The 69,083-nt window shown below is 36.5% G+C and overlaps 4 protein-coding genes across 4 annotated transcripts in view; 2 read left to right on the top strand and 2 right to left on the bottom strand.

The window, feature by feature from the left end:
• Positions 1 to 7,885, top strand: part of LOC102807251 (trypsin-2-like) — a 19,380-nt gene extending 11,495 nt beyond the window's left edge. The window contains exons 3-5 of the mRNA XM_078006093.1: positions 6,870 to 7,132; positions 7,238 to 7,386; positions 7,581 to 7,885. Coding sequence (XP_077862219.1) covers positions 6,870 to 7,132; positions 7,238 to 7,386; positions 7,581 to 7,805 — 637 coding nt within the window. The 3' untranslated portion in view covers positions 7,806 to 7,885. The remainder of the gene's footprint in view (positions 1 to 6,869; positions 7,133 to 7,237; positions 7,387 to 7,580) is intronic.
• An 11,292-nt stretch (positions 7,886 to 19,177) lies between these two features.
• LOC102807386 (trypsin-2-like) lies at positions 19,178 to 21,449 on the top strand. The gene is made up of 6 exons (XM_085507670.1): positions 19,178 to 19,295; positions 19,781 to 19,800; positions 20,081 to 20,277; positions 20,482 to 20,741; positions 20,855 to 21,003; positions 21,171 to 21,449. The coding sequence occupies exons 1-6, from the start codon at positions 19,244 to 19,246 to the stop codon at positions 21,333 to 21,335; spliced, it is 843 nt and encodes a 280-aa protein (XP_085363796.1). The 5' UTR covers positions 19,178 to 19,243; the 3' UTR covers positions 21,336 to 21,449.
• Positions 21,450 to 40,161: 18,712 nt separating this feature from the next.
• On the bottom strand, positions 40,162 to 54,927 carry LOC102807643 (uncharacterized). Its single transcript, XM_078006095.2, has 4 exons — positions 54,545 to 54,927; positions 45,433 to 45,619; positions 43,249 to 43,340; positions 40,162 to 42,540 (listed from the first exon to the last, which is right to left on the bottom strand). Exons 1-4 carry the CDS (start codon positions 54,756 to 54,758, stop codon positions 40,538 to 40,540), a joined length of 2,496 nt encoding a protein of 831 aa, XP_077862221.1. The 5' UTR covers positions 54,759 to 54,927; the 3' UTR covers positions 40,162 to 40,537.
• Positions 54,928 to 60,719: 5,792 nt separating this feature from the next.
• LOC100377056 (uncharacterized) lies at positions 60,720 to 67,628 on the bottom strand. Its single transcript, XM_078006096.2, has 5 exons — positions 67,374 to 67,628; positions 63,743 to 63,907; positions 63,471 to 63,600; positions 61,984 to 62,054; positions 60,720 to 61,025 (listed from the first exon to the last, which is right to left on the bottom strand). The coding sequence occupies exons 1-5, from the start codon at positions 67,585 to 67,587 to the stop codon at positions 60,763 to 60,765; spliced, it is 843 nt and encodes a 280-aa protein (XP_077862222.1). The 5' UTR covers positions 67,588 to 67,628; the 3' UTR covers positions 60,720 to 60,762.
• Positions 67,629 to 69,083: the final 1,455 nt, after the last annotated feature.

Genomic DNA, 69,083 nt, shown 5'->3' with positions numbered 1-69,083 from the left:
ACACATAAACTGTTGTAATGTGACCTGAACACATAAACTGTTGTAATGTGACCTAAACACATAAACTGTTGTAATGTGACCTGAATACATAAACTGTTGTAATGTGACCTGAACACATAAACTGTTATAATGTGACCTGAACACATAAACTGTTGTAATGTGACCTGAATACATAAACTGTTGTAATGCGACCTGAATACATAAACTGTTATAATGTGACATGAACACATACAATGTTGTAATGTGACCTGAACACATAAACTGTTGTAATGTGACCTGAACACATAAACTGTTGTAATGTGACCTAAACACATAAACTGTTGTAATGTGACCTAAACACATAAACTGTTATAATGTGACGTTAACACATAAACAGGTGTAATGTGACCTGAATACATGAATGTTGTAATGTGACCTGAATACATGAACTGTTATAATATGACCTGAATACATGAATGTTGTAATGTTACCTGAATACATGAACTGTTATAATATGATCTGGATACATGAACTGTTGTAATATGACCTGAACACATGAACTGTTGTAATGTGACCTGAATACATTATTACTATCATATCAAAAAAAGCAAATAGTTTTAATTACCAAAGAATTAGTATTACCGTAAATCAAATAAGAGTTTTAATGATGCACTGTCATACTTTTCAAGTAAACAAGGCAAATATGTTATGAATAAGACAGTTTGCAAATTTAGACATATTAAATTTTGTGTCAAATATATGTACCAGGTAGATGCAATACATTGTATTGTATTTGTATTTGTATCTGTATTTGTATTTATTTACACCAGATAATATAAATAAATTTGTATAATATAAAATTACATTATTCATATGTAAAAAGAAACAAATGTAGGTAGCAAATGTTTTTGAGCACGGTTTATTATGATGTAGTTAGTTTTGTTTGCCTAACACCAGTCTACACATGTATCATCAGCAAACAAATCGAAGGCATTAGTACAGGTATTAATATCATTAATATAAAGTAGGAATAACAATGAACCGAGAACTGACCCTTGGGAAATCCCAAACTTAATTTGTCTTAGAGATGACGTAGTGTCGTGTACATTGACTTATTGGTACCGACTATCTAAATAACTTTGAAACCACTAACCTCATGTTTGCGAAGCAAAATAGCATGGTCTATGATATCAAATGCTTTTTTTAAGTCAACGAAGATGCCAAATGTGACTTAACCTTCGTCCATATTTTCCATAATGTCTGAAACAAGATCAGCAAGTGCAAGTTGATTGGATTCTATAATTTTGCTAATGACGGGTGAGAGTGAGATAGGTCTATAATTACTGACTTCAAGAGGGGACCCTTTTTTTTATAAATTGGGGGTAATTTCGGCTTCTTTAAGTGTATCTGGAATATGCCTGTGGTGAGGGAGAGGTTTATTATGTAAGCCAGAGAACTACAATTATTATTATGGGCTACGTTAACAATAAACCTGGGATGTATTCTGGGCCCATTGTTTTGTTTGGGTCAAGATTTGCAATTTGTTTTAAAACGTCAATTTCAGGTTGAAAAAAAATGAATTGCTTAGATTCTCAGCAGAAAGGTAATTGGTAAAATGTTTTGATAATTGGATTTGGGAAGCAAGAATAGGGCCGATATTGTTGAAAAAATCATTAAACGATATTTTCAGACAACACTGTAACATCCTAATTGCGATTTAATTTCTTAATAAATGTAGCTCTATTATTATTTAATATACTATTGATTATTTGCCTGGTTTTATTAGTATTGTCAATGGCAGATTAGAATCTTGCAATATAATAATCTCGTTTTGCCTTTTTTAGGAGTTTTGTCAGAAAATTTTCTTTTTTGTTATGTTTATTTCAGATTTCTACATTGTTGGGTATTTTTTGGGGGGGGGGGCATAATCCATTTTTTGTTTTTGTTGCGGAAACGAGGCCTCTAGATAGCCAAGGTTCTCGAAAAGGGTAACATTTGCTACGACATATTTTAACTGGACCATGCTTTAATTATACATTACAAAACAATTCATAACATATTTTGAGGGCCTGATTGGGATCATTACAATCAAAAACTGGCTGACGACAAATAGAATTTCAATCAGAAATAGAGAGATTTGGATTATACGAAGAGAAATCACACTTGTAAAATGTTGCGTTTTGACTTAAGTTGTGTGAAAGATTTCTAACAATGTAAAATATAGGAAGGTGGTCAGTAATATGAGTCAGTAATATAAGCACCACATTCAACATAATAGTCGGTGATGTTGGTGATCACGCGATCAATGACAGTCCTGGTATTTGGAGTATCTCCGGTTGGGGCATTATTCAAAAAGTATAGCTGTTTAAAAGTGTAACATATGCAGAGTTTCTTAGGGGGGCGTCCAAAATGATATCAATCTTGAGATCACCCAGAATAATACATTTCTTATTTGAAGTGGTCATAACTATTAATGAATGAGGGGTGTGGGTTTCCTATAAATGACTGCAATTACAATATTCTTTTTATCAAGGGTTGTTTCAACAAAGATAGATTCACAATGGGTGATTTGTAATTGGTTGAAGCTAGTAAATGATAGTGAGTTATGTAAATACACCACCACCTTGGGAATGTTGACGACTAGAGGTGATAAGTTGGTATTCTGGAATAGTATATAGAGAACAATTAGACTTATGTAACCAGGTCTCGGACAGGGCTATAATGGGGAAAGGGGAGAGGGAGATAAAATCATCAAAATGTTTAGAAAGAGATCTAATATTTAAATGGAAAACTGAAAAAAAGATTGTTTTTTAAGTGTCTACCTGTATTAAATTGTTCCAGTGAATATTCTTTGCAGTTATATTTAGTGGGTTGAATGTCAGTTGTTTCCGTCATGGAGTATGTACATAGGGAATAATAATAATAATAATAATATTAATGTTTACCTAAACAATCTTGTTGATGTCCTCATATCTTTCTATATACATATGATGCTTTTTATACTTTTCTTGCACAAATTCAACCACTATTTGTCCAGATGAATCTGTATTCGTTGGTTTTACATTTCTGATTACGTTGCGTCAAGTTTACATTGATGTAAATGCGGGTACTATCCCCTGTTACAATATCCCGTGTTGTTTTACATTTGAGGTACTTTTTGACCAAATACAGTCTATTTCTAACAGTGCGTCTTGTAAACTTGACAATAATAGTTGCCGGTTGATTTCCACCACTATTTTTCCTTACGGGTAAACGATGCGATATCTCAATATCAGCCTCCGCTGCAACTTTCACAAATAGATCGTCCGTATTTTCACCGACTTCTTCCGTTACACCAGATATTTCAATATTATTTCTGCGTGAATATTGTTGCAAGTCATTTATTTCATCCCTTGTTTCTGTCAACTTTTTCCTAAGGTCTTAATTTTCAGCTTTGAATTGTACGATCTGTTCTGTGAAGTTGTCAAAGCAATCACTCACATATGTGACAGATGGTTGTAATTCAAGTAATTTAATTTCCATGTCAGTTAGTTTATCTACCTTTGATATCAGTTCAGCTAAGGTTGCTTGAATCTTGTTGTCTTCTTTTGAAGTTCCATTGTCTGTACGGTGGTCGGCCATTTTCGTTGACCTTGGCGCGGATGGAAAGCAAACAAGCTGACAGTTTTTACATAGATGTAAATCACCTTGGCACAGCTTAGCTCTTGCTTGTCCACAGTACTGGCACTTCATCCTTAGAAGCAAATAAATATTGGTAGTTTTTAAGGTGAAAACTAGAAAAGTAAATAAATATTACCACCACACCCCGTCTTAGGTCTTCAGAACGAAGTGAACACTACCAACTTTCTGGGGATGTTGGTGTATGGTGCAGAAAAAATACTCTGAAGATCAGATACTCAATTAAGAAGTATTGTACAGGCAATTCATTCACAGTTAAGACTCCTTTGAAGAATCTGGTTTCATCAGCTCGTGTACCAGAAAGTACCACGGTCGACCTCTTTCACTTTGCAGAAAAAGGTCAGAAGCGTTTAAAGAGTTTATTCATGACGGATTGCTGCCATCATCAATGATCTCGGTTTAGGATCCAATGAAGAAGCTAAAGCTGAAAACTTTCTCAAACTTGAGAAAGAAAACTAAAGTTCAGTTAGGTGACAAGCTGCGCGAGGAGCGTCAACTACTTGGTTGATTTCTCATCATCCAAATAAGCAGACCTGAGCTGTTGCCTAAGTTAGAGGAAACAATTGATGAGCATGGGATGTCAGTCATTCCACGCTACCTTTATGCTGTTCCCACTGTATCTGCACAGATAAGACGAGTCTGATGCATGCCATTGAAGATGCTGAAGTTCAACATGTTCAATTTGACCCTTTCGTTGATATGGTGCCAAAAGATCACCTGCCTAGAGTTATTTTTGTTGATGCAATGGCTTTACTACAGAGCATGAAGAAAACACGAGCCATGAAGATCTTTCTGATCTTGAAGAGGTTTTTATAAAGCTTATTGAGTGGATGAAGGTTGGCTACAATGAGGGTCGAGTGGTCTTTGGCCTCTATGATGACCAATCTTTAAAGAATATGACACGACAGAAAAGAACAACAACATCCACAGAATTTTTGATCCATCCAGAAATAAAGCTCACCATGTCTACCAAGGAGCAAGAGTATTTGCTCAGGATTTGCTAGGACACTTAGCGACAATACATTCAAGCTAGTTGTTGTTTATGAAACAAACAAGAAAGGTCAGGACTTTGAAGAGAACCATTCGCATGAAGAGGCAGATACTCTGATTCCCCATCAAGTTTTGGTTTCAATAAGTGAGAGTGTTCCGCGAGAAGTGTGTGTTTGGTCACATGACACAGATGATTGGTTTGGCCTTACGTGGTTACCTAGGAGCTCAAACTCGTCTGAAGTTCTTAACTAGTAATGGCATGAATTACAGAGAAATTGATGTAGCTGAATAGCTGACTGAGGTGGGAAATGTGTAGGAATCTCCAAAAAGACCTAGATGGTGCTGTCACAAGGCGGAGTCAAGTGTGTCTACCAAACAAGACTGCCCTTGTGTTGTGGGTTCTTTTCCCCACTGCTTTTTTTAGCATTAATTGTGACTCGTATATTTGTATACAACCAACAAGCAATAACTGGTGACCCTGGTGTAGTTAGTGTGAACATACAACAGACACAATTATATACTAGCAGTTAACGGTTTATTAAGTATAACGGGAACAGATTAAAGGTCAATATTAATTAAGTCACACCGCACAAGGCTCAAATCACAGCAAGTCGAACTAGAGCCAAGTGCGCGTTAATCAATTCTCAACGAGTTAGAGCCTGTACAGTAGCATGGAGCTTACATACACGTGTCAACAATGTACGAATGAATCGTTTAAACTGACACCGTTCCAATCATTAAATATTGCCAAATACACTAAATACTGTCCAGTTCTTCTTTTTAAACAAAATGCTTGGAGTTTAGAAGATGGCAGTTAGGCTGCTGTAAAGTCTCTCAGCCTACCTGCCCCTCAAGATGTTATTGAGCTGTGGGTGTGCAACTGGGTGCAAAGGAACAAGATGCAGTTGCTATAAGAATGGTCTTCCTTGTACTCCGCTCTGCAAATGCTATGTCATGGACTGTGCAAATGTGATCAGCAATGAAGTGCATGAGGGTAATCAGTAGTTGATCATGATATATATTCTGCTTTAACATAATACTTGTGTGATGTCTGCGTTTTAATGTAAAGCAATTTTATGTTTATCCATTTACTACCAAAGGTCTTATGTGACACCAGATATAATCATATGAACATTATATAGTTACTGTATTTTCTTAACTAGAAGTCAGTGATAGTTAGGTTTTATTCCAATGTGTCATCTTTAGCTACTAATGTTACCAGTTTGAAATTATAATACTGTATGTCCATTCATGTAATTTATAATGACTTTGACATTGTTTAATACTTTAAAGCCAGTGATGGCCACTTAAAAAACTTAGTTTCTTGCTAGTATGTCATTTTGTATGTTTTACATATTTAGTCAAAATAGAACTAACTGTGCATAAGTTTGAAAGTACGTGCGTAGTAATAATATAACTATAACTTTTGCTAATGAACTAATTTATGTGACTGGAACATCAGTTATAAATTGAAGTCAGTGGCAGGTGCTTCTGATCATGTTGAAAGTATCATAAATGCAATCAGCATCATCAAAAAACCCTAAAATTACCCCAAGATCATGAAAATAGGTTTAATATTAGTTAAGTCTTGGGGACCTGGCCGAGAAGGTGCGCAATTAAATGCCACTCCCTAGAGGGGGGTTAACAAGTTTGAACCCCATCATTTTCTGATAATTTGTTCAAAAAAAGTCCAATAAAACAAAAAAATCAATTTTAGCACAAAAAACCTATGGAAGTTGTTTTCTTGACACTCCGTACCACACTAATGTCATTAACAGTTTCTCGGGCATGCCTTTACCAATTTCATTCAAACTTGGCCTTTACACCCGTTTCATGCACATTTGTAGTTAAATACTAAATACTGTCCCAATATTTAAACATAATTTGACTATGAAACATGATCACCGAAAACATGATGGGGACTATGGAATTGACAATGACTTGTTTATTTTAAATTATATTCGAAAATTGCAAAGAACTTGAATTTGAAAGTGTGTTTACCGCTATTCAACGTGAACGCGGCCACATACATTTATCAACGCTGGATTATCAGCATGCAAAAAGAAAGTACGAATACTAAATATAAATTTGCACAATGAGTTGAGACAGATAATGCCTCTTTAATATGGGTAACTAATCACGATGAACGGAAGGAATTAAGGCAAAGTAATATTTGTACAGTTTATGCTATATCGATTTTATTGTTTACCTTCTCCTGACAGGTATTCTTCTGAAATTCAAGTTCATCTAGGTTCTCATTGGATGAACGAAATCGATTTTGGAAAAGAACAACAGATTGGAGTCGGTTCCGTTGTTCAGCACGAATTTTACGACAGCACAACACTTGAAAACGACATAGCGATGTTGAAGTTAGCAGAACCTGCCACCTCAACAGATTATGTAAATATTGCTTGTCTGCCCGATTCTACGACCTACTACAACCCTGGCACTGAGGGCGTTGTTGTTGGGTGGGGTGAAGACAACGGTATGTAATTAATTATGACGAAACGTGAAACAGACAAATTCAAACAGACCATATATAACACGTAGATATACCCACTATTATTCTTTGTTTTGTTTTTTATTTAAGGCACTTCAGTTGACAATACCGTACTCAACCAAGTGGTTGTTCCGGTGATTGATGTGGATATATGCAACAACACCCAGACGATGAATGGAACCATAGAGGATGGCATGTTTTGTGCCGGATATGCAGAAGGTGGTAAAGACTCGTGCCAGGTGAGCATAGGTTAGGATAAAGCGCCACCGTCAGTCATGTTGAGTCTCATGCAATGTATACGCATGCCTATAACGCAATTGTTAACACACAATTCGAGCGCTGTAACATAACTTTTTCACCCTTTGTATTTCACTGTGTATTTTCTAGTGTCTTTGGTTAAGTACTGATCTGACTCAATTCGTATTCGTTACAGGGCGATAGCGGCGGACCATACCAAGTTCTACGCGGGGACGGTGCATGGGAGTTATACGGAGTAGTAAGTTGGGGTTTTGGGTGCGCTGAACCCAACAGCCCGGGAGTCTACACTCATGTCCCAACCTACATAGATTGGATCTATGAAAATATAGCTGCAAGCAGCAATGTAAATGTTCCAAGTTTGTTGATGTTGTCAGTAATGATAGTTTGGCAGTTTTGGTGATTTTCAATTAGTATGCTAACATTATTGTGTAACATGTTTGTGATGAAATGTGATTTTCAATGAGAAACATTGCGCTAAATTAGCATCGGGTGTGTTCAAGCATGCAAAGCATGATGGGGTTTTATACATTAGATTTGGAGTTTGGTATTAACTTTAACAAATCACATAATTGGATACATCTTGGCTTATACTAACCTATAACAAATTACTCTGTTATTCCAATCACTGTTTAAGTACTAGTACTGAATTAACAAATCTTATTAAATATTTGAATAATCACCATCTTTGATATATATTTGATGTGTACGAATTGTTTTTTTAACAACTAGTTGATAGTGCATATTGTGGAAATGTGCTAAAATTGTTCTTACTTTAAATTGTGTATTCATTCGGAAAGGCATGAACATTACAATAGTTCAAGCATTCAGATCACATTACAACAGTTCATGCATGCAGCTAAATTTCGATGAAAACGAATAATATCTAAACACAACAAAAGCTTTACCGTAACAAATGAACTTAAATTTCCTCGAAGACAAGGCATATGCACGGGGAGATCACTTGTAGTATTTATATGGGGATAAATTCACAAAACCCACCTATTTAAAAAAATATTTCATAAAAATAAAACACACCTAGATACTAAATTTCAAGAAAAACATCCCCTTATTACATGTAGACTAGTTCATAATAATGATACAATGGATCAATCATTGCCATATATCACACATTATATCACCAGGGCCTAAATATGACCCTTTCGATACTCAATAACGTCTATAATGAATAAATGGCAAAAATTTATGAGATTTTGCTAAAAACTATTAAAAACAAGTCGTTGTTAATTAATGACATGTTTCTCTTTCAGGTTTTAGTCACTGTATCAATTATAAACAGTACAATCAATGTGCATAGGTATCAATGATATTCCTATGTCTTGTCTTTTTTACTCCCGTGTGCGTGTGCAAAACACACTATGGGAGTCTTTGTGGTTAGTGCATTTGTGTGTATGTCTGTTCGTGTGTGCGTGTCTGTTTCACTGATATCCCAAAAACCAGATACTAAAAAAACATAAATACTATGAGATAATACTCATATCTGAGTATTTTTTGGTTGAAATTGTGTGAAATTAATGTTCTAATTTGCATAATAATCATTCAATTTTAAGCATTTTTAATTAAACCAATTTTAAACCATTTTTAATTTTTAACCATTTAACAGATTTCACCGAGACTTGAAACATACATGCTCTAGGATAATGCGCAGACAATGTGCAGTTATGCATTGATTGAAAGACGAACCCCATGTTGTTTGGGCACTATAATTAGCAATCTTTCGTTCCAATTTGAAAATGCCTACTTCTTTTCATTAGCGTATGAGCAGTCCAAAATATTTGGTAGAAATATCCTCCGAAAACTCAATACATATTACTATTTGCAACATTGCAAAATTATTTCTCCACTTGACTGTGTTATTTAGTTTGCTGGAAGGTGTTATTTTTTGTCTTTCTCTATTATTTTCTTGCCGATTCGTTGATGATTTGACCGAGACATACCTAGACTTATATAGCAGATGGTTTCTCTTCCTATTCACCTGGATGCAGTGATACAAAGTATGATGCAGTGGAAGCATTCATTGCTACAAGTGCTCCATTGAAAGCTTTGATGAAGGAGTTCGATTACCTTCAGGCGTAATTACAAGAAGATGGTTGAAGTGCTTCTTAACTTTATATCATTCCTGAGAGAAGGAAATTGAAAGCTGCATTTGGAGACCTTTGCGGCAATGTTACCATGGATGGTAATATATGATCATCATAATTATGGAAAGTGAGGTGCTGTGTATTTTAGCTGACATGTACAACCTGGAGAAGAATGCCCCAGAAGTTTACAAGGAGTTTCAGTTAATTTTTTTGGAATACCCCTTGAAGGTAACTAAAATTTGGTACTTATATACAACAAAAACATAATATCGCTGGATGTATTGAACTTATTTTGAATGGTGCTAAAGTGTATGTTGTGTATGTAACGGAAACAATCATCTTTGTCTATTTTGCTTTGGTATTCTGATTTTCTTTATATTTACGAAAACAATTTATGCAATTTCCGTATATAATTAATATACAAATGTACATGAAGTAAGGCCTGCTTATCGCAATTGACAGGGGCACACACAGAACTCACACTGGACAGGGAGTTCTTTCACTGCTCGTATAGGGTAGACAAGACAATAGTACTGGAAATGAAAAACACATACAGCAAAATATCGAGTTAAAGCTCCTGGCTTTAATACATCTCAAAATAATTGCAAGAAATAAAGCACAGAAAGTACAATGAATAACATCACTAAAATAGGGGATTGCTTAGGGAAGTGTGCATTGGTGATAACTCACAGGTCCAGGATGTATTATTGAACGACAGTCAATGACTTCTGCAACACAACAACGGCGAAATACAGGAGTCTTGCTTGCAGAGGAACGCTGTTATTCTGAAAGGCACCGCTGAAAGCAGGAGATCGCAGAGCAGTTCATACAAGTCTCACAGAATGATGGTTGTAGCCTGTAATATCATATCCTAGCAGATTACACAGGAAAGCAAGTTGAAAAGACAGACACCAAGTTGAAATGATCGACCCAAACTGTCCTTGGTCTGTCCAATTTATAGGCAGTGACACCACCTGGGTTCCCACATGAGCCAATCAGAATGTAATCTTGCTGGCAGCTGTGTTACGTAGGCAACTCAGTAGATCATAAACATCTATTGTTATTCAAATAACAGCACACCTGGTAGATTACAATTATCCTTCCAAAGTTGTAACACCCTTTGTTATGTAAATTACAAGCACACCTGGTAGAACCCACTGTTCTTCCAAAGTTGAAAACAAGTATGACCTGTCAATCACCTTTATGACAGTTATCACAACGCACACCGCTTCTTCCCATGATTCCATGCACACTTCCATTTGCAGGGTTTGAGGTAATATGACAAAAACATAAAATAAAGGATGCTGACATTGCCCCCTCATCAAGACTGAACATGGCACATTTTCAGTTCAATAATCAGCATCAACTGCCAATAAATTTACATTTCTCAAAATTGCAAAAAAAAATGTAACAGTAATTCTAAGTATTGTCAAACCTGCTTAAACCGCATTAACCTACTGTTTACTTCTCGTGCCTTGTTTAAATAAATTAATGGCTGGTGATTAGTCTCCAAAATAAATTCTTTACCATATAAATATTGGTGAAATTTATGCAATGCCCAAATCACTGCCAAACACTCTTTTTTCAACTACAGAATAAGAGTTATCTCTGGCTAGCAATTTACGACTGGCATATGCCACTGGCAATTTTTCTTCCTCATATTGCTGCAATAAAACTGCACCAAGCCCAACTCCAGATGCATCGCATCTCAAAATAAAACTCTTAGTAAAATCAGGCAACCTTAAAATTGGTTGCTTACTCAATAAAACTTTCAAGTTAAAGGCACGTTCTTATCTCCCCAGACTACCTTTCTTGGCTGACCTTTTCTGGTCAAATCAGAGACGAGCTTCTATTGTAGCAAAATTTGGTACAAATTTGCGATAGTACCCAGCCATGCCAAGAAACACTTTGAAGGTCTTGCGGTTATGCCTGCCTTCCTTAAACGAGCCAAAACGTCCTGTACAATCGCCTTCCAAGATTTTGAATAAATTAAAATGTCATCAATTAAATTCTCAACTTTACCTTCAAGACCTACCAACAAGATACGTATCATATGGAAAAAAGAGGTTGGTGCATTCACAAGCCCGAAAGGCATGCGTCGAAACTGAAATAAACCATCAGGTGTGAGAAAGGCTGTCTTTTCTGTAGCGTCCTCACTCATGAGGAGTGCTAGTACCGACCCTATTTTAATCGTGAACACCCCTTCCTTTCTTATTTACCAAAACAATGGGTGAGGCATAAGGTGAATTTGATGGTTCAATTACACCCATCTCTACCATACTCTTAACCTCTGACCTCACCATATCTGTCATAGCGAATAGTTTTGACCTAACTGGTTCAGATGTTACCAATTTAATATCATGCTCACCAATTTTAGTCTTTCCAGGACAATCAGTGGAAAACATCAGAAAATCCTCTCATAACTCCATCAATCTCTCTATGTTGCTCGACATTCAACTCATGACCAACGAGACAATCAACAATCGTTTCCTCGCACTGAATTAGCACAGATCCCAACTCACCACTGTTACACAGTATTTCCAAGAACCATTTCCATGGATGGGATATGGTAATACTTATTAAATAAACGTCGCAGCCAATCAGTGCTAATCATTGTTTTCCTAGCCGTCTTATGCCTACCACCCCAAAAAATATGAAACAACAATTTATTTCTTCATTTGAGATTTACAACCGTATGAAATGTCCATAGCTTTAATTATTTGGAACTTCCCAAGCAATGTCAAGTCTCTCATTTTCTAAAACCTGAAAGATGCCTTAATCTTTTCTGTTGCCATTGGCTCATCATAAGAGAACTATTTTAATAATGTTTGGCAACTTTAAGGTAGAGATGCATTTTACGTGACAGGTATTTTAATTAGTTAATTAGGAAACCAAGATGACCTCCCTTGTCCACAAAACTATATATTTTCGGAAAGCTTATTGTATGAATTTTAAAATTTTGTTAGTATTTTTTTATGGACACTGTAGTTTGAAATATGCACAAAAATGTGCTTTTTTGGTCAAAAGCGATTTAAAAAAAATTAGCTTCTAAACCATCTGTTTACTATGAAGAAAGTGCTGTCTTGAAAACTGTCTACCAGTTGTCAATTTTGCAGGGCAGCAGCTCAAATTTCACTACTTCAAGTTTATGCATAAATTAACACCCAGGCTAGTTGTCTGTATGGTTGTTGTAACATTGTTCAACCAAAAACAATGCCCGACGGCGTGTTGAAGATAAACACATTGTCTATTATTTGTGAAAATTTAAAAACAAAAGGTCAAAGCGTCGAGGAGCTATTCTTTTTTTAAAGTTCTGGGATGTGTACTAAAAAGAAGCTGAGATAATTGCTAATTTGCATAACAATTCACTCAGTAAGAAGTTTGTTAATGCTCATAATTAAAATGGCTGTAACAGTTCCAAATTTAAATGTATTATCGTTCTGTTAAAATAATATGGAGATCCTGTCATTTCTTTTTTTCACCATATTTCTTTTTGATTATTTATGTACAGCCTTGCTAAATCTTGCTAAGCATTCAAAAGAGAGAATGTTTGCACCTGTTATCTATATTTTAAAATCGTTTTTTGAGTATGTTCCACTTCTCACAATTCTACAAAATTTTAACAGTCTATAGCCAAGACGTTTCGGATAATAAAAAGCAAAAAAAAAAGAATTTCACTCCCAAGTGCCCACAAACCTGCATCTCTACCTTAAGCGAATATGCCCCCAAGATGCAACACTGGAACACATTGCCTGAACTCTGTAACCATGCACGGGAAATGGCAAGATCCAGGTACGCAGTAATCGCACTGATGATGTTAATCTTGCAATCGAAATCAAATCAGGATGTGAAACAAAATACAAAGTGTCGAACAAACAAAATAATACTACTTTATTAGCAATAATATAACAACTTAAACTTAACTTTGCATTAGATATATGTAATTTATAGTCACTTTTAATTAGAGTCTTCACATTACTAAAATATCTGCCAAACGGTCAATCGCACGTGTATATGTATACATTCATGGCATGTATATGCATAAAGTTTGAATGAAATCCATCAAAACGTGTCAGAAATATGACGATGCAGGAACACATTGAACCCAAATCACTAGTTTCTGTTTTTCGGACTACCGTTTAAACGGGAACTAAATATTAGCGACAGCCCAACATGATTTGATAAAAAATAAACTAAATTTACCTACCCAACTTATTTGGCTAAATTTAATAGTGTACAGAGATTAGCTGTTTTCACCATTTATATTCGGCGTTTTACATAAGTCAGACACTTTTTGCACATTGTGTGGTATTTTTTTCAGATATAACAACTGCTGAAAAAAGACCGCGCGTGTTAAGGTGACCACACAATTAAAGGCTGCTTATGGCAGAGGTAATATTGCATAAAACGCTAAAATCTTTGAGGCACATACTGAGGTACTCGATCTCGAAGTCGTTTGCACCTGAACTGATGATGATGATGACGACATCACTGGTAGTTTCGCATGTGGCAAAGTCAATGTGATAAAAATGTTTAAATATATATAACAAACCAATAATGGCTCTCCACGCCACAATTCCAACACCCATCGATGTTACTTTAAGTATCACTGTTTATAAAGTCCAGAGAGTAAAGTAATACTCCCAAATAACGAAGAATATTCAACTTTTTCGGAGAGCGCAAACAGACAGCTCACACTCCTCTGAAAACACGTGATATCGACCAAAAATGTTTAAATAAAGGCCTATTAAGTGAATGGGATCAAAATAATGTAAAGATAATATAGTAATAATATAGTAATAACGTCTAAATAAAAGCTAATAAATAAATAATGATAATGTGTTTATGCTAATGTAGAAATAATTACGAAATGATGTAATTGTAATGTTGAAATTTACATGGCTGGTAAATTCTGGCCCGAGAATGTATAAGAATGTCTATTTACACAGATAAATCTAAACACCCAAGTGAAAAACAATATATAATGCAATACAGTGAAAATCGGGATATTATGTTTTCAGAATTACCACACTATTAGGTGTTTATGAAAAAACATGGCTCTTTGTCACCCCTTACGGTTATAGGAGTATAATCCAAGAAAAGGATTTGGGAGAATTTGAAAATTGCAATTGATGAAAACGGCTATTTTGTTGCATATAACTTGTGCGAGCATGTCTTTGTTAAATATAGCATATTTGGACCAAATAATAATCGAGCGTTTCACCCGCAAAATATACTAATTTTCCCCCAGATAGGTCTTATATCCACTGCCACATACCCCTGCTTTTAATTAACTCGCCAATGAAAACGCGCAGTAAACTGTCTAATAAGTTGGTGTTCGTGTTTACATATCCGAGTTCCATCGAACACTGATTTTATTACTAATGGCGAACAGATTCGGTCATGTTGCATGATATGTTCAAAACCGAATTTATGACCTTTTTATGACCTAAGTTTGTTTACACAAATATCTGCCAGTGATGATTTTTAATTGCGTATTGTGTGTGTATTTAGTTGACAGCCATATACGAAAAAAAATACTAATTTAACACATTATTTTCAGATAGGACAACCACGGTTGTGGTAAGTATTATTACGTATCTCTCAAATAATAATACACGTCATTGTCACGAATTGTATTCAGACAAGCGCTTACGAATATGCCCAGATATGCTGATATGCGATCGTGGGTGGAGTTCCGGCAACACCTCATAGCTGGCCATGGGCCGCACAACTGAAGTATCAAGGCGACCATGATTGTGGAGCAACGTTGATTCATCAAAATTGGGTGGTGACGGCAGCCCATTGCACCCAGGATAGCATGTAGGTGGCTATACTTGGTTGGTCTATCGCCATCTATTCGAACTGAGACTTGAAATGACACACAAACTGTGTATATCTATCCACATTTAAATAGGTAATCAATTCGGATTCATGGAAGGATATAGGGTAATCATCTGAAAGTTTTATTCGTACACTTCAAACTGTATTCATTTTATTAGTTTTCTCTATTCTGACATGGAGAATTATCAAGTCCATCTTGGTTCTCACTCGAACGACAAAACCGTTGTTGGAAAAGAACAACAAACTGGAGTCAGTGTTATTGTTAAGCATGATTTTTACGACAGCATAACAAAAGAGAACGACATAGATTTGGTGAAATTAAAATACGCCGCCAACCTAACAGAATATGACATTTGTGAATATTGCATGTTTGTCCGATTCAGAGACCTACTATGAAGCTGGTACTGAGGGCGTTGCTGTTGGTTGGGGCGTCGATAGCGGTTTGTAATTAATAATTACGAAACGTGAAACACATTTGAACAGACCATATAATAACACATCTGTTTACCAACAGTTAATCTTTATCATTTATATTTTCGAATAAAACTTTGAACAAACTCATCAGTTTTGGGGGGAAATTGTGCGCTTACTAATTACCTAATTTGCATAAATTAATCAAGGTACTTCAAAGATAAATTTAGGTATATATGTGCTTTTGGATAATCTACAGTTCTGTAAATATAAATAGATGCATAATATGCATAATTGCAATATACTAAGCACTGGTGCAGATAGTGACATGCACCAGTGCTATAATAAAGGTGTCTAACAGTGTGATGTCACTAATGTTAGTATTAGATGACTGTATATGGTCACGTGACATCAATAATATGTATAACTGTAATATTTCACATACTGTTCCTGATAGAGACATGTAACTAAAGCCATAATTTCGTTGTCTGATAGGATATGTGACCAGAATATCAAGTCATCTTATATTGTCAGTTAGTTAAAAATAGTTAAACCATAGCTAATTGGACCCCCCCCCCCCTCTGATCACTGCTTGCAGTTGTATTTGTAATTGCTATATTTCTTCTCGAATTATTTGAAGCACGTGTACTTACTGTAAATATAAATGACAAAGAAAAGTCTATGACCACAATAGGAGATATTTAACTTTTTTGATAAATGGTGCCTACTGGCCTGCTAAATTTCACCTAGATACAACAAACACTTATACAACAGGGCTTTTGAGTTGCTATAGTATCTAGAGGTAAACAAGTTGACGTGATTGAATACTATCATGCCATACTGTCAAAGTACAAGCCGTCAACTCGATTAATCAAGTAGATTTCTATACAGCGATGAGGGAGGTAATTATAGACCTACATTTCTGTGTATCCAATTAGCATAGCTTGCCACGTGTCAGAGGGATTACGAAGATGTCATGATTGCCATGCATACAGCACCATACCAGTCCATAACAAAATCCCGTTGAAAGAGTGAATTGTATTCAAAATCTAGCATTAAAAGTCTAGCCGAGAAGCGTGATAAAATGTCAGACAGTATGGAGAAAATTATGAATTTCCTCAACTCACTGAGAGAAATCGTAGAGACGGTTAAGGCATCACACTTACAGCATACAATAAAATATGTATAATTGAAACGGGTATCCTTCACAACATACACAGGAAGAGAAATTGTTCGATAAGCAACATCCAGCACATACCATATATAAAATAATACAATCTTTACCTCAAATGAAAATCCCAGTTGAACATCCAAAGCTGAGAGGAATTCTCACACGTTGTTGTATTAAAACTAATTATTTCTTCATGATATGAAGGTGTTCTAGGCTGCAGATATGAAATACTATCTAACTTATCAATAGCCTTTAGTTCTATTGGCATTACTATGAATAAGCAATGCTACACCATTGAGGTAGTCATTATAGGATATGCAAAATTGCATCAGTAATTTGGATCAGCCAAGAATGTGTTTTCCCAAACCCTGACTGAGCGTATGAAAATAGGTTAGCAAATAACTCGAAATTTTATATTGAACGGTGACGTGCCAAATCGCAAAGACTATCATTTTCTTTATACAGCGGAAAAAGCTATGAGATTCAGAAACGCCTGGAAAGCAGAAAACAAAATACTCATATATAGAAAAGACGAATAAGGTTTTCAGCGGTGTTTCCGAATAACAGAAACAACGACCAATGATATGCTACAGAATATACATAGTTGGAAACAGATAATATGATAGTCTAGTTAATAATTAATCTGAGGATTGATGTGATACGTACAACCTCACACTAATGACGTACCTCGGGCCAATTATGAGACGTTTAATTTCCCCTCGGTTGATCGAGCTATGCTGACGATTATCTACTAAATAAAATGTGCAATTGTGTTGGTCGCCCTCTATGTCCAGTATAGGAGATTGTTGACGCCCTGCCAAAATTATTTTTAACTTGCATATCTTTGGTCACAAGTAAGTCACGTGGTAAAAAGCATTCATGTTATTCAAGTTTTAATACAATTGTAATGCCTGTCATAGTTTTTGTGTTTGTTTTTTTTGTTTTTTTCTTCCAGTTGCATCGGTTATTGAATGAAACTGCTCTCGACCTCGCTGTGATTACTAGTATTAAACTAAATGCAACATTTCGTTCTTTTTAGATTCTTTGAAAAGCCAATATTATTTTTTTTTTTTAAATTCAACCTTTATCTTCCAATAGCAAAAGCCTTGATATTTAAGGGCGGCAGTCCTCGTGGCGTCCTGTTCAATATGGGACTCATGGCGACGTATGCAACGCGTGAAAAATATATTGTTTATTTAAGTGAAATTCGAACACGCGTTGCGCGACGACCGCCACCCTTTAAAGGTGTCAATAGAATTCAATTTTATCTTTTACTGAAACTTGGTCATCTCCATTTTAAATATCTGACGTAGTCGCGTCAATGAACAAACAGGTGGCAAATCACCTCATCTATCTATTCAGTCGCGCCCTCTGGCGACGAAGCGTTCTATGGCGTCAAAATGGTGTAGATCAGAGACAACTGTATTAGATAGTGTAGTCGTTCGCCATTTACGTTATTTGCTTTGTTATTCAGTAACGACTATAGATGAAAAATGTGACATTAACGTCACTGAATGGTGTCGTCGATAGAGGGCGCGATCTATTAAAAGGGCGAATCACACTAAACATATTAGAAAGATCGATGTCGGATAAAAAAAACGTATTTGCTTTAGTTGGGGTGGGGGGTGACCTCAAATTTTTTTCATCTTACAAAAACGATTTTATTTTTTAATGAAGTCAAAAAATCTTGGAGTATTTGAAGTTCGTTTTTTAATCTAACCATGGACAAAATAACAGAAAATGAAAAAAAAAACACATCCAAGACAAGAAAATGGTTTGGTCCGAGTGTAAATATGTGCGTCAAACAAACTGCTATGCCATACTACTGTCTGATTATAAATTTGTATTTATTGGTGAATGTAGTCTGACGCCATGATCAATATATATCAACTAAGTTTCAGTGGGGGTAGGGTGGTGGTGGGGGCTAAAGGAATTACTTAAGTTGTTTATCCTACATTGAACTTTTAATGTTGTCCCTAGCTGTTGACTGAACGTAAAATAAAAAAATGTCTGTCATGCAAATTTCGGGTATTGATTATAGAATAGCGTTATAAACACGCCCGTCCTATATTGCCGATGGGAAAATGTCAGGTATTTTTTTTTTCTGTGACGTCAATTCAATTCCCATGTCGCATTTTCAAACACACTCTGCATATCGGCACATTTGTTTTTATTTAATCGCCACCCATAAAGTAATAATTTCCTAAGGTCATTGAGGTCAAATAAGTATACAGCTATTTGCATACTGTGTCACAGGCTATTTGTCTCAGATTTACTAACTATTTCATCTAAATCCAGCTCATTCGAGTCAAGATGTCGATCAATGACGTAATCGTCTTGATAACTGTCGTCACTTTCACGCTGGGTAAGTCTCGCATGTACAGCGTCCATGGTCTGTGTCATGTCAGTTACCATCTGGATAAATTCAACTTCAAAAAATTACATTTTAGTGCGTCATTGAAAACGAGCAGTATAATCTCGTGGTTGGTCGTGTTTGCACATCCGATTTCCATCGATGTGCTTTGCCAATGACGAACCGTGGCGGTCATGACGTATGTCAAGTTCAAGTGAATATATGACCATTTGTTGACACACTTAAGTTTGTTTACACTCACACCTGCACACACAAAGCCGTGTTGCGTGTAAGAATGGTATATGACATGCGTACTGACAGAACGGTTGGTTTATTTTTATATTTTTTCGAGAAAATGATCTTTTTAATCATGATGATGGTGATGACATTTGTTATTGATTTTTTTTTTTAATTTGATTGTTTTAATTTGTAAGTTAAATTTTATTTAATAGGCAAATAGAAATATTCACTAATTCAGCTCATTCACTTTTTTTCAGCTTTATCAACCACGGTTGTGGTAAGTCACATTAATTTTCTTCCCGTTTCTAACACGTCAATGTCACGGTGCAGGGAACCGAATTTGATTCAGAACAAATCTTGCGAACACGTCCAGACATGCTGTTTACACCGTATACTGGCTTTCGTCACAATTTGATAATATATTGACAATAGATGTGGGAAACAACAAATGTGTACACAGCTTGTTCTATGTAGATGACCTCATATCCCTGGAGGTCATCGTCCATGCGTGACTAAGTTGTACCTAACTAGGTTTCTGTTCAATATATTGTCCATAGACTGCGTCGTGTGGAGTACAAGCAATACCACCGAGTACGTCATTGCCTGGCACGGCGATCGTAGGTGGAGCTCCAGCAACACCTCATAGCTGGCCATGGGCCGCACAACTGAAGTTTCAAGGCAATCATTATTGTGCAGCAACGTTGATTCATCCAAAGTGGGTGGTGACGGCAGCCCATTGCACCCAGGAAATATGGTAGGTGGTTATACTAGTACTTTGTTGATCTATCGCCATCTATTCGATTTGGGACTCGAAATGACAAACCAGTTGTTTATATCCATCCACATTTATATGAGTAATCAATTCGGATTCGTGGCAGAATATATAGGGTAATCATCTGAAATTTCTATTCGTTCACTTCAAACTGTATCTATTTTATTTGTTTCTCTTCTCACACAGGGTGGGTTTCTCTAAAGTTCATCTGGGTTCTCACTCGAGAGACCAAATCGATGTCGGAAAAGAAGTACAGATTGGAGTCAGTGTTGTTGTTAATCATGAATTTTACGACAGCTACACCAAAGAAAACGACATAGCAATGTTGAAGTTAGCAGAAAGCGCCACCCTAACAGATTATGTAAATATTGCTTGTCTGCCCGATTCGACTACCAACTACATTGCTGGCACTGACGGTGTTGTTGTTGGATGGGGCGATGATAGAGGTTTGTATTTAAACACGACGAAACGCGAAATAAGCAAATCAAAACATATCTCATACATATGAAATACACATGTCAAATTAATTGTTTTTTTTTGTTTTTTTGGTTTTTTTCAGACACTTCAGTTGACGATACCGTACTTAACCAAGTGGTTGTCCCGGTGATTGGCGTGAATGTATGCAATAACACCCAGATGTACGATGGTTATATAAAAGACGGCATGTTTTGTGCCGGATATGCAGAAGGTGGCAAAGACGCGTGCCAGGTGATCATAGTTTAGACTAGGGTGGCACCTCACGTCAGGCACAATGCTCGTACAACCAGTCATCATTTATGAAATTTATAAAATGCGAATATATCAGTTTGTTTACATACAATTCGAATCAATGTATAACTTCTTTGTTTAAGTTAATAGTTCAATTCTCGTTACAGGGTGATAGCGGCGGACCATACCAAGTTGCTCGCAGTGATGGTTCATGGGAATTATACGGACTAGTGAGTTGGGGTGATGGGTGCGCTGAACCTAATAGACCCGGCATCTATACTCATATTCCAACCTATGTTGATTGGATAAATGACGTAATAGCGTCAACATAATCGATAACTAGCAAAAAATTATATTTCCCCACAAATTTCCTTGTAATTGTGTATCTGATTCCATAACGCAATATTACAAAAATCATAAATAAATTTTGCTAATGATCGAGAAAATGTATTTTCGAGTTCGTCTTTTTTCTGAAAGCTAGAACGCGAGTAAGCCTATGGGCTGTCTGCTGCGCACGAAGTTTACGCGGCGAAGTCCCGATCTGATTCAATTATATCTCTGGTAAATCTGGGCATATTATCAAAAAACACAAGTCGTTTTCAATGTGAGTTGGTTGTGTCCCGTTCATGACTGTCCAGGTCCATTATTCGAGTAAGAAGTAGACGTTACAAGCTACTCGTGTCGATAAGTTGCATTGTTACCGTAATCGTATTAAGTTAATGGGTGGTATCTCAACTGCAAGAGCAAAGGGGTCTGCGTGAATTAAAATATTCAATGTTTATGCCGAATACCCATACCGCAATATCTTTAACTAACGGCGTTATGTCGATGATCAGAAATTGTTTGATTGTGGGAGGTCGAATCGAATATCCCCCGACAAGAATACCAAAAATAGCCGTATTGCACCATGCAAAGGAAATCAGCAGTAACATTCAATCTGTCTCTTAATGAGGGCGATCGTCATGGCAATACAAATGACGATCTAGTTATGTCGCATTTCCGGAGACGTAAACAATCCAGCACGAGTTTCCGGTACGAGCCCTCTAGCGTCTGCGTTTGTGTTTGACCGAGGCATTTCTCCGCAACCCAATACCGTTTCAAAAATACGCTGGATCGAACAATGCAGCAGCAACAACGAGTTTCCACCGCATGGCGCCTTGTAATATTCAAATCCTCCAGTTTGAGGTTCCCATAATTTTATCTAGTGATTTCAACACTAATTACAACCGCTGATAAATATTTACCCCATAATTCAAATCTCAATGTAAGTTGCTGCTTGCTTGATTTTTTGTTCGATTGTATATTTAAATTTATTCAAATACCTTGTGTTAATATGGCTACGTTAGGGGAGATTTTCCTGAGCGTGTTGCGTGTACTTTAAGAAATATAACTGAGATGTTTATGTGATTTATATGAAAAAGGCCGTGTAGCATCACTCATATAATTACACATCGACGACATCCAAGACAATCCCTTTCAATACCAAAACGGATGATATTTTTGGAATCGTGTCATTTTATTTCAAATAGATTCCGGTATATATCACGTTTCTTGCGTCTCTTATTTTCCTTTGAGTGAAATTCACAGTAATCGAAAAGAGCATTTTGCATAGAATGTACCGGTACGTGTTTAAGATAATTACCAATAAACTCCTAAACTATTCAGACTATTAAATCGTATACAATACGAACAATGCATTTTTTTCCAAAGCGTATATCGGTTGAATTTGGTTTTGGAAATTTTGAGCTTATTTCAAAAACTTCATAACGTTATTTTGTCATTGCAAATCAATTCTGTCACGTCAACGGCTTAGTACATCATACCAAATAACAAGAGAACGCCACTTGATAGGGGACCATTAGTAGGACCATGCCAAATGTTTACATTTAAATCACAATGTCGTCTTCAGTTCTAGTGGCATCAATATGAAGACCGTTTTTTACACGTCTATACGGTTAAGTACGAAGTTAGGGTTACCGAGACGGAACACTTCCAAAACCATTCTACATTTAATTTAGTAAGCCACATAATTAAAATCCGCTCTCGTCAGTTCCTTCTGTTGATTTAAATGTCTCTGTGGATTATATATTTAGATTAAATAATGGGGATTAAAACAATGTCATTGATGCTATCATTATATATCACTACAACAAGATGATAGCTTTATACGTAATTAAGTGTTACAGTTATGTCTTACAAATGTACTGAAAAACGATGCTTTGAGGACCCTGCTCTACTTCTTCTTTCAACTGCGCTGTCGATGTTTCCAGCGTTCTGAACAACAAGATATTATATTAAGCCGAATCCCCGGAGCAATAATGTACCAACTGGTGTCGTATTACTGGCATTAAAGAAACGAAAAGAAATATCAGTAGGCGCTTGATCAATCGTACTCAAGAGTGTTAAAATGACAGGAGATTTAGTTTATTGACAACCGGACTCATATAATGCCAAACCGCCAGTTGGTATGCAATCCAAATTAGTTGGATGATACCGATGGTGCACCTATATGACTGCGTGGTCTGCATGGTGAATTCGTGCTAGCCATCTGAAACAATATTTACAATGTTAAACAGCTTTGGTTTACTGGGTAATCATGTAAATGCTGCATGGAGTAAACGAAATATTTACTAGAATTTCCGCTGATCGTAATTCTGTTAATGATCTTTCCAAAAGGAGGATGAATTATTGCGTAGTTTATATTCGATGATAACAATTCCTATATAACTATTTGTAGCTCATGTCTGGGACGCTGTTTCAAGTCAGATTAAAAGTGCAGTGGTTGTGGTTTCAACCAAGAAATATACAAATGCAACGTCTTAATTTTAGCAGTCTAGCTGGCAGACACATGTATCGACGATAATAAGAATTATTAGCCTGAAGTACTCATGGAGGTGGTAGGATGTGAGTATCCGATATAGGAAGCTGACACAGTGTCTGTTGACAAGATAAAACGAAGTCTAGTCCACTAAGGCGAAACACCCCCACATTTACTCTACACGATTTAGCAGATAAAACATAAATAATTTTTTTTTTATATCCCACTTAGAGACTTAAATGGCTCTGGATTAAAACACATCTGTATGAAAACTTGTCAGTATTTTCGTTAACATCATTTAGTATATGTTCGAGGACTGTTCAAAATGATGAATAAAAACGACGTTTTTTGCGCCTTCATTTTTTCATCGATGGCGTTAATGCTATCAATACCAGCCATGTATATACCAGTATATCCCGTTTCATACTTAAAGGAGTTTTCAAGTTAAGTCTCACAAATGTACTGAACGACAATGTTAACAGACTGCTCTACTTTTTATTCAACTTAAAAACAAGATACTAGTACCATATTAATCCAAATCTCTCGAGTCAGAATGTATCAACTAGTGTCATATTACTACTTTAGAGAAATGGGAACATTTGTAATAAGCGCTTCGTTAACCCAATTACAATATTATTAAAATGAATTTAGTGTATAGCCGAATTGATCAAACTGAAACATCAATCCGTTACTGAGGACAATGCAGTGATTCTGCGTGGTCAGCATGATAGATGTGCTGTTAGTCAGAAATTCTGACAATGTTTAAGAACTTACTGGGTAATATTGTAATGATGTTGAATCTATTAATGTTCCTCTTAACAGGTAGATGAATTCGTGCAAAGTATGAATTCAATAATAATATTTTAGAAATTAGTATACAATGTCGGAAAATAACTGAGCTTGATAATAATCTGACTGAGAATTAGCCAGCCGATGAGATTGATAATTTCAACCAATTGACAAGCTCGTTAAATCACAATGACCAATCAGCTCGTTTCTTTTGTCGGCAATCATGTACAAGGCCATGTCCTGTGTAACCAGTCATGTACAAGGCGAATGTTGACTATGAGTATTTAAGGAGTAATAATAATAATAAGAAGAATGAGAGTTAGCAGAAAAACAGTTATACAAATGCTTAAACTTGCTAAAAAGCGAGAGTGTAAGCGAAGCTGACAGTGACTTGATGTCCTCGTTGTGTATGCAGTGACGTCATTTTGGTTGCGTGTGGTGTCCAAACATCACCATAACACGTACACAATACACGTACAGGTGACAATACGTGGTAATATTATCACAGCTTTTGATTTACATACGAGATTTATTCATAATACAAGCTCTGTGATATCAACTCGTTAACAATGGCAGAGCAGGAATAGAAACGAAACGTCCTCGTTCCCGATACAAAATATATACGACGTATTTGTTATTGCATAGATCACGATCTTCTAGCAGAGTTAATTCCAGTTGTATTAAATCAAATGCGCATTTTGCATAATTACGAATAACTATGTGAAGGAGACCCAGTGCAGTTAGAGGGCTTCAGATCTAGGTCACTTTTATAAGAAGCCACTCTGATGCAATAAACACCAGAGCATTGCCGCATTGCTGATTAAAAAACCTGATGTTTGTCGACAAGGTGAAAGCATAATAGGTCGCCGTGTGTTATTTCTGGTTGATTTAGTCATTCCCCTGTTTATGCACTGAATGGTAGAATTCAGATTTCAGTTTTCTTTCAGACGTGACTATGATTTACTACCCCTTCAGCTGCTGCAATAATACAATATATATTTTATGCGAATCGTTGCATTTAGCTTGACTCAAATGATCACTTAAATCACCATAAATCAATAACTATGTTACAAAGCATGTATACGGATGTTATATCTTGTGTTAGGTTAGGCGAGCCAATCTGCCAACTATTTTTCATTTCAATTTTTCCGATGTTCGTGAAGAATTATTACAGTTTTGACAAAGAGAGATCATATTAGTTTAGTTCAGTAGTAACGTGAATAACATGACATGATAGTTGGACACGGTTGCACTGCGTAGACCTCAAGCAAATCGTCAACACGGTCCATTTAAAATAAATCATTCTGCAGCCGTTCTGTAATAATGTCATCCCCCACAGACCATTTTACGTTTGACACAGAATAAGACAGAGAAACAGCTCAGAATGACATTCGACGTATATTGACCTATGATCTACTGCCTGCAAATGCGGGGTACTGAATTTGTCACTGAAACTGATTGCGACATGGAAAAGATGGCATGCTTATTGCTTTCGAAACCCTGACGTCAACAGATGTTACTGTTTGACAAACCACACAACGCTCTTTTGTTTATTTTTTATTGTTTTTGTTGTTTTTTTAAACTTGTAATCTCATATCGCGTGTATTTTTTTTATTTGCGTGCCGCGGGAATAAATATATTAAACGTACGGGGGACTGACTCCATCCAAAACAGAATTAAAATTAAAACTTAACAAATATTATCAGTGCATCTTTTTAAAGTGAGAGTCAACCGTGACATATATAGTTTTAGGTGTTCTTATTCTGAATACGTGAACTTTAAAAAATATTTCAAATTAGGGATTTATTAAAGAAGTCCACACATACGGTGTACAGTTATGGAAACATATCGGGTATCGTTGGTACGGAAGATGAAAAGTCGTACCAGATCAAGTTCTCACTCCGTGTCAGACAGAGTTGCCTGCTACACAACCGTTCACCGGCCGACTCGGGATGGAGTGTGTCTTTATTTGCGATCTTCAGGGATACAAGTTACATAGGCCAACTGCATCACTCGTTGCTGATTGCTGCTCGCTCATGAGTATCCACGAAGCCATTTTTTTTTCAAACGTGACGTCATTAACTTCACATCTCTTGAATGTCACTCGTGTTAGCGTGTGTTCACTCACGTACCAGTTTATTTATTTTGCTTAAACCACGAAGCAATTATGGATGGCTGTGGCATAACAAATTGTTGTGTTTGCTACTAATAATCGGACGATATCACCCCCAGAGTTGCACACTGTTTGTTAGTCGCTAGTCATGTCTTCAAACAGTAGCGTTTATAATTATTATATTACGTCATAAAACATCTATATTCCTGTCTTATATCCTACAATCTCGAAAATAAAAACTATGATAGTAATACGGGAGACACATAATGTGCCTAGAGTGTCAGTTTCTCCCTTGATATGAGTTGATTTACAGCGTGCTAAAAATAATCATAAAAATGGGATCACTGCAGTATAGACAGCACCTTAAGGTGACAGCTCCTCGCATATTATTGATAATAGCAATGATGGTCCTCTAACAGCGATATGACGGTTAAGGGGCTGATTTCAAAGAAGAAAGCGTGTGGACCGCGCTCATTATTGAGCTTGGAGTAACCTCTGGGTATTTTTCAATCTTGTCAATTCAGTGTACACGACCCACACTCAGCAAAAATATGTTTGTCTCTCTTCCATTTCAGAAGAGTGACGTATTTTATAAAATATTCATCAGTTCCTTCGCAGTATCCAACGTGTGGGTTCCCAGGACGTTATATGTGTGATTGTGTCTCGTGTATATGACTTTCAAACGAATATACCAAAGGTCGCGGGGTACGTCACGTCACTATTATCGATCGCTGTTCCAATTGCACTGATTAATTTCTCAATGTCAACCTTGATGCAAAAGTACGAAGATTGATTACCAGAAGTCACATCTCCCAGTTTCATCGTTATCTTTTGGGTATGTGATTACAGACATCTGTTCCATCCAGTGAAATACAATACATTACCCCTCCCCACCGCCCTTAAAATATCCGCGCAACAATGCTATTAGCGTTAATTGTGTATACGGTACCCATATTTGTTTTCATTTTTGTTATTTTAATTCGAGTAATACGCTATTTAAAGGCTCAACGACGAGTAAATTGCCCAGGCCATATAAAAAACGGGCGTCATCGTATTAAAGCGGGAGGGTCATCACCTGCGCACGCCCGGGAATTAAGCGACGATAACAACACTAGCGACGAGAACAACACACGCTAAAAATGCAGAGGCTCATGTGTAGATGTTTGTGAACAATGACAAGCTATGGCCATCTGATGCAGGCGCAGGTGACGACTTCCCCGCTTTAAATGTCTCGTGGAACCGTGTAACAAGACAGTGTTCCTGTTTTCCGGGCCACTCCATATTCACTATCGGCATTATGTGATACGGCTGCTCTTCCATACAATACACAAATACGCGCAGTGATACGCTTCTCACAGAAACATTTCAAGGCCAAATACAAAATATCCTGACATTGATCAATATTCATGTATTATTAAATTTAGGACTAAGAAGTGAGAAGTATTTTCTAACCGTTCTCAATATTAATCGGAAGTTCTTTGTTATTGAGTGGTGCTATTATATCCCCGGGCTTCCGAACTGCAATCTTTTAATTCCGACGTCATGCGGTGATTTTTGAATACGTTACTCGTGACCGTGGCAGTGTTCCCTGTTATTTCCCATCAATCGCCACTCGTGTACCTCGTGTGTTGCCGTATATAATTTCCCATTGCCCGGTTTCACGCTCGTTTTGCACTTTGCCGAAGATGCAATCTGCACCGTGCTCAAGTCAAGGTTTAACGAGTTTATCAATAATTCTTGTGTTCCTTTATTTTCACCATCCTATTATATATTTTCGACTCGAAAATATAATACCGTAACCAAAGAGACCCCAGCGTTTTACTATGCAACTCGATTGACATAGGGCAAATTGCTATATACTTGTGAAGAAATCTCCCTAAAGGGGTGTATGTTGTTAGGGTAGACTCCCGACCGATTTTGATTTTTTTGTTTGCCGCACGTACATTTACGACTGTTTCTGATGAGGAAAACATAATTACAGTGACTTTCACCGTTTCAAATGTTAATTGTGATCTTTTAGATCACCAAGTTACAGATAAAATATAGCCTGACAAAATTCGGACAAGTACCCATTACATTTGTGTAATATAAATACATGCAGAGTAATTCTAATTACGTAACACTTCTTCCTTTCTCAATATTTCGTAAGAACTAGAGACCTATCCAAGAAACATAATAAGTGTTTCGTAAGATACCCAGAATAGTAATTCAGATTTTTTTCAGAATGATATTTATCGGTGTTTAGTATTTCTCAGTCATCCGTATTTTGGATCTAAAACCAACGGTCAAGGAACACTGAACATAACACGACGCGCTGGGGTGACGACAGCACGATGTCAATCTATATTAAATAATCTTTAAAAAAACATCACCATATTTGTTACTGCCAACGTCCCATCCATGTAACATGAGACTAAACAGTTTTCCCAAACTGCACAGCAACGATTAAATATTACGAGTCTACTTTAAACGGCAGTGGTCGTCGCGCCGCGACCTGTTCGATATGGGACTCATAGCAGCGTACATAACGCGTGTATTGAATACATTGTTTTTGTACGTGGAATTCGAACACGCGTTGCGCGACGCCCTTTAAGTCTCGTCTGTAAATGTCATATCAAACTTGCGTGAGAATGAAAGGAGACAGTAGTGAATATTAACCTGGCGCGGTTGGTCATTTGTTGTATAATTAAATTTCAGCCGCAGACGGATATACAGATGTGAACAAATAATATACTCTTAACAGTCAAAGTACATGCGCTTAGATATACGACTAGAAAAACACTTTTAGACTGGCGTTTGAACCAGGTCACTGACTTCCACTCATAATTTGCGCATCGATTGATTACATCTGTTTTTATCCAGGTAACAATGTCTCAACAGAATAAATTCACCGGTGATTTGTTTCGTGAAAATTGAGCACTGTGCAGCATCGTAAGATCTAGTTTCTACCCACCCGAATAAAGCAAGAGAAATTGACACAAAAGCATTACTGTTGCTTGTCCTTGTAAAAATTACCCGGGCAATTGACTACCATCATTTGGCGATGGTATTTACAACAGTTCACGGCGGTTAGCGCGGCATTGTCTCGCAAACGCGCCAATATAGTTGCCTGACAGTTATATTAAATGCAGTTACAAGGTTAATAGCTGTTATTCTCCGACTACGTCACTAATACACATCACGCTGAAAAGACATATTATGAATTTGTATAAAGTATTTCTTTTTTTATTTATGTTTAAATTTGCTGTACTGAACAACAAATCTAGGCAAGGCGTCTTCCTTCTAATACATGGGAATATATTGGACATGCACTAACACATGTAATGATAACTCTTCAAAGAGCGTCGAAAGACAATTCACGAGTCGTTCATATAAATCTTATATATCCAATAAGATCTATCGATATTCGACATAATTAAAGATTCTTTTTTTAGATTTCGTCGCAGTACGCGAAGTTAAATAAAAAAAGAACGACGATAAATTGTAGAAACTAGTAAATACATACAGCTGATTTAATGATATATGTTTTATCTCAGAATACCTAGGACGAGAAACGCAGCAAAACGTCTTGATGCCCAGTTGCATACGTGCACTTTGACAGTTGACCACGGGCATCTCTCGGTTCTCAAAATGTGTTTTAAGCTTGCGTTACGTGTATACATTACCTTGTCAATGCATATCCGATTGCCACTCACGGTGAATTTGTTTGAGTCTTGATGCATGCGCGACAGCACTTGCATCAATATTGTTAATTTCAGCTGAGGATGAGGCTCACGTTTTCTCCCCATAAAACTGAATTCGGGTAAAATTAAAACATCTGAGACACAGGTGCGTTTAACACGTTCCATTTCCGAGCTACCTCATTACGAGAAAATATATTGAGCGTAGGAATTCATTTCTATGGATACTTTATGGAAAACTTATATCCTTGTCGCTCCTAGAAGTTGTTAAAAGTCGTCTAAGTCATAGTAAAATTGGGAAACATGTAATGCAGGTCCAACAATTTGGTTAACATGATACGACATTTAGTTTGTTTTCGTGTTCATTTGCAGCCTGTATTTTACTATCTCAAAGTACTCCAGGGGTTCTGTGGTGTACATGATCGACAATATATACTAGTACGCTGTTTTCTTGCAGACAAAGCTTCTCATAATATTTTGTTTCTGTTAAATGTTATAAATTCTGTCAGGCTGTATGACAAAAATAAAACTGTACCAATTGCTGTGAGTAGTTGGCCACACTTTGACAGTAACGTCCAAAATATTATCCTTTCTTTCTGTTGTGTGATAGTTTGATATCTTTGAAGAACGATTTTCGTGATTATTGTCCTAACAGGATATATCGATACGACGTAGATTGTATGACGTACTTAAACATATATACAGCTTAGTACTACGCAAGTCGTCTATTGGCCGCGGTGATTAGTCACGGCGAGGCAATAATTTGTAATCTGCCTCTCTGTGATTGTACTGCTGCGTTCGTCCCAAATGAAATTCCTGTCCGGAGGGGAATCGTAAAATTAAAATCACAAATAAAATAACAAATGTCAATAAAACGGTTAGAGCCAATCTATTACCAAGACATAGGTTATATGAAACGGTTAAATTAGAAAAGTGTAAATTACATGTTGTTGCTGGGGAATTATTTCTGGGTCAATTTAAATTCTCTTAGACGTTTTTCTTCCGTGTTCATTTTCTTCATACAGAGTATAATGTTGCTAAACCTAGTATCGCATTGACTTGTTTCTAAAAGTGTATTATGACGATCACGCACGCATGCCATTGAGTGTAATACGGTATTGATCATTTGGTAAACTGACGAATAAAGTGTGTTCATTGGCAACTACCAAGTCTTTGAAATAGACGTACGCTTTGAGCATTCTCAACACAATCTTGGAGAGACCCATACTCATTTTTTAAAAACCATTTTAGTGCACTTTTAGTAACGTCTGATAATCACTAATGTGGAACACACAGCGTGAACGCTGGGGGCGGTTCCGCGATGGATCCACTGAGGGAGATATCCATTTCACTCGGATTTCGATTAATTGACTTTTACATATACGGATTTGTGTGACATACATAAGTTACCTCTACGAGGGGGGGGGATTAAGTAATGGGTACGTTTTCTGTAGCTTAAGACTTGTTAGTGAATTTGAACACGCAATGTCGTAAATCTGCATACGTAATTCTCAAGTTGATTTGTCATGTCTTTTACGCGATATTTTCGTTGACTTTTATGATTAAGGGTACACATCGGTGGTGAAACGGACATGGGCTTATCAAATCAATACTTTTGCCAACCAACGCCTAGTCGACGCTTGTGGTGTCTCTTAATGCACATAGAAAACTGTTCAAAAGTAGTAACATTTGCAGATCATTGCATAGTTTAATCGGGAATATAGTGTGAATATATATGTCTAGTGTAAACCTAATTGAGCTTGTGTGAGGTTTTCTGCACAGTTAAACTGTTTATGGCTGCGTAAAATCAAGAGCATTTCTAGCCGCTACGTCATAGAAGCCGAAGATAGTTTTCCTTTCTCGCAGTACGTCCTCGCAATCGGGTAGTAGACAAGTTCATTTGGTACAACGATTCGTCCAAAATAAAATTGAACTAACATATCCCGGTTTTATAACTTATTTAAAAATACGGTAAGCGATCATAAGGCGCGCCGTCGTACCAGATACTAGTTATTAACCTCCCTCACGTTCTCTTACAGCATAGCGCATGCATCATTTACAATTGCATCTTAGAGATGCATTTATTTTCCCTCCGGCAACAATGATCACATGAGAAACTATTAAACACTCACCGAGTGCGTACTCTGCCCTGTGTAATCGTACAACATACACCTATCATGGAACGAAAATAAATCATGGCCGAACACAAAAAAAAAAAAACACTCAAACGTTCTAAACGTGATGTCATCTCACATATCTATGGGCTATTTCTACATTGTATATTTCAGCTTAGTCATTAATAAGGTTACATTTCAAGTTGTAACATTTCATATTTAAGATTCCTGACGAGGAAGGCAACCATCGCTGCCATGGTTACAGTATCGTAAACCTTTCTTTATGGGCGGACAAATGTGAATTATTGTGAAGGCGAACAATATAAATGCGCATATATATCAGTATACTCTGCTGAAAATAGGACGACAGAAAATATGTATTTTTTTTAAATAGCACACAAAGTGATATTTTGTGAATTCATCATGGACTCCTTAACAAAGAAAATATTGGCCCCTACACACCGTGTTGTATATAAGTTCGTCATGTCATTTACATGGAACGCCTACCATGAATTTCAGAAGGATTCATAATTATGTGGTAGACATGATGACGTGAATATCGGCGTTTAAATACAATTACTAGGTAAAAACTACTCCGATTTCCTCTGTAATGTAGAAACGAACAATATACAGAGATCGAATGTCAACATTGTTTATTCTGTTATAGCTACGGGGTCATTTTCTGATTATTTCAGACATTGCTTGTTTGCCGGTTGTTGTTGTTCATATGTACCGAATGATGGAAACGAATGTAATCGGAAGTGTTGTTTACGGATAGTTTTTCTGGCAATTTTATTTTTATCTTCGTAGCACATCTAGTAGGGGGACTGTTATTTGTATACGCAATGATTTGGACTTTAATATTAATTTAATGACCACAGATCTGAATGGTAGGACCGTTATTTTTTCAGTTGATGTCATGCAAAATCCCTATTAATTTTTATGAACCAAATCAAGAGGACGAACACGCTCAATTTCTTGATTCACAATTATTATTACTTAATAGGTGATTTTCCGTACAATTGCGAGATCTCGCGAGATGCATGAAAGACGCGCTGTAAAAATAGAACGATTTGATTTTCAACTCGAATTTCTTTATTTCGTAGCTCACATCGACCGGTCGATCTTCGACAGAGGAATATTGCTTTCGAATACCCTCATTTAATCGAAATTGTCTATCATCAAATGTATACAGCACATTATTAAGCATGGAAATGCCCCCAAAATACTTTCGCGTTTGTCGAATCCCACGCGATGTTTGACGCCACTACGACGCTATGACCTTTGTTTGTCCTGTTTTTACGTTCGATTTCACGCATAACGCGTGATTCTCGCAGTGAACGGAAAATGGTCTATTCTGCTACACTCCAATTATTTGGGGGAGGTGACCACAATTTCACAGCTGATATATTTCTGGATAGAATGCTGGATGTAAACCCCTCTTTATGGAAACGTTCTTTTGAAAAACTAAAATATATTTGCGCTAAGTTTGAGTTGATAGTTATATGAAGGATACGTAATCCTACCACAGATGTATGGAGACGTCTTTTTCGATTATTTTCCTTTTTACTAATTCTCTTTAGTTGGCGACGACTAATGCAGATATTGTCTCCAGTGTACAATCTGACCATTCCGCAATTACTATCATGTCTGTTGGCGATGATAGAATTAAGTTTGTAAAATTAACAACAGTCTTCAGAACGGGGTAAATTATAAACAGATCGTTCATGAAAATGTTAAACGCTGGATAGAAGACGGTAACAAAGTTACTATGGGACTTCCTCAAATACAAAATCTAAGTTTGTACCATAAATCATAGTAAAGCATCTACTAGGAAAATAAAAGATGACTGATCTGGGAATAATCAACATTTTGGAAATCAGCTTAGCCAGTACTCATATGAAACTGTACGAAATGATCTAGAGGGCATAAGAAAAAAAAACATCAGGCAGAGTATAATCATGTTACCACGCTGGCTCCCATCATGCATGAAATCAAGCGGTATGAGTACGGAGAAAAAAACACACAAAATTCGTCTTGGGCATAGAACGCTCTCTTTGTTAATTAATAGTACCAATAGAATAATGTTAGATCCAAAGGAAAATCAGAAAGAAATATATTTTTCTATGAGATTCTATACCGTAGCATGTGTATACATAATACCTCTAAAATTGGTCATTCATTTAAACCTACAGTTAAACTAGATGATTCGGAGAGAGAACTTTGTGAAAGCCTTATTACCAGCCCTGAAGCCTTGGATGCTATGCCCAGAGATAAAACCCCGGGCAATGGTGGACTCAGTGTTAAGTTCTACTGTATTTTCTGGAATATATGTGTAAAATACCTTGTTAAAACATTAAATGTTGCGTATGTAACTGGTGAATTTTCAAATAGACCAAATAAGGGATTCATTACACTTATCGAAAAAAAGGTTAAGACAGTAAAGGGTTCATCCGCAACTTGCGACTAGCCACTTTGCTTAATACAGATTATAAAATTTTATCAAAATTTATTGCTCAAAGGTTGGATAAGATGCTGCCCCAAATTATTCATGAATGTCAAACGGCTTTTATCAAACGCAGATCCATTGAAGATATAATGCAATTCACCAAAGATAATAATTTTCCTGGATTCTCGTAGCAATTAATTTCCAGAAAGCATATGATAGCCTTGAGTACAACTATATCTTGTATGCATTAAATCAATTTAATTTCGGTAAATCGCTACAGCATTAGGTCAAAGCACTTTACCCAAATCCAACCAGTTTTGTGATGAGCCGTGATTCGAGTACTGGATATTTTGCTCCTTGAAGGATAGTCAGGCAGGGTGACTCTGTCCCACCTGCCCTCTTTATTTTAGCCTTTGATGTATTTCTGACACAAATTAGACAAAGTGCGACTAGTCTATTAAAGAAATGAATATTCAAGACTCGGATATAAAATATGATTTCTGAGAAATCTTAGCTCTGTTGATCATTTGTTTACATTGTTAGATTTATGCGGCACGTTTTCAAGATTACAAGTAAACTACAATAAAACGAAGCCATGTGACTTGGGGAATGGAAGTCTCGTACAGATAAAACCTATAGTATCCACTGGCGAATGACACCAATCAAAATTATTGGAATATATTTGTCTTACAATAAAGATCTTAGATTGATTTGAATATTGAGAGACTATTCGATTTGCTAAAGAAATGTTTGAAGCTTTGATCTGTTTGAACACTGTCATTGATAGAAAGTTGTGAAAACTGACGATATTAAAACAATAAACACAAATTTATTTGGAATGGGCAAGACAGGGTGGCAAGAAATACTATGATTTCTGATATTGCTCGGGGAGGGGAGTAATTCATTAGATATTTTTGCTCTGTGTCATTTTTTTTTAGAATCAAGTGGATATAACGTTTCCTAGACCCAACTGTCATCCATCCTTGGAAAAAAATCTCTCTTTTTATCTTAGACCCATCGGAAGTAGCATTATCTTCAGAAGTAACTATCAAACCTCTCTTCTTTCTACCTCACTACCTTTTTTTATAAGAGTCTTCTGTACATTTGGTAAAGGTTGAACATCTACCAACAGCAAACTCAGTCAGTGTTAAATATTGTAGTTTGGAACATCTCTAAAATACCCATAAATGACAGGAGTGTATGTTACCTGGAATTTGTTTATAAAGCTATTATTTATATTGCTGACTTGTATGATGCTGGTGGGTATCCACAAACACTTTTCAACGCACGGGGCTAACAAAAACACATTTATTTTCTATTATCAAGAATTACTTTCATCTCTGCCCTCTAAATCATATTGTGTTAGACCAGAACTTTTAATTGGTTTGTATATTGAAAGTGAGTTTGCTCCTTTGGACGGCATTAATTGTAGGCAATTACGCAGATTACTGTCTGCGTCCTATTTTGTATCTCTCATAGGCGAAACGTATTGACAATCTTTATTTGATGTTCTAGGCAAAGAAAGGAAAGAAATTTATTTACTCCCATTCACAGTTACAATAGAATCCAAGCTTCAGGAATTCCAATGGAAACTAAATCATAATATTTTGTATACTAATTTTATGCTTTTCCATATGAGACCTCATTCAGTAACCTTAAGTCCATGTACGTTTTGTAACAACGCAATGAAACAGTTTTACATATTTTTGTGCAAAGTGATTATATAAAGTCACTATGAAATGTTATATTTAAAAAATAAGGAATTCCCTATATATATTTCAGCAAAACGGGTAATTCTAGGTTACAATACCTTTTCTAAATTGCTGAACCATATCATACTAATTATTAAACGATATATGAGAGCAAGTTAAAGGGTAATCTAGCTACATTTAATATGGAGAAGACAAATGTTTTGGTTACAAAAACATTAAGAATCCCGGGTATGCATCCTATACAAAAAAGTGGCAGACTTTTCATTGTTAATATTGTACCTGTATTTTTATTTGGATACATATTATGCAATGTAATCACGTCTTTGAATAAATAATAAAAAATATTCATTAGCATTGGAAATTAATTATAATCGTTGTGCATTTATTTAATGTCTGTTAATTACATCTATTCTAACATCTTTGTTAACCGAGTGTTTATGTATTTTTTTTGCTTTGCGGTTTTCTATCAGAAATCCGAATAGAATGGCCACCGAGATCACGTTGGCGGTGAAATTGTTTTTAAATACCACAGTGACATAAAGCCAGTGAAACATTGAACTCGATGATAGAGGGGAATGAAACACTATCTGAGGGGCGAAATAAGTTCTACGTCTTTCTTGCTTTCAGGAAAATTTAATTAATCACATGACGTAATGTTGAGTGACGTCACTTGAAATACACGCTATAGACAATCTGATTTGTAGGTTAGACAATTGAAACCTTTAGTTCAAATGCAGATTAATTTAGTCATATGTGACGCAATAGGAGTCAACAAGTGTCATCACATCATCTCGGGTCCAGAGTTGACAGTGGCGGATCCAGAGAGGGGGCCAGGGGGGCCATGCCCCCCCCAAACGCATGACGATTCATATCATCTGGATTACGCATAGTTTCTTTCCCATTTTCGCTCCGTATATCTTAAGCGAAGCTTCCCCCCCCCCCCCCGTACATTTTGCTGGATCCGTCACTGAGAGTTGATACATTTGATACTTAAAGTGTGGCAGTCGTCGTGCCGCGTCCTGTTCGATATGGGACTCATAGCGACGTATAAAACGCGTGTAAAATACATTGTTTTTTTTACATGAAATTCGAACACGCGCTGCGCGACGATCACCGCGCTTTAAATTCTCAAAATACGCCCGGTATTGTCAAACTGGTTTCATTGTACTTTGAATCCCATATCGAACAGGACGCGACACGACGACTGCCAGCCTTAAACATATATACTCAATATTCTTTGAAGTACGTCGGCAATAAACGCATTTATGTATAGGTCAAAGTTAAATAACACTGGTCTTAATGAATAAAATAGTAGGTAGACTTAATGAAGTCTAACCAACACAATAGGTTGGGCTGCATCGGCAGCTGGCAAGAACCACGTACGGCAACTTTGAATACGCCAATTTGGATTCAGTAATTATGTATAAATGGACGTGCTTTGAGATTTCGCCATCTTGTCTTCAGCGTGATACCAATCAAGATTTGGAATCGGGTTCATTTCTGAAACTGTGTCAGAAAAGGAACGGAAACAACTATAACGTCGCCATACCGCCAATGGCAACTGTTACCCAACATGTTTTTCTTTTGGAAAACAATGTTCGTCTGTGCGCAAGATATTTTGAAGTAAGGTTGCATACAGAATAGTACCAGTGTATGATATATAATATGATTTGCAACTTATTGTATGGTGAACACTAATGTACCATTAGAAAAAACAGACATGGATACAGATATGTATGTTAAGTAATATTCGGCATTATGTTGCTTCATAATTTATATCAATTTTTAATCTTTCAAAAGAATATAGACATGGATTACATTTCACACTGCTGTGTAAAAATTACCAACGCCGATATTTGTATTTGTAGTCCTAGTGTTTTTTGGCATGTTACTATTTTGAAATCGGATCTTATAAATAGACATAAACATAATGACATTATTTTGAAATCAGGTCTTATAAATAGAAATAAACATAATGACATTATTTTGAAATCAGGTCTTATAAATAGACATGAACATAGTATCACATTAATTTGAAATCAGGTCTTATTATAAATAGACATGAACATAATGACATTATTTTGAAATCAGGTCTTAATATAAATAAACATGAACATAATGACATTATTTTGAAATCAGTTCTTATAAATAAACAAGAATATAATGACATTATTTTGAAATCAGTTCTTATAAATAGACATGAACATAGTGACACATTAATTTGAAATCAGGTCTTATAAATATAACTGAACATAATGACTTTATTTTGAAAATCTGTCCTTATAAATAGACATGAACATAGTGACACATTAATTTGAAATTAGTCTTATAATTACAAATGAACATAATGACATAATATCTCGAAATCAGGTCTTATAAATGTACATAAACATGGTGACACATTATTTTGAAATCAGGTGTTATAAATAGACATAAACATAATGACTATTTTTTGAAATCAGGTCTTATAAATGTACATGCACATAATGACATTATTTTGAAATCAGGTCTTATAAATAAACATGAACATAATGACATTATTTTGAAATCGGGTCTTTAAATAGAAAAGAACTAATTGACACATTAGTTTGATACACCCAATACATTTTTAATATCTCATGCTTACACTAAATATGGACGCATTTTGTTATCATGTTGGCGTCCGGGGACGAGGATAAATCATTCAGAACGCGTTTGTTGGGTTGGACATAAAATTTCATCAAAACTAGTGCAATCTTTGCTTCATCGTAATTGTATATTCTTTTTTTTTTTTACTGTACAAACATTTATATAATATAGCAATATTTCGAAATCGCCATCTTTCTTTTAAAAATGTATGATGTATGTGTTTATTACAAAAATGTTTTTATAATATACCTTTTTAAAAATATATATTGTATATAGCATTCATCACACCCTTATACACAGTCTGATCAAAACATAATGTATCGCGCATCATGTATTAGTTTTAATATTATTTATTTGAATTATTTGTTCATACATTTTATTGTGGATTTTTGCCACTTTTAAAATTTAAACAAATTTCCAGCAAATAAATAATAACATTAATAACATTTCTAATTAAAATATTTAAAAAAACACGTATATTATTTACATGTCCTATTTAATATATTCATGTTTAATTAAGTAAAATTCATTATATCTGAAAAACATTCTGAATAAATTATTTTAGAATTCATATACATATTCGAGTATGTAACACGAGTTTCCGTATTGTTTTCTATTGATTCCCCTAGTGTATATTGCTTTGTCTATAAAGATAGAGGGACATAACATTTGCATGTTTATTATGGATATGATTTTGCCTCCAAATCATGTTAAAATAAGTCTCTGCTGTATGAACAAAGATTGCCTCACTTGTTCCCGACATGATAACACAAATTTTACAAATAATGTTTTTATTGCGTGATCAGTTATATTGAGTGTGCACTAATGCAGGGAACATATGGATTGTATAACCAGGAGAAGAAGGCAAATATATGTCACAAACAGCAATCGATTTCAAATTAACACTCGATAAGGGAACCATTAGAAGCTCTGGGGCGATGATAAACTTTCATTTAGTTTTGTTCTATATTTTCAATAATGAATTCGCTGTAATTTCTTTATTTACCCTGTTTGTAATATTTGTTTCTCCAACAAATAGACGTGCAGATTTTTACTTGATGTTATACATCCCAACAAGGTGTTTTTTTCCTATTATTGTTTTTCTGCGCTGTTTTTTTTTCAATTTTGCCATCGCCTCCAAATTTTCTAATAGTCTACCCCTGAATAAAAGAATACATGCACACGCAAAGTAGAATTGTTGTAGGTGAACGCTCCATAACATGCAACTATTTTACTTTTGTTCGAAAGACGTAATCGGGGATTTGAAAACAGACTTTCTACGACGTCGCTCATGGGGAGGGATCATTGTTGGTCTTATGCTTTCCCTCCTTCTCTCACAGTCGCTTTCGCTCCCACTGCTTCTTCTATCACTTTCCACACGGCGCCTGTTCCCAGGCATCGCCGGAGAAGTCATGAACGGCTGATCTGAAAAGCTGACTCGTTGGCGAGAGCTTCTACGCTCTAATCGTCGACTATTGAGTTTGATCAAACTCTCCTTCCTTGTAAGGCATGGTCGGCCGATAAGTCTTTGAGAAGTTGACGTCCTCCTCTTGCCATGTTCGTCATCTGAAATTATCATTTCCTCTGCTGAAGGTAGGAGTCGAAAGCGGTTAAACTGTTCTTCGCTGTCCACGTTCTGGTTCGATGATTTTCTTAATCGTTCTGGTGTCAACTTTATTCCGGCCTTCAAAACGCTATCGTGTTCATCATCGCCTAAGCCTAATGGTACAGCGTGCTTTGCCTCGTCAGAATCAACCTCTGTTTCCTCCGATAAACGGCTAACTATACCTCTTCGCATTGTACTGATTTTTCTCTGAGACAAATCTTCTGTGTTATACTTTCGTGCTCTTGGCGGTGTTATATCCATCTGAATGACGTCGCTTATTTCTAGGTTGTAGCTCAGGGTGGATGTTAGACTGCTCCGTCTAAGCAACGCTGGACGGCCAGCACACTCACCTCTGCCAGATATCTTCGAAGATGGTGGCCGAGGCGTTTTCACTTCTAAATTAGAGCAGACCGTAGGGTGAGAATAGTGATGCCGTGAGTAGCGGGCATCTCCACTGTCAATGACTACAGGAATGGCCTTCAATACTCTTTTTCGTTTTGGAGACGAACTTAACATATAGTTTGGTTCATGTTGTAAGCTGGCTCTTCCTCGTCTACCTCTCTGTGGTTCGCGATAATTGTCAACTAGAAGATGATGTAGAGTTCGCCTTTTCGGCTTCCTCCTTGTCTCACTGATTACGTAACCACATTGGTCAAGATCTGCAACTTCTCCAGGTAAAGTTTCTTGCAGTGAAGACAGTATCACTTTCTTTTTTAATAAAGAACTTGTACTAAATGTTCTGCTTACCCTTGAGTCTTTTCTTTGACGACGCTGTTGAGGGGAGTGCTTGGGACTTATATCGCCGATTGAACTATTGAGGGAAAGTGTCTCGATTTGGCACTTGTTGATGGCTTCATGTAGTAATGTCTGAGGAGTCAAGTGTGAATTGGGAAACACCTGTTGACAGTCATTGTCATCGTCATAAAGCAGGTACAGTGGGTCACTATCCTGCCCGTCATCGTAATCTTCATCGCATATTGGGTCGCCATATCCGTCATCTGAAGATGAGAGCTCATAGTTAAAGTCAGTTTCTGATGCTTCAATGCGCCGCAGACAACCCTCTTTCCTGCGCAAGAAGCGACTGGACACGATGACTGCCGATGATGGCTTTGGTCGCAGGCTATCAAAGCAACACTTCTGTCGAAGAAGATTCCTCAGTCCCCGTCTAAACGGCCTGTAGAGTAGAGTATAGATGTACGGATCAACGACGGAATTGGCGTATATCAGGTACTTTGACAACACCATATATTTTCGTATTGTGTTTTTGTCAAGTACCATCACAATCTGCAGCAAATGAAGCAATGAGTACGGCGTCCAACAGAGTATAAAGAAACCTATCACTAGGCATAATATTTTCACAGCCTTTGTGCGTTCAGAACGAATGAGTGCGGGCCTTCTTCTTTGGCCATCAACCTGAGGCATTGCATCGATGCGACGAGCCTGGGAGCGAGCTGCGCGGACCATGTGGTAGTAGCAGTATACCATTACCAGCAAAGGGATAGCATACGCTACAACGAACACAATGAGTGAGAATGGAAGGTTACCACTCCAGTTCACTCCACATCCCAATTCCTGCGACTGGTAATGATACTCTCCGAACCCAACAAGTGGCATCAATGAACAGATACCTAGAATAAGATGGACAAATATAAATGTCATCAACACGCAAATAGATTGGAGGTTGTTTCCCATGCTAGCATACGCGTGTAGCGTTTGCGCTGAATATCAGGCGTCGGTCGTCGCGTAGTTTAAATTCTTGTAAACAAAAAATATATTTGCACGCGTTGTATATGTCGCGAGGACGTCCAATGATAAACATGGCGCACAAAAAGTGCTTCGATTTGATCAAGCATTTCTTCTCTCCGATCAATGATCTCACATACATTTCCTTGAGAATCACACAAATCTAATGGAAACAAATTAATTTTATTTGTTTTCGTCCTCCTCAAAAAAAAATGCCTTATAAAAACTCGAGAAACAAGAAATAAAAAAAGTCTGGTCTAAAGGCAAAATAATTATATTTATTGATGAATGCGCTTGTGTATTGAACCAATATGACAAATAATCTATTATAATTTATCGTTTCTCGTGTTTTATTTTTTAAGGACATAAGCGAGTGTCAAAGTTCTTACCTAAAGGCACAAGATCGATCTACAGCATATCCAAGTATTACTTGATTTCAAATATAAGTCTCATAGCACTTTGTGCTTCATGGTCTATTTGGGCTCATGCGATTATTTATATATTAGGCTACACATTTAGAGCTACATATCCCTGCCAAATCCCTTTAGCCGCGGGGGGGGGGGGCAATGCGTTTTTACTTAAGGTATACATACCTGGACATATCCATATGATCGAAACCATGTACTTGGCACGTATTGGTGTCATCATATTAAGATAATCCAGTGGGTGCACCACTGCGCAATATCTGGAGAGAAAAAAACAGAAAAAAACACAGTTTTAACATTAGCAGGGAAAGCGGTTCTTGGTCATATTTCACCGGTAATAAAATTCCTCATTTACAAATGAAAAACCTTTATTTTTCATGCTGTTTTTTTTTTTTTTTTTTTTTTTGTTGTTTCAATATAGTTTTCCGTGATCATATTTTATTCACGATAAATATTAATATTCTGGTATGTGTTCGTCTACAAAAATTTGCAGAAATCGTAACCTGTTGAATCTTTCATATATAAATGGCTCTAATAAAAAAAAATACTGTCACTTAAGTACGCTGTCAGTATAGTCATTGATCGTGTGCCAATTGCCATGCGTGTCGCATTGAACTTAAATAGATTAGTAATTATCTAATTGCCCTTTTTTACTTGACTTTACAAACAATATTAACGTTGAAAGTAACTTACCAACTGGTCTGATACGTATGTAGGATTGCATGGTAATTTCGTACCTAGTAAATGGCTAATATGTATCAGCATCATACCGTTAACAATAAGTTAGTTTATTAAAAAAAAAAATATCGTCCTTGGAAACAAAATGAGTTTTGTCAGAGTTACTTACTGCATCTATGTAAAATAACTTACGACACATCCATTCATTTCTGGTAACCAATACGAAAACTATAAACTTACAGAAACCTGAGAGGTATATTATTAATTAGTATTTCAATACAATAGAGTTAAACCAGGTATTATCACGCACATAACTGACGTTATGTATACTTCCATGGCATTATCTTCAACATACTCACCAATATCAGCTGCATATTTCAGTTTTGTATTCCGCCCACCAGCAAGAACGACTCCATATAGAGCAATACTGAATTTTACCGACCTCCGACCTTTTTAAATTACTTTAAACATTACAGTGCAATTCGAAAAGAAATAACGTGAACCAGATATTGCTTGCTACCTTTACATATAAATACTAAATTGTATGAAAAGTGTATAAAACCTAAACATTGAATAACCTGAAATGTTTAAGACAAAAGCTGTTGTTCTTGATAATGGGCAGCTACGAGCATTTGGGTCACACCTGATATTGGCGGTTTCAAATAGAATGGCTATTCATCAAGATTGAGAATGAATGCAAGCCATCAAATAATACACAATCGCTGTACAAATAAATCGGATCCCGGGTCTGTGTTTATTTGTCAACACTCACGCAAAAATATAGCGAGACTTTCTAGATTCGAAGAGAATAATGAAAATGATTTCACAGGTCATGGAAAACATCAATGTCCTGAATATCGTTAACATACTTAAGAAAATAAAAAAAAATGAAAATGACAATCACGAATAACCCTCTCCCCTATCCTAGTAGAAGTTTTTTAAACAACTATAATGGGTTTGTATTAGTTATTATAACTGATCGTGGTTATTTGGTTTACTTTTGAAATCAAATTAGGATTAATTAACATTGTTTGTTTTTCCGTTACACGCTGTAAAGATGTTTTACAATATAAAGGCGAGAAACTTGTGCACTAAGTTCAAAGTTCCTTGTCATTCCTCTCTTGCAGTTCAATCTTTAACATACACACACTGTAACGTTCATATAAATTACCTGTTTGCCGAAAAATACCCAGGTTTTGTGAGTATCGTTAAAACAAGTGTGCCAAGTTTGAAGGTCTAGCTATTTCCCCTGTAGTTAATTAACTAACATACATAAACCATGCTGTAACTTTGACCTTTGTCATGTATGTCGCATGGAACCCAGATCGAACATGAAATGTGAATATTATGCCGGAAATTTGGCAACAAATAAAATGAACTTGAACTGGGTGACAATTTTGTCTCGCTGCTTTCATTCTAGATGTGAATTGCCATATAGTCCAGTTTAGTCTTGGGGTTGTAGATTAGGGAAGTCGATTTCCTATTCTTTAGCACATTAAAATTCAATTTTGAAGCAACACACCGGTGTTGTTATTGTTATTGTTGTTTCTGTTTTGTTTTGCTTTGTTTTTGTTGGTTGTTTTGTGTTTTTCATTGTTACCTGTGTTACTACTGCTACGGTTGCAAATACGTATGTGAACGAAACAGTGTATCATTCAGTTCATTCCGACCCACCTGTCAATGGAGATACATGCTACGGTTAGCGTAGATGAGACACTGAACAGCAGAGCCAAGAAACCAGTGATTTCACACAGCGCACTTCCTAGCAACCATCTTCCAGTAATCAGTGATATGAGAGAGAAAGGCATTGCCAGCACTCCGACTAATAAATCGCTGATAGCCAGGTTGACCAGGAGCAGACCTAAAATCATAGAAAATTCTAATATAGTCACGCGATAGGTCAGTCAGTAGCAAGCCTGAAATCTTGGGGGAAATATCATATAGTCACGTGATAGTTAGGCTAGTCTGTAGGAAGTCTAAAATCAAAAATGTGGCGCTGTTTATATTGTTTAATGTACTCGCCAGATATTTGATTTTTTTTAATGATTTGGTCATTTGTTTTGTGTTCTCGGACAAGTGAATTTCTCTATACGACCTGTGTACGTCGATTTATGCTAATGTTATTCCCAATTAAAGCGGGGGAGTCGTCACCTGCGCATGCGTCAGATGGCCGTAGCGTGTCATTGTTTAGAAACAAGCGTCTACCCATGAGCCCTTGCGTTTTTAGCGTCGCTTGGTGACGACCCTATCGCTTTAACCCTCCCGCTTTAATCACTGGTGGTGGTAGAGTGTTTTTCTCTTTCGGTGTGTAGCTTGCAATTTACTTTTTTTCGTAAACAATTCCCCCCTCATGATTTAAATTGACCGACCCTTTAATCATATTTAAGGGACTCAATGCAAAATAGCTCTGAACGTAACCCACCTTACTTGTTGAAGCAGTACACCATCTAATGCCCCCTTGTTTGGTTCTTAAAAAAATAGGGGAAACAAGAAACCGGTGGGTGGAAAGCAAATATTCGGATGTATCTTTCAGTTGGGGAATTGAAGCGAACGCAAATTAATTTGACCTTTTTCATGAAATACGACTATACAAAGATTACTTTGATTTAAAATATGTTGTCTTGCCCACTACGTAAACACGCCACTGGAGAAAAATAGTCCGAATCTGCTATCATGCAAAGGTTATGCATTTTGCTGATGAGATCGTTATTTTTTTTTATATTTAATAATTGTGATGGTTGAGGGGAAGACAATGGCAAAACTTCTTTATTTTTAATGCAGATTACTCGAGGGTTTAAGTTTCACGAGGTATTTTAACCGACATATAATCTGACGTTATGTAATCGGTCTCGCTCGTAACCCGCAATTACTAATATTGTCCAACATATATATATATATATATATATATATATATATATATATATCACACCGCTGCGTCATGGGAAAATAATTGAAACCAGATAACAAGAGCGTTGCAATTATAGTATGACGTGACCTTTGTCAATCGACTTTCTAATGTTTCGAGTCATTGTTCCCGTGCATACTAAAAAAGTACCATTTTGGGCAGGAACGACGCGAGTAACACCAACAGGAAATCGACAAAGACTGATTAAATGATCAATTTATTAATTACTATTATTATACATTTGTCACTGTAACGCCATACGTTACAGCATGCCGTAATTTTGCAGTATTTTACGGAGTATTTTCATCCTACCATATTAGGAAATGCGAATTCCAAATATAGAATGATTACGCGTGTAAGCGTGCTCTAATAATAAAAACAAACATGGCTGACACCGGGGTTTGACCGGACTCAACACAAAGAAGTTCGCTGATTTTGGATTTCGGCGTTCCAAAGATGTATCCTTGAACGGAAAAGACGTATAATAGTAAGGTTATTACGAGAATACCTCAAAGTATGCACTCAGACAGTACGCCGCGCATCGACCTCCGCTGCGCGTCAGTCGATCTCAGCTGTAATGTCTTCGTGCATACTTTGAGGTATTATCGTAATAACCTCATATTATTACACATTATTATTATGTTACAGCGTGCCGTAATTTTGCGGTATTGTACTAGATAGTTTCATCCTGCCATATTAGGAAACGCGAACTCCAAATATGGCACGAATACGCGCGTAATGAAAAATAATTATGACTGGCCCAAGGGTTTGACCGGACTCCACACAAAGAAGTTCGCTAAATCTGTTCCAAACGTTTTGGTTTTCGGCATTTCCATGATGTATCCTTGGAAGGAAAAGATGTATAATAATAAGGTTATTACGAGGATACTGCAAAGTATGCACGTGTTTTTTATTCAGTTCGTAACATCCGTTGAAATCTATTCAATTTCCAAAGTTTTTCTTCGTGTGTTTACGTCTTTTCATGAGAAGATGCAATTGTGCCCAGCACATGAGTATTTATTACCAGTTAGCAATACAGCTGCTATCACCGGCACCCGGGGTCTTCAAATCATCGGGCTCCGATAAAAGTAATCGTATCCATTTAGTTTTCACTTAACATCCGACCAATCATCGTGAATTTTAACTTTAGTTTAATCAAATGTAACCACATAGTCCCAGCACTTCCTGTTAACAGATTACAGACAATACTCCAATATTGACGATCGTGTCGTGATCACATATATGCAAAATAATTGCTCTCATTCGTTTAACACACGTTGTTAGCTAAATCGTGTTTCACGTGTCATACCTATCGTCTGCTAATAAAATTATTGTTCCTAAAGGTTACGTCATTATCCAACATTCTTTAACGCGTGTGTCACCCATGCTTTATTGTGTTATTTGTAAGCGCTGTAACAGTTTGCCCGTATAATTAGTGTTACCCCAATTACTGCAGCAATGGTGATTCACACAACGGGGCGTCTTCCTTACCTCGGAGACTGACTGTTCTGAAAATAGATTCCAAACCCATGCTGGGCATGGTTTTTGTTATTCCGACGATCGGTCAAAGTTCACCTGATATTATGAATTGTAAACTTAGCGATAATGCCCATATATGAATTTACATCTATGTTGATATTTGTACTACTGAACCAATTCACTTTTTAGAATATACCTATTAGATGGCTGGCATATTCAGTTAAAGTTCAGGGCCACCTATATTTTGACTCTTATTTTAAGGATATGTCTACATGTTTGATTTCCATTATAGTTTCTAAAATATTTAATCAACTTAAATCCAAAATGGCTTAAATTTACGATTGGATTATGTGGATGTATGTATGAAGCAGTAAAGTTGTAAATGTGTTTTAAGTCAGAGAAATGATTAGGGCAATAATAGTCCAGTTGGTCAATAAGCCATGCACTTCGATCATTGGTGCGATCTCTGCAGTACGTTCTCTGTGCGCGACACGTTGTCGTTAATTATTAATTAGTTTTTTTTTTCATTTTTGGACTATTTATGCTAGTAAAATTTCTTAAACGTAAGCTGGTTTTGGCGCGGCGGTAAGTTATTTTGGTGACGTGGTAAACAGAGAATCACGATAGATTTATGTCCTGTGCAAATCATATTGTAAGTCATTGTGGATTAAGATTGTTTAAGATTGTTTGCATATATGCTCAAATAGGGTCTAAATATTGGAGACGCCGTATTTAATGTCAAGCAAACTTTTTTCAAAAATACACACACAAGCTTTCCAAACTTATACGACATTTATCAGTAACTCTTGTTGCTACCAGTAGGTCATATACCCATGGAATAATGTTGTTTTCTTAACAGCGGTTCGATGAGTTATATTATAAAGATTTATTGGATTATGTAACTAATGATCATTTAGTTTATTCAAGATATACAGCAGTGCGGTTGTTTCCAGTATACATACGGTTTCCCGGTCCCAAATTGCGATAGTATTATAAAACGTGTGTTTTAAGTTTTCCAAGTCTGCCAGTCCCCACTTTTTTCAGTTTGTATGGTTGGCCTGATTCTTCTATTGGATACAAATGGTTCGGGCAGGGTTATGTGTGTATGTCTATTGGCTTTCATGTTAAACAATAGTTTAAAATGTCACTCACTGGACGGTCGTTTAATTGAGAATCTCTATCCCTTGGAGGATAATACAATCGCCCATGTCGTGATAACATGAGCATCACATGTGTTATTGTATTGTCAACCGTGACGTCACAAAACAGCACAATGTGTTATCTACCTACTCGTTTCCTTGTCTCCAGCTGGCATGGATTTTGATTTTTTTATTGCATTTCCACAAAAACTTAAATGTATCAGGCGCGTTTGTTTGACTGAAATGGCCTTTCCTAGCTAGTTACCAGAAATATCTATAAACCATACTGTCCGTCTTAATCTTAAATTATCGTTTTCAATATGAGACCCATGCAACGTTTAGTACCACGCGTGCTAAATGTATTCTGTAAACAAGAAATTCGGTCGTTTTAATGTTATCGTCCACCGCGAATCATGAGTGTTCGATATGTTTTGTGTATTAGGTCACTGAATCTAAACGCATAATCTCGGAGTTTAATAGTTACGTGAGTATCGGTAGATGAGTCACCTTCTTTGACAGAATAGTCAGTATACCGTTGCATATAATCGACGGTGCAAATTATTTTCATTTGCGTGGCTGCAGCGAATAAAGACGAACGTGCAATGTTACCCGTGCATCAGTGCACGTTTTGTTTTCATCGTTTCTCCTCAAGTAAGGTTAATCGGTCAAACTCGAAAGAGTTGTAATCCCTATGGACTAGTATTAGTCAGCCACTTTTTCTGTTGAACCCCCGGGGTTAAATTCAAGAACAACGTAGTCGGTTCTGTAATATATGTTACAGCCCAGGAGAGTATGCGTGTTACTAGTATTACCTCAATCATTGCGTTTGTGGCAGTAATTTCGATTCACATCACGAAGTGTTTTAGATAGTTCTGTCTTACCTCGGTGACTGACAGTTTTTTTTATACAGACCCGACAACCATGGTGGGTGGTATTATCCCGGTGATAGGTACATTGTTTTATATAACAAATAAAAACATGTAAACATTTATTATATTCCTTTTACAAAATTGGTTTGATTATTTATGTTATAAAAATATTGGATTATGTAACTAAATATTGCCATGAATACGGTTTCATGATCATTCTAGTTTAGTCAAACGTATATAGCTGACTGTGTAGTTTTGTTTTATATACGGTTTCCATGTCCCCCAAATCTTAATAGTATCATAAAACGTGTGTTTTAATTTTTCGATGTCTGCCGCTCCACTGTTTTTCGTTTGTTTGCCTCATCCGGATCCATTAGACACAAATGATTCGAACAGGATTGTATGTACCGTCGAAATGTTAAAGTTAAACAACAGCGATAGTCACGGAGCAGGGCCTCGTTAATGGCAAATTAACTGTCGGTGACAGATCGTTACTTGAAATTTACCGATTTGATGACCACGCCGGTGTTTTTGATTAATTGTGGCACACATACAAGAATCGGCATGTAGCATTCTAATCGGAAAAGGTATAATATGGGCTGAGGGAATTTTATTGCTGGCAATTTGTTTTACTGGGCATCACTCGATTTATATAATTTATTGTTCATTGATGTAATACGGGGGTCAGGATTATTTAGAATTTTATGACCGTGTCATGATTTAATCGGTCTTGCATGTTAACATTGCTTTATGGTTACAATGGAATCGAGTGAGATCTCGTTGAGAGTGAGAAAGCCGTGAGAACTTGTTTTCGAATATCACATAGGTTAGCATTCACCGTCAAGATTAACGACTCAACAAACACAATCAACGTCGAGAATCTCTCCATGAAAAGTCTCCATCAAAATTCAGCAACATAAAATTTGTAATAACAATTTATCCGAGTAATTTTGGGTAGAAATAATTTATAACTCAATTTGTTTAATATGTTTGCATGACAATAGCGACGGAAGCAAGAAAAGTGACATAATCTGTCTGGGCGAACACAATGAAATTTACATGTTACCGGGAACATATAAGTGCGGTTCAAGGCGCACCCAGACTCGTTATAACATAAATCAAAACGCTCAGAGCATAGGGAATATCTCAGTGAATTTGAAGACAAATTGAAATACATGACACATTCGCAGCTTAATAAAAAAAGATGAGGATAATTCATAGTATCGTTTTAATGTTTGGTTGCGCACTAATAATATTAATTTGATGCGCATGCGCTTCGGATTAATGATACGTACTATTGAAATGCTGAAATAACAAAAGCGAACAAGTCGCCCACATTCCTCTCCTGGACAAATGTATTCATTTCATACGAAATATATCACAAACTACGCAGATTACTAGCTTTAATAACAACATCTTAATCATGTCATACTTAGTAAAACAAAGAAAACAAGCGAACACACCTATAGAATTACAATGTACATTGTATGACATTTAAAGACGCCGAGTTACAAGATTTTTTAACTAACGAGCCATTGGCACAGACACGAGGGACGCCCTTTGATCTTCAAAGTCGGAAGCACATAGCAGAGGACGACCAAGTAAGGACCCGCCTTGGGAGCGAGGCTGTGACGTCGAGGGTAATGAAAAAAAACAGATTGAGTTAAGAGGCCCGAATACAAAATAAAATGTATTTTTTGAGTGTTTAGCGGATAACGACATGTGCGTTATTCGTGTGTGTTCTTGAATAAATCACATACAAGTGCATTTTGTAGGGTTATATTTTTTTCCCATGAAGGCAAATACAATTGCTTGCCAGTAAACAAGGTTGTTGCTATCGTTACGTCTACACAATATGATTGAAAATTTGTGTACAGTTATAGTCGGGCTAGGCAAGGTGAAATAAACACTTGAGATAAAGAAATCGCCTATGTACATTACCGTATGTGGGGAACACGTCATTGACCTATCAACTAGAGACTGCGTGCAGATCAGAAATTGCGCGAAAGTTATAGTGCATATTGAATGCATTCATGTTCCCTTCACGGCCATTGTTGGTTACCAATATCTCTAAATACTACGTCCCATGAATCACACAACGATCACATGATGCGATGATTTTAATATTGTGTAATGAAATATGAATTGCCAGGAGGAGCATACACTTTGTAACTCGAGTTTCAGATAACGATGCACAATGCGAAGATTTTATCGCTGGATAACTCTTAATACCCTTGATGTGTCCAATGTAGCAGTGCAATCATTCGAAGATTTCAATCGATGTAGCTTTCCTTGACAACAAAATGTTTCCGGATTTCACCCAACAGGATGTTATCACAGTGTATTAAAACTTGTTGCTTATCATTTATATTTTCACTATTAGAATTTTTTGATGCGCATGATTTTTATCTGTCTGACTATATAAGTCAATTTTCGACTTGTTTCTAAGACGGGTTACGAGGCGCACGGTCACTGCCTTTCGTATGCAAACACATGAACCAAACGAGTGCAAATTGTTTCCTGATTTTGCGAGGTATCTCGTACTCTCACTCTTTGGAGATAAAATACGTGTCAACTCGTCTGATTACAGGTGTTGACATTATTGTACATTTTGGGCGCAGAATTAACTGCGTCATTCATCGGTAAATATATGGACGACATCGGATTAATAGACTAGTCCGTCGGGAGGTTAGGTTTCATACACCTCAACAACGATTTTAATTATATTGTCCCCCAATGGCGAATGTGCACAGGGAAGGCTTTGCCGCGTTAATTAAGTATAGCTCAATTACCAATGGCAAAACCAGACATTCGCCATAAACACTGCGATAAAGACTTTCCGTTTACGACATTGTGAAATTCTTTCGTTTTTATGCAAAAAATATACAGTATTGTACGAAGTAAAATCATATTTATTAAAGTTATTGTTCATACATGGGTCGTTGAACACATTACATAGTTTGTAATTTTATAACTCAAGACAAATAAAAGGAAAAAAATATAGACAATATAGCTAATTATCTATGTTTCTGTAATATTCTTTTGTAACCGGTAATTATGAAAATTATTCATGGGAACATAGGGATGACATTTCGTTATGAATTAATATTAATATAAATTTATAAATTATCTTGTTAACAAAAAATGTCGCAAAAAATGAAAAGTATTTCACAATGTCAAAAACAGAAAGTCTTTATCGTATTGTTATCATACATCAATTTTTGTAAAATTGTCGCAAAATATGTTTCAAATAGTAATACAAATAACTGAAATGTTGCCATAATATGACTATTTATTAAACAGGGTTCACTTAAGTTTTGACTTAACAACGCATTAGAAACTGCTTTGTCTCACAGTAATATAGTGACTTTACTCTGTGAACAAAAATACTGTGTTGTTAAGGTGGTATTCGTGAAACGAAATCGTTATTTCTTGTAGACTGTATGTCGCTAGTGCAACACTATGTATGTACTAGTATATTCGTTTTTTTAAGTACGCCGATTTTATCTTTTTTTGGCTTTATTGTTTCCATCTCTAATTTCCATTCATCTTGAAAAAAAAGACGCACGTGTCGAATATCACATTTTTTGTCTTGTTTAAACGGATACACATACATCCAATCCATTCAATCAATATAGTATGTGCCAATGCATCATTGTTTTCAATTAATCAATGTACAATTTGCAAAAAATTTCGTGATTATATTCATTGATTACATGCATTTTCTTGGAAACATTTCAAACGCGGCTGAACCGCTAATATCCGGATTCAGTATATGATTAAATCGTTGCAAAGTTTTGTCGTTTTGTACGTGATGTATCATTTGTAGCTTGAGCAGAAAAGTTTAGATATAGGCCGTTATATTTGACAGTTAACGCATGAATATTCTGTTCGTTTGTGAATCGTGTATCCAGACCCGGTTGGATTAATTCACAGGACTCATGTGTAAGTCGTCTGTGTTGTCTTGCATTCCTGTCCAATTTATGGCGTCGACGAATAATATTTCATAAAAGTATATAGTGACAAATACGTCAAACTGCGACTACTAGGCGCCAACTGCAGTCAGTTCGTGGGATCAGGCATACCTGTTGAGGTTGACCTGATGTCTGTCGAGATAGGACCATCTCGTCCCCTGTGCCATCAAATGACGGAAGGGGTCAATGTAACTAACGATTGACAATATTAAATTGAAATATTAATATATTGCTTTTGTTATTTCGCATTTACGTTTTCCCCATTTCTGTCAATAAAAATGAAATAAAAAGTAACATAGACACATGTGGTGTCATTATTATCATTAGTAGTATTTTTAAATGTTTCCCTAGTATGAACATCGGCAAAAACAACCGTGAAAGATAGGAAGATTTACATCATCAGCAGATGATGTTACTTACTAGTGATGAGTTGGAGTTCCGGAGACGAAATGTGATAGATCACCCAACACACAGAAATATTACCAAGTACGGCTAAAATAATCATAAGCGCGAGAAGAAAACCTCCGCCAACTTGAATATCAAACGAGATGAAATTCGCGGAACTTATATTATTTGCAGCGTTACTGTCAAAAATCCCGCCTGTAGCATTGTCAAGAACGGTTGAGTTCTCCATTTTCTCGAGCTCTATGTAAAAAGGGCAAGGCGAAGATACATGCTATTGCATCCACGTGCTCGGCTTTTTCACAGTACTTCTGGAATCTCCAATGAATATCACCATGCCTGTTCGAGACAACCGCACGAGAAGCGACGTCAAATGCTCGCATAGCCGAATGAAGTAGTTATATTATGACGAGCTTGCTCCGATGTGTCCGTTCTCATCATGTATATCAATTGATACCCACTGATTCGACCAATGCGATTTTCCATATAAGGACTGCCTCCTTGTACGTGACATGAATACTAATGAGGAGAGCGGTTGCAAACTGTGTCGTGCTTTATCGGGTAATTATGGTGATGTCGATTTTCGCATGGCAGTAGGCTCTCTTTACAATGCAAGATGTAGAGTTGAAGCGATGCGGTTGTTGCGCCGAGTTTGATATGGGTCCCATGCGACGCATGCAATGCGTGTCAGTAAAACAACTTGTTTACGCGAAGTTCCAAGGCGCGTTGCACGGCGACGGTGACTTTTAAAATTGCGTTGCCATTAAAAGAAGGGATGTTCTTGGTTTAAATTAACTAAAAGTCTGTAGCCTAATAATCAGGCATAACAGCGATTTAAGTGGCTACTACATGTTCGTGATTCAAAGGATACTTTTTATGCAAATGTGTTGATTAATATGCATGATTTTGTGGGATAGAACATTAAAGCGATTTATCGCGCTTAGTCGGAACTGTCATTTGAATCAAATTTGAGATATCAGTGTACATATGCATTCGACAAAATTAGCATGTCCGTGCTATTTGCATTTATGAATACAGGAGGTATACGGGTCGCGCCCTCTAGTCACGGGAGTTTCTGTGACGTCAATGACATATGTGAATGATAACACTATCATTCATACTGTGTTTACAAATAGAAATAAAACACATGGTTTAATTAAGTAGCCCCTCTGTGTCTGAAATATAGTAAAATCCCTAAAAAACATCACCATCATTGATGGAGGATTACGGATAAGAAAAAAAAAAACATCGACACCGTTAACGGACTTTTAACATCCATTCTCACCTACGGAAATCTTAACCACTCCTAGCACGATATATTGGTTCATCCTTACATGGAGGTAAAAGACAGAATCTTAGTACTTTGCGAACCCCGCCAAAAAACAGACACCGCTTAACTTAATTATAATTAGTAATTTCTAATATGGTCAGTAAATGGGCCATCGTGTAAGTTGTTGAATATTGTTTTTGCTCTTGGGAATCTGTATAATATAAGGCTAGGCCTCATCCATCTGAACGTCATTTCCCCCGAAAAAAATTATTTGAATATATTCAACATTTGATCGTATTTAATTATATATTTTCCTCGTTAATGTTTAGACTATTGTCGATAACATTTCACAATCTACAGATAAGGTTATGTTTACAATTTTTTAAGAAAAAAAAAGGAAAAACATTACGTAGCTTTATTTTTTTTTTATTTTTTTACGTTCAGAGGTCAAAAGTGAATGGTAGTGACGAGTATGTAAACTCTCGACAGATCGGAAAACCCAAATTTCGAGGAAATGTCGCTGTAGTTTTTTAGTTCATTAATGTATGATCTTGCACCGCTACCAATCAGTTTTCGATATGTAAATCATGCCGTGTATTGCTAAACCTGACATTTTCTGTCAAAAATAAGGTTTATATTGCTAGCAACTTATCACCTGAAATAAACACATGTGTTGACTTCCTTTAAAGTGGGTTGAAGTACACCCGTTGACAATTAAATGTGAAATTGAACAGCCTCAATCGTCACGCAGCGCGCGTTCGAAAGAAAAAAAGTGTATTTTACAAGTTGTGCGCACCACAAGGAGCATATATATCGAAAACGAATCGAACCGGAGCAACTACTATGGCGCTCTAAGTGGCAAATGCATCCATAGACAGTATCCAGGCGAGGTTAACAATTTTAACGGATATGAGTTTGAAATTATATATAACGGATATGAGATTTGAATTACATACACCAGTTGTCGCTGCTTGTTCGACAATATTTTGCGTTCGATACTTTAATGTCCGGTTATACTTAAAATTGTACTAATGTACTGTAACTGTAATCCTTAAGAAACAAATATTATAGTACGTAATTGAAACTGGTTTGAAACAGAAATAACCCAGGCTAAATAAAAGGATAAATATTATATAAGATGTTTCATGTATGCTGACTAATGAGGATATTTTGTTGCCATGGTGTTATCCTTATGTAGTAGATATGTGTTTTCATAATTTGCGTGTAACCGGCCATGAAGTTGTTACCATGGTGATTAGCTCAGATCAGTTTATGTACGATAAGCTAGTGAACGTGAATGGTTAGTGCGGTTACGTCGGCGCTGTGAGAAGCGATTTTCTGCAACAAAGGAACACTATCTAACTAATCCAAAATCATCTATTGCAGCCGAGATTATCCTAATTAAAAAGTCAAACACGATACCATGCAACCCCAAGCTCGGGACAAGGATACTCGTATTCTTGGTGAATTAAAGAAAATCAAATACGACACCATCCACCATCTTCAAGATAGAAATTGAATCAAGGTCACCGTTTGTACAGTAATTGTACATTGTATCTACAAGATTGTTCCTTATTGGTTCCCAAGCTTAACGCCTAACAGTCAGACCAATCAAATAGCAGCTTATTTGTTGACAATTTCTTTTAACGTGTCAATTTCTGCTTTGTTTGTATGCCTTGACTGACCTCCACTATTTCCCTACTAGGAGGATAGCACATTCGAGCAATCTGGACAATATGTGTATTATAGAAAACGTAGCTATATAATAGAGTTTGAACCAGTTAGGAGACACTTCCCCAGGTATAGATTCAATCTTCCTATGAGAAATTATGTGATCTATCAAATAAAAATGTATTGTAATGAAGAATTCAATTCGGAAATAAAAGCATTGTTTGGTGATATCGTTATCATAATGACATTTTTCGATTATTGATTATGGTTGTGTATGAATTATTCAAAACTGAGATGCAATATATATTATTTCCAGGTTTTCAAATAGTTTATACATACACACTAACACCCAAATTATTTCTTGATAAAAAAAAGTGAATTTTCATAACAAATGGATCTAAAGTATGATGCCTTACTTTGCATATCTAAACTATATAGACTACAATAAATGCAAGTTTTATATATTTGTTTTAGATCTAAAATAAAATGTTGAATTAATTGAATAATCAATCAAATTTTAACTTTGTTTGCAAAATTACATTTTATTATTATTTGTGATTCGCCTAGTTTGAATGTTGACATCTGAGTCCTGTTATTCACCACATGTGTCCTCTATATGTTCGTCGCATCTTTATTAGATAACAGCGTAACTCGCAATCACGAAAGTAAATCATGATCTGCATACATAACCCACATGGCAATTCTTCCTAACCACCAATCGTGTTACACTGTGCATGTTTCTGGAGTTCAATTAATATTTTCCGGATCTTTAGATGCACGCATTGAGGCATATTTGCAATTCACACGTTCACGCATTCATATTGCCCTTCTTATCAGTGCCATGTGTGTGGAGTACTAGAATATGCGTTATCTAATTTGCAATGTTCCATTTGAGATGATACTGGTTCAATTAATCTGAAAAAAATGGACCACATGTAATTGATAACGATAGGCACTTCAACTTTTAACTTTAGAGGGCGCAAACAGAGCTTGCCTATACATCCTCTTAGATGAAAAGTGTTTTTACTTCCTTTTTTTCTTCTTGTTTTCATAAATTTTGTAATTGGGCTAAATGATGGCCATAAGTATTTTAAAACTGGAGACATGTAATATATCACAGTAGGTTCAACATTGTATAACCGAGTATGAAATGATCCATTTAACATTGAACTTATATATACTTTTCTTCTGTCAAATTATATTACAGTTTTGGTGTAAGTGTGTATGTATATTCCATTTCAGAACAGTATGGTTCGCAATGGTGTGCCCGACTATGAATTAAAAAGATTACGTCATTATTTTGTGTGAATATACAAAGTATGGCTAGCCACAACTTTTATTTTTATCATATTTGTTACACTATATAAAATTATGATAGATCTGAAAATACTAAATGCAACTGGATTAGTAAGCGATTGCATGATATCGTAACGTTATGCGGCATATGGGCTGATTATTGACTATTATCTGATCCAGTCACACTACGTGCGTGGCGTGTTCTAAATATTTAACACACTTTAGAATCATATTTTAGATTTCAATGCTGCTGTAAAAAGCATCCTGATTTTGACAAGCCTGCTATAGTGTGAATACACGCGGAACAGGACAACATACAATATAACCATACTATTCTGAGAAGCAAGCTCTTTTTGCGCCCTCTAAAGTTAAAAGTTGAAGTGCCTATCGTTATCAATTTACATGTGATCCACATTTTCGATCCATTTTTATTTTCAGATTAATTGAACCGGTACCAACGTTGAATGTTTTTTTTTTTTTTTTTTTTTTTGCAATGGTATCGAATACACATGGAACATAATGTTTGTCCCCAGGAAATGGTCACTCCATCAAGCGTCAAAAGTCAAAGTGACGTCAAGTTTAGAACCATGTGTCTGACATAGATGACTTGGATGCAAGTGCAGGAAAATTCAAGTCCAAGTTCAAGTTTCTCCACGACTTACTTTATTTAAACGGGGAAACACGTGACTTAGCTTGACGTGTCACGTGAATCAAAATGCATGATCTAATTGGATAATGGTTGCAAGATTGTTGAAGTTCATGACGTCGCATTTATACTGACAGATAATATAATTTCGCCATATTCATTTCGAAAAGTGGTCTAATATTTGTTAACTGGAATCTACAATGATCTAGGCTTGCAATTTTAATTTAAATCATGGTAACATTGAATTCCAATCTGTTTTTAATTATTCGCGCATTCAATGACATATGTAGATCTGCTTTCATAATCATCGTCACAGTACAATCGTTAATTATAAGATAACTTTACCTCAAGTTAGCTATTTTAAAAGTATAGCCGAGTTGATTGGCTGATAATTCATTGGTTTTAAAATCGTGCATCAGAGAAAAAATACAAACCACGAAACAGTTATTTTTTTAATTAGTATGGCATACTTCTATATCATGTTTTATATCGCAACAAAAACTTCGTGCCTGTGGTGCGGTATTCCTTTTCTCAGCCCACGTTGACTATAGCATTCTTTTCTCGTCCTGACGTTCACGCAAGGCATTCCGTTTCGCTTTGACATTGGTAGCAGCTCTGTACGTAATCTGGTTACGGTCTCTAAACGTCCAAACCTCTCTCTGTCTAGGCGGAAAACAACATTTTAAATACTAACTCGCGCCCTCTGACTACTGTTCGCTTCAATGTCGTGTTGATTGGTAAATATCATCACTACTGTTTGGCATGAAGTCGCCCGTGTCATTAAATCAAACTGTTAATTGCTGTGAACGAAATTGTTTTCACCGATCTGTGTAAGCTACTTCGTGTCACACCACTGAAGCGTGTCGTCCCATAGGAGACACGGCTTGTTGGATAGTTGTATTTCGAAAAGAGGGGGCAATTCAATGAGACCGTTGGCGTTCACTTTCAGTTAGTCACGGCGAAATGCTCTCAAGGACTTGGCTGCCTGAGCGAAACACGTGAATATGCTAAAATGTCAGCATGTAAATCTTTACACTTTCAATTAGGCGTAAAAAAAACTTGTTTCGCCACTGCACGTCACCCTCTGTTTACGAAACCTACAATATTTGCGTGCCGGAAAATTGTTTCCACCCCACCCCTTCCAATTTTCCAAAGCTTAAAGGATAAGTTTCTGGTCAGCGTGCGCATAATCAAACAGTGTGGACCGGTTGTTTTTTCACCACTATACAGCGCCCTCGATTGATTAGGTTATGAAATCTGCGAAATTGGCATGCGTTATACCCAGAAATAAAAAAAATGTAAACCAACAGAACATTTTGATGTGATGTTTTATTCACAATGCAATTGTTACATTTATTTGTCAATTCGTTCCACGAATGTACCAGAATCGCAACAGAAACTTCGTGTCTGTGGCGGTATCTCGTTCTTCAGCCAACACTGGCCATAGCTTTCCGGTCGCTTATCGAACGTCCACGCGAGGCATTCTGGGTCACTTCGACATTGTTGGCAGCATTCGGCTTGGCTGCCGACGACGTTGTATCTGCCGTTGTTTATATCGCTTCCCTTTCGATCAACGTTATTTTCAATCGTATTTGTACAAGACGTTGGTCCGCGACCTATAGAAAGATTAAATAACAAATGTTGCTTGTCGCCTCTTGAGATCTTAGGGCTGTTTCTAGGGTGGACGGAAATTTCGACCACGGACAAATAAAGTACAATTTTTAGTAAAATTTACATATTTTGGTGAGTACAAGAGTGGGTACAAGAGTATAGAAGTTAAAATTAAAATTTGTATCCATCAGGAACCATCAAAAGTTGCCGTATAAATAGTCATTTAATTCATATTGGGGTGAGTGGATTAGAGGGTGTTTTTATCTTCGCTGGCAAGTTTGACCATAGACCTTAGAGTTTTCTAAGGTCTATGGTATGACGACCCACGTTGCCTTTCATAGTGACCATGATTTCTGTATATACAAATGCTCCGGCCAATGTCAAGCTAGAATCCCATACATTTAAAGTGCGGCACTTGGAAATGAATGTTGTGACATGTGGCAAATGTTCCAACCTTTGGGTAATAATATCGACTAAATTTCAAACAAACCTGTACACCTGTAGGTATGAGGCCAGTGAATTTGAATCAAGCAATATAAACGGCATATACGTATATAAATACACGCAGACAGAACAATTTTGGAACACTAAATGCGACTCATGCTTATTTGAATCCGAACACAACATGCCAATTCTATCACGACTCGCTAGATTCAAACTTCCATCCAATCAGAGAATTCCAAATAAAACTAATTCCAAACAAATGCTAGAGGGCGCTATAGCCAAACATTTGTGTCCATTTACAATACTGAATGCCCACAGCAACGTATGTAGTTGTAATCAGGGCGGCTATGCACAACACAGTCAGTGTACCGCATATTCAAAGAACAACTCGTTTTCGTAATATTAGATCATTTGATAGGAATGTTCATAGGGAGTTTGCTAACTCTCCGTACGAATTTTGCGGTTTGCGCCCGCTGTAACATTATATACGCATATGAAAAGTCTCCGTATTATACTTACCCTCATATCGACAAAGAACGTAAAAAACTTTATCACTGCATGTCTCGTCAGTCCACTTGTAGGAGTGTTCCCTGGAAAAGTATTTTGCAAATCAAAATTAGATGAGCTGATACTTGATTATGATGATTTTTTAACATTAAAATGTTTAACATTCAGTCATCTTGCATCAGATCGTCAAACGAGTACTTGTCCATATCGAGATATATATTGCTCTGGGATAGCATTATTTAAAACGATATGGCCACCGGTCGGTCTTTTTGAATCACATGAATCGCAATGTCGCTGTAAAACGTGATTGCACTCAGCCAAGGAATGTGAGGGACATAGGGAAAGCGAGGACAGCATTAATTGTGAAATAAAATGGAAGGAATGCTTGATTTTCGGATGATTTTTCTAAAAATTAAGAAAGCAGCAATCTGGCCGTCTTGAACTTGATCGTCAAACTAAAACACATGTATATCTATGACATGAAGCATAATGAATACATAAAACGGCGACTAAAAAGACTGCCAAGAGTGGAGAGGCAGATAAAAAAAACATTTCACGGCAACTGCGCAATGTAAACGAATTAGAGAATGTGAATTTCATAAAAAAAATTGTCATCAGACATATTTGAATAACATAAAATAAGAAAATATAAATGATAATTAATCTAGCTCCATAAGTTTCCTCCCTTCAGATTTGAAATGAATGGCCCCTTGTTTCACAGAGGTTTGACCTTCAAATGAAACAAACTCCGTCTTTGAATTACAAGGCTGCAATCGTTGTCGACACAATTGAACACCATTTTCAACCATCCAAATTTAAATTCAGGCCTTACGCTAGAATTGACGACATAATTAAATCGACAGCATTCTGGTATTGTTTCAGGTTTACCCAATTTCATAAATGTGACTATTTTGACATCTGACAGAATACATTTTATTGAAGCAGCACAAACGACGGTGAATGTGTTTTTGTTTGTGTGACTTCAGTAGACACACTCACTGGGGGTGTTGATTAATAAATGTAACATTTAGAAATTTGAACTCAATCCGTCTGGGCAATTTTGAGCCCGGCTCAAACCCGAATTTAGTGTTTCTTTGTCTAGTTTACAAATAAAATAAATAAATAAAAACAAAAATTAAAAAAAAAAGTCAGGAAAAGATTTTATTTCAAAGGGATGAAGTTCGGGAAAACAATGCCAATGTACGATAGTTTTTTTTTTTTTTTTTTTTTTTGTATCACTTTTCATTCTTCAAATGTTCAACTTTTCATTAATATTATGTAGTCCATCGTGATTCTCCAGCAAAAGATTATGGGTAAAGTATGACAACATAGCCACTGTTCTAAGATTGTTGTGAAATGAGTCAGACTCGAAAACGTTTAGCATTTAGCATTTAATGCCCTGCAATGGAACATTCTGATTGGTGGGGAAAGAACTAGGTAATGATTACGTCAAATATGTCAACCAAATTAAATATGCTAAGAATGATTTCAAAAATTACATTGACATCACAAGGCAGTCACCAGTACCGTCTGGCGAATAAGGCGCCCATGCTGTGTACGACATCGGGGTACCGTCTCTATAAGTCCAGACACCTTCTGTACCTTTGTCTCTCCCGTCAATCCAATATCCTGTTAGACAATATTATACCGGATTATTCAACTGACAACGAGAAGCGATATTGTGGAAAACTACTGCACAATATTCCCTGACGTCTGCATCCAAAGAGTAGACATTTTCGTGAGTCTAGAAATAACAATACAAACAACTCACCGAGTGGTTCTGAATTCATGGTTGCAATAAAATCCACAACGGTGTCCTGCATGTGCTGCGACGTAATTCTGGCAATTCTCCCGTCGTCATTACGACAGTATTGGCTGGCTTCCCTCCACGTCTTGGGTTCGTTAATGAACTTAAACGTACCCTCAAATGGGATGTCTGAAAAATATAACAATAGGAAAATATATAGACAAACAATCAATTTACATTCAAAGTCATTTACAAGTTAAATATAAATAAGATTTTGAATAATTTTTTAGACGACTACGTCACTTTCGAGTTGATAAATATGCAAATATGACAATTTTTTAGTTGTTATTCACGATAGTGTAACTGGTTTAGAGTCGACAACATTGGTATTGCTGTTTAAAAGAAAGAAAAGAAAACAGACATGGCTGTAATTAGCAGTTAGTATAATAACCCCTAATCTAGGGGGCTTTGGTAGGGATATCTGTTCAAATGGACACGCTTGAAGACATGTACGATTATATTACACTGAATACAGTGTTCAGCTTCGCGACATTTACAAACTACTGATCATAATGTTCGCTCTTATACTTAAAACAGCACGGCTACTAGTGCAAATAAATTTTTTTGACATCGTGCATCGTAAATAAATAAATAAAACAAAATATGAAATAGACATTTGGCAAGGATATAAATTACTGTCTTAGTGTGCCTTCAAAAAGCAACCTTCCTGTCCATAGTCATCGCTATACTAGAAATGTTAACGAAATGTGTAAAAGAATATTTACGGCAAGAAAAGGTCACAATAACATTCAACAAATACACACACGGACCTATTATGTATATATCTTCGTCAGAATCGCTGGATGATGAGTCGTCATAGTACCACGACGGTGGGGCGCCAGATTCATAATAGTACCCACGGGCATTATAGGCCGCCAACACCAGCACATACAGTCGTAAAAGACACATGTCGAACTCGTATAAACAAAATCCCACGATATAATGTTTTGGGATAATCGCGTGCACAACATTTATAATGACTGACTAATTACTTCGGTGATCATTTCCGAGAATCCATCCGACGGAAATTGAGGTATTGTACACAGACGTTAATTGTTATTGCACCGATTACGAATCACCTTTCACAATTACAGCATCTCGACAAATTGCAAATTTCTCACGTAGAGGTAGTTGAAAAAAAAAACATACTATTTTACAGCTGTTAAGGGACTGGACGTTAATTATCAGGGGGTGGGGGAGATTTGAGGGAAGGCCAATCTTTTTCAGGCGAATGTTTGGAGGTGGGTCACATTTTTAAAGACATTCGTGTATTTCTGGTCCACCCACTGTAATTACAGGTATTAACAATATAATGGTTCACTTGTATCAGCACCCAACAGAAAGTCAAAGAACACCTGTATCGTTCTAAATCTATGTTAGTATCAGTAGTATTATGGGCGAACCACATTTTCAAGTTAAAGCAGGAGAGTCGTCACCTGCGCACGCGCGGGAATTGAGTCCCAAGCGACGATAACAACACAGAAAAATGTTTTGTTTCACCAGTACACACACGAACCTAATATGTATATTCCATCGCTGAGGACAGAGTCGTTACTCGCTGCATCACTCGAGGCGTCACTGGAAGAATCAAGATCCTCGTAATCCCATGACGGCGGACCACCACTAGAGGACGATTGCATACCACAGACGATGTAGAACGCCAACATCAGCACACATAGTCTTAAAAGATGCATGTTGACGTTGTATTGACAACTTCCCGTAAAATAGTGTTTTGCAATTATCGCGTGCACAACTTTTATAAAGAAATACTAATTACTTCCTTCGTTAATTATCGACGAAAATACATCCGACAAAAATTAAGCTATCTGTATTCTACCTGATGAAGGTAAATGCTATTACACTGACCTTCCCGAGTTCGGATTATTAAATACTATAAAACAATATCCCGACAAATTGAAAAAAAATAATTCAAGTTGTGTTTCCGGCCTTACCTATATTTTTTATGAAACTAAACTTTTTATATCATGCGATTCAGCAAATTTGTATGCAAAATAGCCGAAATTCTATCCACAAAAATGATTCGGTTTATTGACTTTTTGTTTAGTATAGTGGATGATCAGAATATAACTAAGATAATCCATTATAATGTCTAACAATTGGAACATATACGACTTGGATAGACTTAAAGAGTAATTACGCTTGACCCGAATTCGACGGAAATTGGAATGTTATTGGATTTTTTTGAGTAATGGCGTAATTCCGGATAAGATATCTTTTTAATTCGAAAATTAACATGATTTAGTTTTTCTGGAATATGACCAATGTTAATTTTTTTTTTTTTTTTCAACAGTACTATGCAACATTTAGTGGTTAACAATTGTTATCATGATAGCGTTAAGACCATGGCGGGTACGTCGCTCGGGTATGTCCTGAACGACGGATAATCCAACCTGGCGGTGAACTTGAACATCAAATATGGATCTACTTTTTATACTGGGTGTATGTGGGGCGGACTACAATGTGGAGACGCTAACAGCCTCAACATTCACCCATTGACGGATACAACTTTAGTCGCACGATTGTATTCCACCGGGCCTGATTAACACAGGGAAAGCACAACCACAATCCTTCCGTGGCTCGACATTGCCACAATATTACGGAATGTGCAGCTGTCATATCGCCATCAGGAGCCCGGACATCCCCATATATAATGGTGTTGTTTGAGCGCAAATACGCGCTGACGATACAAATTTAAGTATCGTATTACCAAGCAACATATACGGACAGGGACATTGTTATTCTTACACATACTGTATACCGATACACGGAATCTCGAACTACTTTTATCATCAGCTTTCCATACCACGACGTTAACATCGTAAATACATTTGTAATATGCACCGCGAATGTGACAATTGTACTAAATGGATTCAATGCTACAATTTCCGTCACGGTGGTAATATGCAGTGCGGTAGAAAGCCTATGGCCTGGTATGTGTGATGAAACTCCACGATTTGCAGCAGCCATGGTACAAATTAGTTTAATCATTCTCATTTGGTGGTGAAGGCACATAATCCATGTACTTGTGACAACAGGGACATGCATTAGCCGAATCTCTGACGTTACAAAAAATCACATACAAAGATTACAAGTATTGATAAACTTCATCACATTTCGTCTTAAACATGCAATATGCACGAGCACATATATGCTTTATACCAAATTCTGAGATGTTCATTTCTGTAGCACACAAAAAAATAGTATTTGTCCAATGAAAAATGCCCCTAAAACATTCAGCGCACCGGACAATTTCATTGTTTCATCAAACGTACGTTTTTAGTTCAACATTTAGTATCAAACGAAAATAATGTCAAATGATATGTTCTCAGACATACCGCATCTTTAATTGTGTACTCTTGCATCTCCTACTTAATCGGCTGCCATAGTTGTAAACCAAAACAAGATATTTAAGAATAAATGCCAAGACTATTGTGATTACCTGATTATAAATATTGCATAACACTTCATAAATTGTTTTGATTTTTCGAACAAGAATGCAAAATTACCATATAATACACGGTCTGGCAAGGAACATGACAGAAAAATGTTTTGTTTCACCAGTACACACACGAACCTAATAAGTCGACGCCCGAAGCGTTTCTGGAATTAGAAGACTCGTCTTCACTCGAGGCGTCACTGGAACTTGAAGAATCTTCGTCATCGTAATCCCAAGACGGTGGATCACCTTCATCGTAATCGAATGGCGACGAACCACCACCATAGTATGATCCCATACCACAAACGACGTAGGACGCCAACACCAGCACACATAGTCTTAAGAGATGCATGTCGACGCTGTATCGACAACTTCCCGATAAATAGTGTTTTGCAATTATCGCGCGCACAACTTTTATGAGAAATACTAATTACTTCCTTCGTTAATTATCGACGAGAATACATCCGACAGAAATTAAGCTATCCGTATTCTACATTATGAAGGTAAATGTTATTACACCGACCATCCCGAATTCGGATTACTAAATACTCCGAAACAATATCCTGACAAATTGAAAAGATCTAGACAAAAAAAAATTGTATTTCCGGTAACCGAATCTATCCATATTTTTGGTGAAACTAAACTTTTTATTTAATGCGAATCGGCCAATTTGTATGCAAAGTTCTACCCAAAAATGACTTGGTTTATTGGCTATTATTTAATATAAAGGATGACCAGAACAGAATATGACTGTAAGGGAATCTACGATAATGTCTGCAATTAGGGGGGGGGGTCAGCTTACGTCTGTATTGTATGCACGACTTGGATAGAAATAACCTGATGAAATGTAGTCCTGTGGTGGTGGGGGGGGGATGTAATCTAATCTAAAATAAACATATCTGCTTATCCAATATTTTGTTAGCCCGTTACTGCAAACATGTATTTTTTCTTTGGCCTAATTACCTACGTTTAGGGGATTTGCAACAAAACACTAATTTGAAAATTATTTAAATAAATGTATTTTATTTCACTCTTCTTCTGTAAGGCCTCCAGCAACCATAGTAGCGTTTTGATAAACATTAGTACATAAGTATTGCCGCATGTCCCTTTACACATTTTCAAGGGCGGCAGTCGTACATACCGTAATTTTTGAAATCAAGATAAAATCTTGACACAAATTTTTAAACCTGCTCAAAAATTATTGTAGGTAATAACGGTTTAAAACCTGATTCGCCCCAATGAAGACGACCCCTTAGGCTACTGATTTTCAATCATTTACGCTTTTAATTTGCATTAATCATTAGGATTATGATTCACAAGATATGTAAATTTGATGTTTGAGACATCATGTAGAGATGGCATACACGAATTTAAATTACCAGACAAGTTTCCATTTCAATTTTTATCTACAATTTTTGCATATACAGTACATTCCTCCATTTTTTTCTGTCAAAATTGCAATGGTTTTGGTTTTATTATTTTTAATTTCAAAGCCCTATGCATGAAGGTGTACCATCAAAATCCAATGAGTGGTTCTTTAGACATCATAAAAAATAGTTAATTGTTGTGCAAATTAGGTTATTAATATGCATGGTTTAACCCAACAATTCTGTGCATTAACCCAGAGCATCTATGCTTCATGTTTCATCAAAAACCAGCATATGGTTCGCAAGACATCAGTGGAACAGACGGACACACATACAGACACACTAACTGCAAACACTTCCATTGTGTGCTTCACACAGGAGAGCCAAAAATAAAATCTGTAACTGCCTACCCACTATTTTGATATTACTGGGAGGAGAGAATTGTTATTGCTTGGTACAAGGGGTTGCCCATTAGAAACTA

Source organism: Saccoglossus kowalevskii, chromosome 14, assembly GCF_978046115.1.
Source record: "Saccoglossus kowalevskii chromosome 14, keSacKowa6.1, whole genome shotgun sequence".
Lineage (NCBI taxonomy): Eukaryota > Metazoa > Hemichordata > Enteropneusta > Harrimaniidae > Saccoglossus > Saccoglossus kowalevskii.
This window is presented reverse-complemented; position numbering and strand designations above follow the sequence as displayed.

Coding starts and splice junctions, on each gene's coding strand:
- LOC102807386 (XM_085507670.1), top strand. CDS start 19,244: ATGTCGATCAATGACGTAATCGTCTTGATAACTGTCGTCACTTTCACG. Junction 19,801..20,080: donor CTTTATCAACCACGGTTGTG/GTAAGTCACATT, acceptor TATTGTCCATAG/ACTGCGTCGTGTGGAGTACA. Junction 20,742..20,854: donor TGGATGGGGCGATGATAGAG/GTTTGTATTTAA, acceptor GGTTTTTTTCAG/ACACTTCAGTTGACGATACC.
- LOC102807643 (XM_078006095.2), bottom strand. CDS start 54,758: ATGGAGAACTCAACCGTTCTTGACAATGCTACAGGCGGGATTTTTGAC. Junction 43,341..45,432: donor GCATGTATCTCCATTGACAG/GTGGGTCGGAAT, acceptor TTTTCTCTCCAG/ATATTGCGCAGTGGTGCACC. Junction 42,541..43,248: donor GATCATATGGATATGTCCAG/GTATGTATACCT, acceptor ATCTTATTCTAG/GTATCTGTTCATTGATGCCA.
- LOC100377056 (XM_078006096.2), bottom strand. CDS start 67,587: ATGCATCTCTTAAGACTATGTGTGCTGGTGTTGGCGTCCTACGTCGTT. Junction 63,908..67,373: donor TTCGGGCGTCGACTTATTAG/GTTCGTGTGTGT, acceptor TATATTTTTCAG/ACATCCCATTTGAGGGTACG. Junction 62,055..63,470: donor GACTGCCTTGTGATGTCAAT/GTAATTTTTGAA, acceptor ATACTTTTCCAG/GGAACACTCCTACAAGTGGA.